The sequence below is a fragment of the Hetaerina americana genome, unplaced genomic scaffold (genome assembly GCF_022747635.1).
Source record: "Hetaerina americana unplaced genomic scaffold, ioHetAmer1.1.p SCAF_3, whole genome shotgun sequence".
In the NCBI taxonomy this organism is placed as follows: domain Eukaryota; kingdom Metazoa; phylum Arthropoda; class Insecta; order Odonata; family Calopterygidae; genus Hetaerina; species Hetaerina americana.
Genome location: NW_027286874.1, coordinates 40261216 through 40333304, shown reverse-complemented (window position 1 = coordinate 40333304; position 72089 = coordinate 40261216). Strand labels below are relative to the sequence as shown.

Sequence of the window (72089 nt, the reverse complement as noted above, 5' to 3'; positions counted from 1 at the left end):
TGTTAAATTTATTGGTATTAGAATTCATACAGTGAAATTAAATAATCATGTTGAAAATATGTTAACAGAATTATAAATGAAGGGTTGGTTCTGAAGTGAGTTTTCATTCGTTATTAATAGAAAAATGTCTTCTTTGGTGAACAAGGATAATTAGCGTTCTTTATGAGTAATGGCTGGAAACAAGGATATTTAACATCCCCCTCCCTCCAAAAGTCTTTCGTAATATGAGGTGAGCTCTACCGTGGCTCGTCAAATCAACCTTCGGGATGATTATACCTGTACCTAACAGATTATATCTGTGTCGTCATTCGACTCACTTTATGACTTCCATGTGCCTCCCCTCATATCCCTCCTTAACCCTCATTCCCTTCGCAGGTACCATAGCTTTTTACCCTGCCCTCTGCTCGGCGCTATTCTCCGTCAAGCCCTCACCTCACCTGAGTCACCGCCAATCGGCATACCACTTTACCACGTGGTCACTTCAGTCGTGGGTATAGCGTCGACGGGAGAGGTCGGAGACAGCTGATTACGACGCGAGACCAGCTTTTGCATGCCCTTGTTTACCGGCGGACCAGTAATACGCAGAGTTATCTTTTTTGTCTACGGAAATTAAGATATTGAAGGAAGGCCCTCATCAGCACGGTTTGCACCAAGAAAGAAGCCAGAAATCTGCCGTGTGAGTAAAAGATTTTCTCCCATCTTGCAAAAATTTGTCCTCTTATTTCTTTCAACTGTTCATCTATTTCATTGTTTGGTTCTTGTGTCGGCCATCGTGAAAAACTATAATATGGTTTATTAGAGACCAGACCATAGATGATTTCATCGCAAAAAAATTTCCGACACAATGTAAAGAATGCCACCAGCCAAACAGACGGAGTGTAATTTTGTGATGGATCTATGGGCAGATTTTAGGCGTAATTATTTAAAAAAGAAGTCTGCTGTGAGAAGTTCCCTAAACTTCCGTTGGGTTGAGATGGTTTCTCTTAACATGGGAAATGTTGAAGTAATGGGTATGATTGATTTGGGCCCACAAATGGAAGGATATATATATGGATCGTTCGTTAGCACGTTTAAATATTCGGCACGATTTTTTTAATTTGATGTATCGATGCTATTTCATGATGCCACTAAGTATACTCTGGAGAGTTCTACTTGTTTCAATAACAAGTGGTTTATGGGATATGAGTTGGTCCTTTGAAATTTGCCAATTAGTTTGATGCTCACATTGTCCGATATGCAGATGGCCGATTGTGCAATTGTTTGTAGAAATAGTAGCTTTAGCGTTAAGGAAATGTGGTTTTTAGGTTTGATCTTAGTGAAATATTTATAGAAAAGAATATTTTTCGGGCAAGGTACTCTGACTACATTGTTTTACTTAAAAATTTTTAATCGTGCGGAAATGTGGGAGCAGAATTACTTGTAGTTAGTAGATATTTTAGTGGGTTAAGTGGCTATTGTTTATAGGTTTTGAGTACCCTAGGTCGATCAACAGTTATTTTATTCGAGAGGCAGGCACAGTTTTTCCTTCTTAAATTGTGGCAGTTTTAAGATTTCCAGTGATTCATCAGTAATTTAGTATGGCAGTCGTCTTACCTAGTCAATCGGCGAGTATAATGATTTAGCATATTTCACTTTCTTATGACATCTCACAATGTGTAACAGCTGACTCGATGAAACTCAAGAGCGCGGTCGCCGCTAAGCATTTGAGTTTGCAACCTCTTTCGGCTGTTTCTAATGGGGAAATGTATGTCCAGATTTCTGAATGTATCTTTTCATTAATTGTAAGTATTCAAAACCGCTAATAATTGGGAAATAAAGAATTTAGTTAATCCTAACTAGTCGAAATACGTAATTTAGTTGGGAGACTAAGAAAATATATTTGACCGTGTACCATCTTCTATGGTCATTTCGCCATTGTTTAATATTAAATGTCCATAATTTCAACCACGACACAATACCTTCCCAGGAAGAATGTGCAGCTGAAATCTTGAGGCGTGCATTTGCCAATCAGTGCTCTTTCATCTCGTTTCTCGACCGATGCTTTTTTGGGCGCCAATGTTTTGAAGAAAGCAGTTGGCAATATCTTGTTCTCCATTCCGTCACCCCTGATTCTGCCAATTTTGCTCTCTTGTATTTAAGTTGCATTAAATTGACTGCATTATCAAATTTCCTGAAACTCCCTCGTGCACGTGAGGGGAAGTAGAAATCGTATTCTTTTTGTCCAAAATGTGGTGTCATGGATTTGTAGGACCTCGCAATTTGTATCCTCTGAAGCGGCTGGAAAAATATTACGAAGCTAAAAGAAAAGTAGATGACAAAACTGCACCCGGAGATCGAATGTACCAACGGTGTATGTGAATGTTGAAATGGATGGGAGAGGTCCAGGAAAATTAATGTGGGAAAAACTTCGGTGAGATGTCGGTAACATCCAAGATTGACGAGAGGATGGGAGAAGGCTTATGCATCGAAGAATATATTCCTGGGCACTCATTGGTGTAAAATCATTTTATCATAAATTTCCACGGCGTCACTCCTCGTCATAGAGGAAAGTGTGCGGGTGGGGGTGAACCTTACGAACATACATAAACGCAGACGCACCCGCTGATTCAAAACTAAACGTGGGGCCACGCACGCTGATAAATAAATCATTTTGTTGCTGCCTGGTTGCAGTCACGGATTCACATTCGGGTGACGTAAAAGAGGCACGCCTGGTCCTGTGTTTCTGATTGACATTGGATCTTTGGTAGGATTTCGCAAATCGACGCACTTTGTTCCAAGTTTCCTCGACATGACCTATAAAAACTTGACCTTCGTGAGTGACAGACTTGGTTGTCCGACCTCCTGAATTCAAGAGGTTTCCTCTTGCACTTCCATCCTGTAGCAAAATTTTACTCAAATATCCCATGGCCTCATCTGAGGTGTGATTTTGTTTCTTTTATCGCTCGTTTTCCTCGAATAAAACTTTAACATTTGAGAAACCTTATCCCTTGCCTCATTTCTATGCATTTCAATTTTATCATTCATTGTTTTGAATCAGCCTCTTTCCGGATGAATGGCGAAAATGTCCTGTTTTTCTTTGAATTCCGCGGAGAACCAGTGAAATGTGGAATTAATTTAAGGATGTCTTGTCGCACGGAAAACAACTGCCAAGTGGGGAAGACCACACTGAACACGGCTTGTCCGGTATGATAAACCAAGGCCGGCTACTGCGAAACGATAAAGCCTACGGACGTGTATTTATCCCGATTGGAACGTCCGTCAAACGCGTGATGCATATTTGGGCTGTTTGTGATCCTATTTTTCCACTATTATGACATTTCTTCCTCTACATTTCTTCTCAAAAACTTCAGTAAATTTCTTGATAGGGCCCTCATTATATTCCCTGTGGGGTACGCCTCGGGTTTCCGCTCTTCGTTTGCTTACTTCAGTGGAAAATTCTCAGTATGTTGTTATCTTCGTTGACCTCCATTCTCGATTAAACTAATTTAGTATGAACAAATATTTCGTGTTCTCTCTGTCATGAGACATTAAATATGCTGATGTTAGAATTTTTATTTCTTCAGTCCTATTATCTTATACCATGGCTGTCCGTTCCCATGTCTCTTCTACCATTATCAATTCATCAAACAATCCTATCAATTGCTAATTCATTTTTACTTGATGGCTTCAAGTCCTCGCATCATTTTAATTTGGCCTTCGCAATCATCCCTTAAATGTTTCTTTCCGCCCATCATTTCACTAATTCATCAACCACCATGGTTGGTCCAATCTATTCATTTCTTCTTTACCTTTGTGGCCTTCAAAATTTTGTCCAATTATACTCTCCTGAATATCTTCAATTGATTATCGTCAGATCTCTCTATCGTTTTTTATTGAAATGTTTGCCTTCCTTGAGTCACTTCCTTTTCTAACCGTAATTCTCGTAAGCTGAATTTTCATAAGTTACAGACAAAAATATTCACATTCGCGGTAGTCCAGGGGTAGAGCGTTTGAACTACTGTCCCGGAGTCCGCAGTCTTTGCCCCTTTGGCCGGGCATTTTTACATTTCATTTTGCCATCCGGGCATTTTTACATTTCAACTTTAGCTGCGTCCCAAGGGTCCTTTGCTTTACTCTCTGTGATTCTCAACGACTGGCCTCCTGTTCCCGTGAAACGTTCGCAGTGTATCAGTAAAATCGCTTTCATCATCACGGTGATGGGCTGTCCGGAAATAGTCCTGGAATACCTAAATACTATGTCGCCGTTTTAACATGCCGATTTATAGACGTCAATGAATGAAGAATAAGTTCAGTTATTGATCGAATTCGTAAATGAATTAACGAATGGTTTGGATACGTCCTATTGTTTTAAGAGATACTGCATTCTTTGCTAGAGTAACAGTTTTCATTTGTAAAAAAATCAAAACTGACGTATTTAATCTCATGTTTCTCTGTTCCTAGTTTCTATTTTATATACACGTATGATGCGCGCCTAAGTTACGTAAGCGGTAAACCTGAAATTAGTTTCTGAAAGTGAGTTCAATGTTTCCGCAGTAGAATCTAGTTTTCACCTGAAAATACCACGGAAGTACTTTCCAAGCTGAATATGATGTGTTTAAAATGATTCGTCATTGGCTTTTTTTGCAGATGGGTAACGTGAAATATTCATTCTCCAAAACTTCACGGACATACAGATGTTTAAACTGAATATCATCGGGTATGGAGTTCCCAGAAGGCGAGACAGGAAGAAAAGAGATGTACCTGCCTCCAATTACCAGCCGACGTGCTCTCGGCGTGGGTTACGCCGACGGGGGCAATATGGTCTCCTCTCTTGAAGGTTCGAACAAAATTGACTTCCATTTCCTTATTTAACCTTTGTCAGATGGTGAAATTTTGAAATGTAACCTAAAAATCTTTTTCCTCACCCTCACATTAACAATTACACAGTACTCCTACATGTAATAATAAAAAAAATGCTAAAATGTATTTGTTTTAATCCCATGCATTTCATTAGCATTTACTTAGTGTTTTGGTTATTTTGAGCACTGCAGTCAGTATATATTTCTTTTACTTGTGTTCGCTTTATTTTTAATAGATTTATTGACGAATCATTGTTTCGGAAATATTTTAGAAAGCATTAAATCAATTTATCTCTCTATTTTCAATAATTTTTTTTAATTATGAGTATATATATATATATATATATATTTATTTATTTGTTTATTTGTTATTTGTTATTTGTTATTTGTTATTTGTTATTTGTTATTTGTTATTTGTTATTTGTTATTTGTTATTTGTTTATTTGTTTATTTGTTTATTTGTTTATTTGTTTATTTGTTTATTTGTTTATTTGTTTATTTGTTTATTTGTTTATTTGTTTATTTGTTTATTTGTTTATTTGTTTATTTGTTTATTTGTTTATTTGTTTATTTGTTTATTTGTTTATTTGTTTATTTGTTTATTTGTTTATTTGTTTATTTGTTTATTTGTTTATTTGTTTATTTGTTTATTTGTTTATTTGTTTATTTGTTTATTTGTTTATTTGTTTATTTGTTTATTTGTTTATTTGTTTATTTGTTTATTTGTTTATTTGTTTATTTGTTTATTTGTTTATTTGTTTATTTGTTTATTTGTTTATTTGTTTATTTGTTTATTTGTTTATTTGTTTATTTGTTTATTTGTTTATTTGTTTATTTGTTTATTTGTTTATTTGTTTATTTGTTTATTTATTTATTTGTTTATTTATTTATTTGTTTATTTATTTGTTTATTTATAAATGCTTCTAATAAACCCATAAAAACTCCCTCCTTGTTTTCTAAACCCTAAATAGCTCAGCAGGGATGACATTGATTCCCAAATCCTCATCTTATTTCATTCACCTCCATGGGGTCTCTATCCCGCGAACTAGTGTGCCTGGACCAAAGCTATCGTCATCAAGCTGGCCTAATATCTCTACTGTATAGATCCTCCGTGCATGCTTACCATCTCCCTTGTATCTTTCCTGGACATAAAATTTTTCAATCGTACCATTGGTAATCCGTACGAATTTTCCCTTGCTACTTCCTGTAAGTGCTTTCACTTAACCGTTGAGCACACCATTTTCACCCTTCCGCAGTAAACTATCCGTATCCTTGCACTTCCCATCTTCCTCCTAATATACCCGTCTCCATGGCTTCACCCATAAATTGTTCAACTTTCGTAGTACTCCTTCCTTCTCTTCCGGGCTAATTCTTTTGCATTCAATTTACTCAAGTCTCTTCCCTTAATACCCTCTTTTATCTGAATTCAAACTTCATTAACACTAAATTATGATCTAAATCTGCAAGCGCTCTCAGGAAACTGCGAATTGATAATGCTTTTCTTAAATAGATACCTATTAATAACATAGTTTGATGTGTGTCCCCGGCTATTAGCCACAGGTACCTCCGTCTATTTTGGTGTCTAACCCGTTTCCATTATGAAGAACCCCTGTCTCCTGCAGAACTCTACTGCATTCTTCCCGCGGTAATTCTTGTTTCTGAACTATAGTCCGCCTAACTCGCTCTCATCTTTCCCTTCGCCTACCGTCGCGTTCTAAATCACATCACTATCAAATGCTTCCTTCCAGTAGGTACATCTGCAATTATTTCCTATAGCTGATACATATCCCGTCGACTTCTTCCTTCTTTTTTTTCTTGTTTGCATGTGGACCTTACTATTAACAGAGATGATTCATGTTTTACTTCGACGAATAACATTCTATTACTCACCTACTCTATATTAACTTCGTCTTCCTACCTTTACTTTCAATACTATTTCGACCTTTTGCTGGCTATCTCCATCTCCGCTGTATACCCTATAACTATCGCTCCAATAATTTCTGCTAACCTTCCAGCTTTCCATGCAAAGTCCTAATACAGCCCTGTATATCTGTATTTATTCTATCCATCTCCCGCTTTATATTGGTAATTTTCCTGTCCTCAACATCGTCCTTACATTCTAAATTCTAAATTTCTTTCAGCCCTCTTCTGTCTCTTTATGCTACTATTGATTTTTCTTTGCAAGCATTTCGCATATTCAGTCATTGATAAAATCAGTCTACTTCATCAAATGTGATAATTATTCATCAAGTTTTCCTTGATCATAAGACTTTTTTTTAATTGGTCCCTTCGGCCCGCCTTACAATTTTCATGACAGTTTACATCCTGAGACCCCAATCTTGGCACTCATGTTTTATGTTACCAAGAACCACTAAAATATATTTTCCGTTAGGAGCATAACCGACGCAAATTTTTCATCCAATTACATTGATCATCTACTGAGAAGTTTGAGCAACAGGAAATTACAGCAGAAACGCGGCGTGCCTCTGATATGTTCACTCAGTACTATGTAAATGTTTTCATCGAATATCAATTACCATTTTAAAATTCATCTATAGGTCTATTGGATGATCGGATTGAAGAAAGACATGAATCATGAGCAATCCAAGAATGAAATTTGTGAAAATTGGATGCCTTCGTTTGAAGATAAAAAACAGACCCAGGGAAAAATCGAGGAATATCCACGAGGAGGTAACTAAAAGTAGTTAGCTGAATAATACTGTAGTATGTATTAAAGTAAGTGCTTCAAAGAGATTCCAAAATCAGTATTCCCTTAATGTCTTTCAATACTGAATTAATAAGAAAATTAAAATTTCTTGATAAAGCTGTTTTATTCTTTTTGCTAAATAAAATTTTAATGTAATTTCAGAGAATAATGGTCCCATAGTGGGTTTATGAGAAATGTCTGTGATTAACTGTAGAATTCAGAAGCACATTTAAATAAGAGCATCAAGTTTCTATTAAATCCTTTGCCTTTTAATAATTTCAAATCGTTTATTTAATGCTCTCAATTGTGGAGTGTGATGATGATGTGGAACAATGGAATTTTTCAATTTAAGTATTTCTTAGTAATTTGATTCCTCTAGTTACATAATAATTTAATTTCTTTTGACGTCCAGAGGGAACAGGAGATTCTTCGGCTTTACCAGTAGTTTTTTTCTCTCCAGATGCAGGAATTTCCTTAACTATATTTTTTCTGCTTGAGCTCTAAACAGCCGCTTTTCCATTATAATGGTTTTGACCATTGAACCGAATCATAGTACCGTATGATGTATCTAACAAGTGGTCGTTCTGCTTTAGTACTGACTTCATCAAGTTCACCCTGCCTAGCAGTGAGTTCAAATAAAGTTACGTTGAAGGCAATACTTATCATAAATATGTATGCGATTGCCTGTAAAATTAACCCCTAAAATATGCACCAATTATTTAAGAGGCATTATCATGTTTTTTCTGTTATATTATTTTTTTATAGATTAATTCGATTATTTCGATACATTAATTTCATTTGATTTCTTGAAGTCAGTTGAAAACTAATTTAGAATAATTTTCAAGTATTCTTAATTATTTTATCCTATATTAACTCGAAAAGAATGCATAATTTAGCCTCAGTATTTTAAATACTGCCAGAGTTCTAATAAATTTCTCCTTCTCTATGAAGCTTAAGGTGTCAGTGCGATAAAATTTATTTTATCAGATATAGGGCCAATTGTATCAATTCATTCGTTTTATCTTGAGAGCAGGAGGCGGCTCATTGAAATATACCTTCCTTTCGTTCATACAAATTGAGTAAGTTGTATAAAAATTTTCTACTCGAAAACTATCAATTTTTTTCACTTTTGCAGCCTTTTGTTTTTTTTTCTTTTTTTCATTACTTCCTCCTTGAAATAAATGTAATGGATAAATAAAGATATTTTACGTGCATTGCATCAATTTTTTCATCTTCAAACATTGTGCGGAGCAGACACTAACCTGAGAGACGGATATAAAAAGGTAGGTGACCAAAGGAGTAAGTACAGGTAATTATTTTTATCACGTCAACCTCCAATGTTGACAGTCGCAAAAGTTTAGCTACAAGTAGTGTTTTTTCCGTCCAGTTTTTTCGATTGAAGTCGCATCTTAAACCTCATCTCTGCAGTCCCTTCTCGTTCCCATTGCAACGTGCACCTTAATGGCTTGAGTTTATATATAATACTTAGTGTGTATGAATATCATTCAATGAAGAGGGCCTTATTGTAGAGTAGAATTTTGGGTTTTATTTTGTAAGAAGAGACAAAATAATTATTTGGTAATTGAACCCATCCAAAACCTAGTTTTACTGGCAGTCTGCGTAGAATAATATAATGCGTGTTTAGCTTAACTTTGATAACCGATGGGATTAATTTTTCCTAATCAATTTTGGGAAAGATCAATTGTCTCCTGATACCTGATTTTTACTGATTTTCCAGATTATCTTATGCAAAATTCTCACACGAGGATTATTATTAACTTGAGGTTTAATGGTTGTGAATTGCCCCCGTAGATACTCATTAAATATTACAAAATAAATTATCTACGGGGGCAATTCACATGAGGGTCGATTATACATGTAGTCTACTCTTTAGCAATACTCTCTAATCATTTCATCCATCTTCATTCATAAAAATCATTTTTCATTCACACCATGTTCCAGACATAGGAATAGTTGATTGGATAATCTTTCTCTTAACGTATGTAAATCGTACTCATAGTTCTAACAGCAGAAAAATGGTATCCCTGTTCATCAATCTCAAACCCTACTTGCTAAGGAAATTCCATGGTCTGAAAGAAGATTGGATTCTTGCCACGATCTGATGCTAAGGTGGCTTTTTCTGAATCTGGATGTGTTTTGAGCCTTTTGTCTCTCAAGTTTTCTCCCGAAGACGCTCTTTGCAAAGCGAGAGAAACACGTCATCTTACTTCACCTTAATATTGCTGGAAAGAAGCATATATTCTTGACGACATTCTTGTCAGAATGTGCCAGAGAAATCCTATTTCAACAGATTTTAGCAATATTTGCCAATTCAATGCATGAAATCATAATTTTCTTACGGAGTCTTCCCCTCTTGTTAAAATTATTCGTCAATTAACAATTGAAAAGGCTTTCATTAGGGATTATTCGTGTAAAAATGTTGGTGTATCCGTCGAGTCGTTACATACCTTGAACTTTTTTCCGTGCGGTTCCATCTCTTTTCATTCACGATAATCTACCAATTCTACTAGGCTTTAGATGATCCCTAACGGCCATTGTGTTCTGCATGAAGTTCTCGTTTGCCCTAAATCATTGCATTCCTGGGGCCTACATACCTCCTTTATGCTTTCATATCCTCTACGAAGCTAATCCTTCCTTGCTCTACCCTGCGCACTTAATATTCTGCATCCTGTCATGGCCTCCAACATCCCACTACCACTCAATACTTCCTCCACTCACTCCTGACTTTTCGGATTTTTATCTCTCGGCAACTTCCTCTTTACTCCACCAATATTTGAAGCTTCGTCGTTGTCTTCCCCCTCTGTCCAACTTGTCTCAATCATTCAACATCATCTACCTATGGAAAATTTCTCCTTACGGTCATCTTATAGTTTACAAGAGAGGGTTTCAGCTTCATGTAGCGCTGCGATCTAATTAAGTCTTTGCTAAAAAAACTTCCCTTAATGTGTTTTTGTGAAATGACAATTTTTTTTGTCATTTGTGTGTTTGTAATCAATGGAGCATTAATGCTTTTCATCATCCCTCCAATCTACTCTATTTGTAACTCGTAGTACTCCCATAATCATTTTCGGTTATCCTCTGCCAAACGCCATTTCGAAATCCATAATGCGCACGAAGACTGCCTCGTCCTACGTATTCTCTTATCCTTTCGGTGTGTTCGATTGAAAAATGAGGTATATCATGTGCGCTATTGCAGCGCAATCTCCCTCTTTCTCTCCGTAACTCGGCCGTAACACCAATTTGAGTGGTCCTTCACTGATGCCTTTCAGGACTACTTTTCGGGCATGTGAAATCAAACTTATCGACCTACTGCTTACTGCCGATTTTTTTCTTTACAGGGATGGGGCGTAATTAATTTAGCAAAGTCTTATGGCCAAAACCCTTGCGCACAGGCATATTACTATGCATAAAGTGTGCATAAATTCATAGTCTTTCATTTTCATTTCTTTCTGAGGTATCTAGTAGCTAATTCTGATGATCTAGTAGCTATTTTTATCCCGTTTTTACGATCCACCCGTCTTTGCCCAACATTTTTCATTCCCTACATGATGTGTTCGATTGAAAACTTAGGTATAACATGTCAGTTAATGGTAATATTTCTGTGCAAAACATCCTATTTGTGTGCGTAGTTTTTAAATCCGTTGCAGTTTATTTTAGGGGACATCTTCATCGGCTTCAAATCCAAATATACGAGCGTAATCCCAGAAGTTCCGACCCAACAAAGAAAACAAACCCTTTTTATAGTAAGAACTTTCTTCAAAATAGCTATTGACTGCCGGCATCACTTCTTCACGGTTGGCAGAGCAATTTTTTTTCAAGTCTGCGTGCAGAAAATAATCCGAGGGGGCTAACTCTGGCGAATGGGGTGCATGAGGTAGCAATTCAAACTTTAATTAATGAATTTTGTCCATTGCAATAACGGATTGGTGAGCTGGTGAATTGTCTTGATGAAGCAACACTTTCTTCTTAGGCAAATGCGGGCGCATTTGCTTGATTTCTTCGCTCAAACGTTGCAATAAGGTCGCATAATACTCGCGATTGATAGTTTTTCCTTTTTCAAGATAGTCAATGAAAATGATCCCACGCGCATCCCAAAAATCCGACCCCATGACCTTGCCTGTAGATTGAACGGGCTTTGCTTTCTTTGGAGGCGGTTCTCCCTTTAGAATCCACTGTTTTGATTGTTCTTTTGTCTCGGATTCGAAGTAATGAACCAATGGTTATGAAGCTGCGTAAATATTCTGCTTTGTTGCTGTGAAATTTTGCTAAACACTCAATTGAAACTTCTTCACGACACTGGTTTTGCTCGAGTGCGAGCACCCATGTTGCTTTCTCATGTCCAAATCAGTTAATATGCAATGAACAACACTTTTTGAAATGCCTAATCGTCACCTCGTTTGGTCGACCAATGCGATGCTCGTCTTGACACCCCGTACGGGCTCGTTTAAATTTCGCTACCCAATATTTTACTGTTGTGAGCGCAGGAACAGACTCGCCCAGAGGAGAACCCAGTTCAGCTTTTTTATTGAGCTGACGACTTTCAAATAAATGTATCATATAACGATGACCAATTTTCACAAATTCACTGAGAACGTTCACTATTGATGGCTGCCAAACAAATACTAGACAACGCAAGGTCTTCAAACTTGAAACATATGCTTTATAGATTTCATATTTGCTAATACAATGATATTTTTTTTAATACCTACCGCCATCTCTAGGCCAGGCTGGGTGCTTCCGTGACCACTCTCTTATCTGAAATCGCTGTATTAGTGGTGGTATACCATGCAGTTGGTATTTTGTACAATATTTTCTTGCACTGAATTTATACAATAAAACCAGATTTATATCACCTCCTGATACCCTCCCCCCCGACTTGATAAATAGAATAAAATTCCAGTTTAATTATTGTAATTGAAGTAATTTTATTTTTCAGCTTTTGTTTTTCTTTCAAGATAGTTTTTTGAATTACCGGAGGTAAACCAAAGGCAACGAGGCTGAGAGCACCTGGAATTTTACACGACGCGGAGTCTACAACTTCATTTTGATCCGACTAGAACAGCTGAGGAAATGACTAGTAATTTCTTAATATCTTGTTAAATCAATTGTTTTTTATGTGGAAATGTGGACGTATTTGTACGTTCTGTATTTAACAGTTAATTAAAGATAAAAAGAAATCTAAAATATGAAATTCATTATTGTTAGTCGAAGTTTTGAACAAATTGGTATCACTTCAGTAGTAATGTTATCACACAATTGAAAGCAGAAATTTTGAAAAGTAAAAATTGCATAATCAAGCTAGAAACAAATGCCGTACGACAAAACAAAAGAGCTATATTAAAGAGGCAATAATTGAAAATTTTCGGACGATACGCTTTATCGAGTGTCGTTTGTTTCTCCCGGAGATTGTCATTTTTTAAAGTAAATTCCAATACGGCGGGAATATTCGCAGATCCTAGTCTGCAAACATTTCAAAAGTGAAGGCGCGCGACATCTATCGGTCAAAATCCGTACTAATGCTTATAAAAATATTTTGGGCTCAATAATTAATGAAAATTGTGAAATTTAGAATGCTACGATGGCTTAGAAATGATGCGAAAGATCAGGAAAACATTTAAATTTGATTAATTTTTTTAATTGGACCGAATTTTTTTCCGGCACCCCGGGCGGCCGGGCTGAAAAATATTTGGCATTTCGGAGAAAAATGTTGTATGATTTATGTTTTTTCGGTCTCTCACGACGCCCTGAGTAACATATAGAAGCCCCTGGAAAAGTTGTTCCGCAAATCGACTATTCAGAAAAAAATTTGCAAAAAAAAATTTTTTCGTCGCCAAAAGGATTCGAAGCAAGACTACTTATATATTCAACACTACATTCCTCCTCTTACCACCCCAGCTAACGGGTTTCTTGTGAAAAGTAGCTTCAGAACTTGTCTACATATTGGTAAACTCTGGACTTAGTCGTTTTAAATGAAATTTTAGCGAATCGAGCCGAGAGGCCGAATCCTAGGGTCTAGACCTTGCCGTCTGTGGAGTTCCAGCCTTAAGAGAGAGACTCTCGGGACTTAGAATATTTCTGGCGAGACTGTCGATCGCATTTTAGGGAAGGGAGACTTGCTGCTCCAGCTAAACTTCCTGACACATGCATATTCGCAAGCCGGATAGGCACTTTGCTACAGCCCTACTTGATCTCTGCCACAACCCCTTAGGGTTTTAGCAGAGACAAGGGGCGGCCGCTACCCGTTATATCCAGACTGCCCCAGCAGACTATTCATAGGAAGGAACATTATATCTCAGGGGTGTTGGCCCATTTAACAAAGAAGGCCATTTGATACCAGAGACACCTTAAGGGGTAGGAGGTGTTGCTAGTGATCAGGGGGGGCATTTATGAAATGAGTCGCCCTTGAGAGCAACGTTCAGGGATGTAAAGGGCCGGCTGAACAACCAGAGGGTAGAATGATAATGCCAGGGACATTTAACCATGTCCAGGGCCGGCAAATTAAGAACAGACGGCAAACGTTTGGGATGGGTGACAATGACCAGGGTCCGCAGAATGGATGCGTAAGCCCTACAAAAGATCATGGGCGGATGCATTGATAAAATTGTATATGCGGGATAGGGGCAGACCAAAGGACAAGAGATAATCGCCAGTGACCAGGGCCGGCAGATTTATAATATATGAACGCAAATGACTTTGGGTGGACGCGCGATCAGGGCCGGCTAAATGGCAATACGGTCATTCAATTTTCTTTCATCAATATGGATTCAATTGTCATTAGTTGCATCTGCGGTGACCAGGGCCGGCAAATTGGGAATGGATGTTTTGCCAAGGTTTAAGTGTGAACACTTGTCAGGGCCGACTGAATGGAGACATGGACAATTTAATGGCTAAGGGCAGATAAATGGTTAAATATTGGTCAAATAGAATTTTAAAATAGATAAATTTAGGAAACTTGAAAATACCCGTGTTCCATATGCTATTTAATGCCAAGTAGCTTTTTTTTTATTTTTATATTGGAAAACCCCGATTTTTCAAATTATTTGCAACTTTGCAGTTTGGTTTCATTCACTCGCTATCATGTCGCACGATACTAGTCGTTAAAAAAGGTAGCAATAAAATTAATGCCTTCATCACCTCGCATTGACGAACTCCATTTGCACTTTTACTCACAAAATTGGGCCACTTAGAATTTTCAATAATAAATAACAGGGCATTTATTTCAGGCTCTTTATTTGGACAGGTGATGCTACAAACTTATTTACAAATTCTTTAACCACATCAAACCAGTGCAATTTTCATTGCTAACAAATTGCACTCTGCACCAAAAATATCTTGCTGTAGCTTCAGTTGTCTACTGATTAGACGTCAGGCCGCCACGTTGTAAGCGCTGTGCTGGCAGGAATCATTCTGGAAATATATTAAGAGAAATATATTTAACAACTTCTTCACACGGCGGAACAAGTGAATTTAAAATTTTTCTTTTGCTGGGCAAAATTCATCACCCAAAAATAATCAACCTGCGTCCCGAGTGCTGATACATGTAAAATAAGCAAATTTAGCCATGAATTGCATGCATAATTATTAGAGAAAGAAAAAATCTATTTGCCTAGAGAACATTTACTATATACTACAGGGGAATGACCTGATGATGATGTAGTAACATTGAAACCGGTCGCATTAAACTTTATTTTTGTGGAAAATTGCTATTTTTAATTAATTTTACTGTAAATCAGAATACAAGAACGTCGCAATGGTTAAAAATTATTGATGTATTTAGCAGAACTAGAAAATGAATATAATCACTAGAAGTTCTAAAAAATTATCTTTTGATCAAGAATTGCTACACCATCGAAATAATTATAATTTGACCAAAGGAATGAATACTCTTCCGTTCACCTGACAAATTTAGTCCATATCTGCCACTGGTCTGCACAGAATAAATAATATAACCTATAACCATCTCCAATACTGGTACTGAAAATTAATATTAAATATGAGAAACGAAGATATCTTTCGCATGGCTTGGACTATGTCATACTTGTCATAGAAATCTCAAAATGATAACATTCTATTCAACTCTTTTGAAATGAAATCCACTAGAAAAATTCAATGCTTAAGAAATCTTAAAGGATTTTTTTCCAGGTTAATTGAAAGGAGTATTATTGAGATGCCCGTAATAAGTTTCTGTAGTAAGGGCTGCACTGATACTTTACCTTGTTATATAAATTACTGATCTGGTAGTGAATATTTGATCATACCAACTGATGATATTTGACTATCAATATTATTACATTAATTATATTAGTAACTTAGTGGTCTAGTGCAGCTCTAGGCAGTCACCTGAAACATCCAAAGCATTAAAAATACATGAAATTTTGAAGTATTAAGTACAGTAATTAATTATGGTAAATAGCAACGAATGGTGACTAAATGGTCAAACTGGTAAATATTATTTAAACAAATGACATCGTTGGAAATAAATTATGGAAACCTATACATAAGGCCATTGAGGAACCGTTAAATGCATATCATAATAATATTAATAAACTTCAAACTGAGATACGGTTGAAACGTCATGTTGGTCAGATCCCACCTTGCATGCAGAGAGCATTAGGAACCGTAAATAGTTCCTAATTTAAGAATTTAACAATGCACAGAAAATAAATAGTTTAGTGAAAATATTATTATTATTTGATAAAAGGGGTATGAATCCAATGTATGCAGTTAGAAGGTTGCATCCACAACTAAGTATTACATAATTACAAATCTTTCAAGTATGACGCTGAGGGAATATTTCCCTCTATTTTAGCGCTAGACGAGATCACAAGAAAAGGTTAATAAACGGCCAAACAATAGGTCTTCGAATATTGTTTTTCCTTTACACAATTTATGCCAACAATATGAAACTTCACGTTCGACAGAAATCGAGAAAATGAAAATGACACGGAAGCTAAAATCATCAATTAACATTCCGATGTGATTTGATACCTGTCATGCACCAGCTTGCAGAGTAAGAGTGAAATGAAAACTACAGATCACTCGAAAAAAAATTAATGAATACAGACACGAACCATATACCTACCAAATTCAAATTTCAAAATTGTCAACATAGCAACAGATGCCATAATCTTGGAGCAAATTTATCCTACTGAATTTCAACCAATGCAGTGCTACAGAAGAACTTTCCTTCAGATGATTGCTCAGAGGACATTCCGGCATCACCCAAATGCTCCAGACTGGTTCTTTTCCCTAGGGGGGAAATACTGATATTTCACATGGCGAACATCATATCCCACATCATGGCATCACGTTCATGGACCAGCTTTCCCGCCAAAACAGCATTCAATCGACGCCCTGGGATTTAATACAGGTGCGTGTCCTCCATCTCAAGCTGCAGGCAAAAGCTATGGCAAACTGGAAATGTGAGACACACTTGAGAGAAAAAATGAACTTTAAGCTCCCATATTTGCCATTTATCCATAAACTTAATTGAAACAAAATTAGCTCCAAATAAAACATTACGAAAGAGACGCTTGTCAGGCGTGAGGATATGACGAGCTGCCGTATTCTTTCGACCGAAGAAATAGTGTGTTTCCCGGAAGGCAGAACGACTGATAGTAAAATGAAATTCGGGATGAAAGAGAGGACGGAGTGGGGGGGAGAGGGGCAGTCCCTCTTGCAGGGGATGGAGGGGTTGAGAGGACCTGGCCGTAGTGGGTGGGCGGGGCGGCGAGGGCGAGGAGGTCTGGGGTGCGTAATGACGAGGGGAGGCGGGTGCCAGGGTACAATGGGGTGGGCGATACAACTGAACGGACAAGTCATTCCCCGAAGAAACGACCCTGTGCCCATATTACTACGAAGTGATATATGCAAGTATGTGCCGCATTGAACTTTGACGACTGAATGCTCGCGCATAGCAATGCTGGAGGACTACTACCTCGCGGAGCTGAGCTGCCAAACAATTACTCACAATTTTCTTCACGAACTAAGACCAAGCGGATGATCACAGCAGTTTCCAAATCTGAAATGGTCCTTTTCAATCATTTTTCCCCACTAAATAATTTTGAGCAGTCCTGCTTCAGAAACTTGGGTCGACAAAATCGCCGCTTAATTAGCCAGCCAATTTATTCACGAACCAAACCAAATTAGTCCCACTCATGCTAGTGAAAAAAGGGTAACGGTGAAAACTTTACAAGGAGAGATTTATGGAAATCACTTCATGAGGAATAAGATTTTAGACATTGCACTTTAAAAATATTCTTCCACGAGAATTATGTATGATTTTTACCAAAAAATTGAAGCCTTTCCTCATACGACAAATGCCTCCCTATACGACAAAAATGCTTTCGTTAGAATCACACTCCTCCCTTCCCCAGCGTATTACCCAACTTGACCCCAAATTCCTTTACTCATGCCAGCCATCGACTCCTATCACATTATCTAACCGACTGTATGTACTACGTGCCTCCCTTCGCTTTCGCGTCGCGCTGAATAATATCTACCAATGACTTAATAGAGTAATAATGATAAAATAACAAATACATATTAAACTGACGACATGGCCAAAAAAGCCGCATGAATCTTTCATATTAAGCACCGAAAAAAGAGACACCAAATGAAATCGACAATTACTCTTTCATATGCATTTTCACGCGTTCGTCAGAAGCAACAAGACACCGTTTGTCAGCACCACAATGATTAAAATAAGATAATTACATTTTGAGAGTCGTGCTAATTTGTGAGAGCAAATACTATACAATAAGAAAAATTGATAAAATACTCACCCAAGCACTTTATAATCGTTTCAAAATTTATCACGCAGAACCGGTCTTCAACTCGGCGCACTTATTGGAACAGTAATTGCGGAAAGCCCAATTATAACACTCGTGAATAAAAAGAAAAATAAAATGTTTTCAATTCAAATGGATTCTTACCTACTTCTTTGACGCTGTTAATACACCTGATCCCTGCCCACGACTCAGCACGTCACGCGCGAGCGAGTCGGGCTGCAAACTGACTGCTTTTTCGATAGACGACTGGTGGCGCAGGGAAAATTTTCCGGGAATCCGAATCGAGGATTCATTTCCCAGAGGCGAGTTGGATTCGTTCAATGAGTTAAGCTTCGAAAAGTTGAAGGTGCAGGCTTTGGTCATCAACTGAGCAAGAGTTGAGAATTCGTTGGTCACATTCCATTTTTTAAAATCGTTTCCACATACCTCTGTACTCTCTAATGGATTTACCAAAGAAAAATATAATTAAATAACGAAATAATTGCAATGGCATTCCAGATTTAAATTTCTCTCTTTCTTGCCAACTCAAGTGTTTTGTAAAAAAGTCGTCCATAGTATATTTTCTTTGTCATACTACTGAATAAATAATATGTATTGAAATGTTGGGACAATTTTTTATTCATGTTTGGTGCGCGGATAATATTGGTAGCAGTTGTGATATTTGCTGAAGGTGGTGTTATTCCTATGCGCAATTAACTGTTGATCAATATCTTCGGCATGGTGGTGAATAAAAGGGCTCAATTAAATATTATTAATTAATTCCCCATAATATGGGGCATTTCTCTCCATATTTATATGCAAGTAACCTGCAAAGTATGGTTCTGCCTTGGGACACCCTTAGTTAAATTCGCTTTTTCAATTTTATCTGTATTTCACTTTATGGAAGTGGCGAAGGCGACCCAGAAAAAGGAATTACCCTTTTACCCTCATATGGGTCATTCTCATACCCATGTATAAGAATCTATATAATTTATACATCACATCATTATGGCAGCAGTGCCATGATGAGATGGCATCCACCAAGGGATAGATCCACTGTTGAATTTCAGGGAAGGGCGATTTGGAACACAATTCTAAGTAGACAGTGAAAAGAAGGCTGGAGTTAGAAGAATTTAAATATAGCAGTTTAAAAAAATAAAATTCATTCTGTTTTTTGGTGACTTGTAATTTTAAATAATTTTTTTTGAACCTAGCAAAGGAAATGTAATCAAAGCATCTTTAGAGGCACCACTAGCCCTACCAACACCAAAAAAAAACAAATTTATTGTTGATCATTAAGGTAATGGTAATATTGTTTTTTATTGCTATTATCTTTTTTCTTCCTGTCAAATATCTCTCTTACTTGAATATTCATTCTATGTTTTGATTAACTGAAAATCATCCTCTCAATTTCATCATCACATTCATCACTTTTCTCTGTATTTTCTTGTTCCCAAATTTTCTCACCAGAAAGAATCTCCTATTATTTTCCTAATTTTCATTCCTAGTCTTTATTCTGAAAGTCATCATCACCTATTGGTGACCTTCCTACCAATCCTGTGATGCTATCATTCCCTGATAGTTGCTTAGAATTTCTGATTTTCTGCAATTTTCTTGCAGGAAATCAGAAATTTAACTACAAATGATAACATTCTTGCACCATCCTTCCAAATGTATCCCTCCTTAACTTTAAATTATAACTTAATTAAAAAAAATAGGATCTGAATCTGAATCTATGTATGGGAAGCTGTACTTTTTTTCATGGTGCTATTGCTTAATCTCACTCTCAGCATAATAATTTGAACTTTATCTATCTCCCATTATATTCTGCCATTTTACAAGTATACCCATTCTTGAAATATTTTCACTTGTTGCTTTTCATTAGTAATCTTTTTCTTTGGAAAAAAATCCAGTTTTGACATATTAATCATTCCACCATCCTGAACCATATTTCCTAACTTTCTTCCCATGTCATGCTTCCCCTACTATTGAATTAGAATTGCATTTCTACCAAAATGAGCCATTGCAAAGATTTTTTGTAGAAATCTCCAGACATCTTGGAGTTCAACAGTAGGAGGATATGACTCATGAAATATGAGTCTTGACTCTATTCCATGGGTCCATGGTTTCTTTTAAGTCGTAACTTGTATCCTTCTCATTTTCTTAGTCTATGGTTTTCTCACTTGTCCACCATATTTCCCTCCCAAAATTTCCCAAAATAATAAATCCTTTATTATTTTGTCCTTACATCTTAGTTTGGGTCTTCTTTTTTCCTACAACTACTCTCCTACAAAATTTCCCTAAATATTCTTCACTCTTCAACTCCATGTGTTCAAACTAACATCAACCTCTGCCCTGCATCATTTTTCCAATAGATCCTACCATAATCATTCCTTTGATGAAGTCATTTCTTATCGAGTCTTTCCTTACTATTCATCACTCAACCACTTCAACCGCATCATCAGCAAGTCTAACTTCTATTTTACCTTTCAATATATCTCCTATCAAACAGTACTTCATCTATCTTTCTCCAGTTAGTCCACCCATTCCTGTTGTATTTCTGTCTACAGTACTTCATCGCCTATATCACTGATAAATTAATATAGATACCTTAAGTATGTCACCAAAAAAGAAAACAGTTTTTAAAAAGTAATAACTCAACAGAATATATTTACACATAGATAATTATAAAAATATACAAAGTAACATTTTAAGCAAGTATCACAGTTAAAACTCTTCCAGGCATTTTTTTCCATTCTATTTATCCTTTAATTTGTACAACTGATCTAGAAATTGGCATCAGAATATTTTATCCAACAAGGGAAATTTATTAAATTTAGTAGCTAGGTACCTATCAACCCAAATACTATTTCTCTAATCAAACATCGATAAAAGTATGAAAATTTCAATTTGCATTGGCAAATCAGATTGTATGTTACTTCACAAAATGAGCCTCATTTTTTAATACATTGCCACTACTGATTTGGATGTTTAGCACTGATGAGTCTATTTATAATGAAATAATGAAAAACAATGAGATAACAACACTAAAGCACCATGGTGCATGTCACTGTCATGTTTCAGTAACCACAACAGAAGTTTATCCACATGCTTTATAAATGAATTTGCTTTATGGGCAAATTTCCACAAAGGAGTTCTTTCAGTTGGGTATTTACCCAACTGAAATAATTCTTAAAAATGCTTCACAATTTTTCGCCTGGTTTAAATATTCTCAAACTGCAGGTCAAAAGTGGGCATTTTTCTGCAAGTATTAGTGGAATTGTTCAATCAGACCAATAACTCCCTTATTTGTTCAATTTAACACTTCTCGTATGGAAGCATCCAAAGTGATCTTCTCATCAACTGTATTGTTCTTTTCATCTGGCACACCTATCACAATTTTCACTGAAAATTCCGTTATTCTTATTAAAAAGCCTATTCTTCATTTTGAGCAACAGAAACTATTGTGTAGGTGGTCTTTTTAGTAGCCGTTCTTCCAATGGCTAATGAGATATGACAGTCAAACAGTTGCTACTCCAAATCGTTCTGCAATGGAAGAGAAAATTAAGGGCAATAAGATTTAAATATTAATTTCATAAATAAGCACTAACAGCCGGGTAGCTTATGATAATTGTCTTTATATGATGGATGAGTGTTCAAATACTAACACTCAGTATTTCACTAAGGAAAATAAGCAGTTGAATAATGCTAACAGTGTATAGGTAATGAAGATACTATATTTGCTAGATTATACTTAACATACATATGCTCTTATATATGTTATCACTGCTGGCATAATTATCATCTAAGCCCAATAAAGCTCTTTGCTTTTACATGGATTACACTGAGACATCATGCCACTCCCTTCATATTCTTCAATATTTAAAAATGAACAAATAGTTACACAGGGGTGAATACTATATGTTAATAGGTCTTAGTCTATTCCTAATAACTTTGCCAATGAAGGGGATATTTTGAGGGGTTGCTGCATATGTGTAAAGTAGTTGTTATTCACAGTGCTTGATTTTGGATCACAGTGACTTTGCCACCAGCAATATTTTCCTTAGTTTAAATTTGATCCAAGTACAGAATGAGTTCCATTTATAATATTAGGTCTTGGGAAGCAAAACACAAGATGTTTAGTTATGAGCGTAAGAAGAGGAGCCAGGATATCCCAGTTAGTAGGAAAAAAATGAAGATATTAGACAAGTAATATAGATGAAAGAAGGTTCAATAAATCCAGAACCAAGCTCTCCAATGTTATGGCTATGTTTGAACAATGGATGAGTAAAGATGGTCAAGACCTCTGTTATAATGGTAACTGCCAAGAATGAGGAAACATCGATGACAAAGGAAACCATGGAGAGTTTTAGGCTTTGAAAAGGAATATTGCAATGACTGAGAAGACTGGAAGATGGGAATATAGGGTAACCACTTTAAAGTGATAATGCTCTTAAAAATAAAAGTAAGTCAGTCTTGAGGGGTGTATTGCAATATTGTATTCAGCTGGCATTAGTTCCCATATTATGGAACTAAATTTAAGAATATTGAGGGGCTGCTAATGGGATTTGAACCCTCTAGCTATTCTAAAAATTTTTCCAATTTATAATGAAAATTTTCAAATAAAAATTAATATATAAAGGGATTTTATCTAAATAATAAAGAAATACTCTTAATATTTACCTTTGAGAATTGTATCAAGATCATCCTCAGAGTAATACACCACTAAGCCTTTTGGCTGTAAACCCTCAAAAACTTCAACCACTCCTGGTTTCAAGTTGAAGAAAAGAAGAGGCTGGTCTCGCTTAATGAAATCTTCTGTTAAATTAAGCACTACCTGTTTGAATACATGAAAGAAGAATTACAAATATCACCATCAGAACATTTGGAAATGCAAAATGAATAAAATTTCCCACAAGGTTTATTTCCTGTCTCTTATCCATGGCAAGAGGATTTAGGTGATACTACATAAAATATTTCTAATTCACTAAGAACTAAATTAAGCTTCACAGTTTTTTGCCTGATTTAAATATTAATTAAGAATTGCTCTATGTGTACCCCCAAATGTAATATTACTTTGGCTTCTCCTGACAGCTGCATTCAAGGTAATTCATAACAAAATATATGCGTAATAAGAATTATTATCTTTACTACCTAATAATTAAAATTCAACAAAATGAGGCTCAGTATGAGAACATTCACATTTAACTTTAATATTAATCAGTATTGTTTACTCACTCCTGCGGCAGTAAAATCTGCTCCATATATGTGAGAGCAGTCAATAACAACAGGGATTGCCTGCTTGAAACCATGTTTTGTCACCAGATTGCGGACATAGTCAGTTGATGGGAAAATTAGGCAGCGATCTGGAGTAACCATGAGGTAGTCCACACCCTTTCGTGTCTAAATTTGGAAAAAATAGAATAAATAGAATAAATTGGGTGCATGATTCAAATAGAATATCTAGTGGACTAAATTCATAGATATAGACACAATGGTTACTGGCATTATTACAGAATTATCTAAGTAGTGACTCAACATTCAAACACACAAGAGTTAAACCCTACTATGTGTTTGACATTTGTGGTAGTCATCTCCCATTCAGAAGTATCACACCTCATAAATATTTCTCTTAGGTATAAATAATTAATATTGGTTACTATTTTTCAGGTTTACAAATATTCTGTGAGGAGGGATTTCAGGTGTAGAAATCCTTCTCAAAAACATGAGTGTTGCATTGATAATTACATTCTAAACTTGGTATGAAATTAAAAGTTGCATATTTGCCATAAAAACTCCAAAAATAGAATTAATCTGTAACACTTATGGATATCTACATTACTTCCAAAACAAGGATGTTTAGAATAAAAGAAAATGCTATAAATAAGTTTCATAGATTTTCAGGTTCTCTGGGTTTAACAAATGAGAAATTTTGTTTAGAAAGTACCTAATTAAAATCCTCCTTGATATAACTTCAATAATTAATGTAAGCATCTCAAATGTATTCGATTTTTCCCTCTTTTTACTCATTTAATTTGGTCTTTGAGGCGAGAGGATGAGCATACTTGAAAGTCTTTTGAGATGTGGGTGTAGCAAAAAATGGAGAAAGTAAGTTTGACAAAGTGGACACAAAGAAAAACAAAAACAATAAGTACCCTGCATAGTAGGGGAGATGAGGGTATAGTTGCAAGGAATCCAAAGGAGGAAGGAAAATTGGATACAGAGCATTTTCATAGGAGATGGAAAAATTGAAGGGAAGAATGCTAGGCAGGAAGGAAAAGAAAAGGGATAGGCGTGTGGGATGGAATGAAGGGAGGCAGAAAGTATGTGGAATTGAAGGACAGTTTCTTGGGTGTCAGGTTGTCTTCTTAGATGGAGCTGAGGAAAGTAGTGATGCTCAGTCTGTTCATCCAAAATGTACCTTAGACAGTATACTACCAATAATAATAAAATTACAATATTATCATGTCTTTGTTTGTGAATAGAATGTTATTCTTTAAATAAATAGATTTTTTATACAGTGAATTTTATTCTTAATAAAATTAGTATTGTTAAAAAAATGTTTCTCCAATATTTTTTTTATCAAACACCTCATTTTCTTCTTTAGGTTTCCTCACTATTTACCAATAATTTTGTAACCCATTGCTTACCGCTAATTTCTCCACTTCAATCTTTGGTCTAGCTGCCTGATACAGGATGAAGAGAACATTGATGGCAATACCAACTAGTATACCCATTTCAATTCTCAATGCTAGGCAACTGATGAAGGTTCCAATCCCAGGAATGAGATCACTCTCTGGCAAAAAGGGAGAAAGAAGTGTATTCAGGGACAATACTTTTTTCATAGTTCAGTGCCTAATCTAGGCTATGGTAGGAACATTATTAATTTAAAATGCTTGATGTTGCAACTCATGAATGTTAATGTTTCTATCTACTTTGGCAATGTTTCATGACTCACTTTTGGTTCTCCACATTGGCCGGACTACTTTTACCTCCACCATGAAAACAACAGCTGCAATAATGATCCCTGCCAGAGAAGCCTTGGGAATGTAGTAGAAATAAGGTGTGAAGAAAACAAGGGCCACAACCACAAGTAATCCTGTTAAATGAGATCATAAACAAAAGAACAAATTATTTTTAAACTGACAGCCTGGGTACTCCTACTTTTGCAGGAGGTATGTACCTTTAATATATGTCATAAGTACTGTCATAAGCTAAAAAAAGAACTGAAAAAACCTATGAATTCTGAGCAAAGTAAGCATACAACATACTACATGTTATGCAAGGCACTGAGCTTCAAATGACACGAGGAAAGCTACAGGGAAATTATTCCATATTATCACATATTACACCCTTTAGCAATTAGCATTACCAATCATAATTAAAGGCACTTAACAAATGTTGGCAAAAGTATTGAATAAAGGCATGATATAAGATTAATAGATAATATTTTTGATCCAAATTGAAGCCTAAGACAAAAAATATCATTACTTATCAAGGTGAAGCTACTAGTGAAATCAGTCCAGTCTCTAGCAATTGCTATAGTTTACTGAGCAGTTTTATCCAGTAGCTACCAGTAAGTAGATAGACATGCCTAATAAATTTGAATAATTAAAAATCTGTTTGCCAAAGTATTTAAATACTGGTTAACTATTTATTTTCATTAAAGGGTAGGAAGAGAAAATATCATCTTGAAAGAAGAAAAAGATCTCACCTGTGTAAAGGCCTCCCATTGGTGTTCGAACACCACTACAATTATTCACAGCACTCCTTGATAGAGCGCCAGACCCTGGGTAGCCTTGCACAAATGAATTGGCAATGTTGCATAATCCAATGGCTATCATCTCCTGCGTTGCATCCACAGATTTTCCAGATGCTATGAATGGAAATTGGAGTGCTAATTAGCAAACCTTTGTGTAATGAACCTTATTTTCTGTTGGTAAAAATACATCTAAAATAATAATAAATATATTGCAACGAAGAAAGTGTTTTATTTTTAAACCTAACTTAGTGGGGAAATGCTGTCAGGGTATGTACATACGTTTATTACATCAATTTTTTAATATCTATTGACTACAAACTGTAAGAAAAGGTAGGTGGTTTAAATCCCTAAACACTTGAACAGCAGGATTTAAAATTACTCTCATAAAATGGCTAATGGTGAACTATGAATTCCCTCGACCATTTTGCATAAGTGCACGAGAGAAATTCATTTGACGTACAGTTCACGGCTATATTTCTTTCGACGCTTATCGAGTATTTGCTTGCCACTTTAGTTGATCATTCAAAATGGATGAAAATAAGGGAGAAAGACAAGGAGTGGCGACTCTCTCCTCTGGTGAAATACAGGATTATATGACTTGAAGTCTGAATTGATGGGATCAGGAGTTGATGAAATAATTTTCATTAATGGCATTAATTATGTCCAGCGGTATGAATACATTTTTCTTCCTTGTTCATGATTATTTAAATAAATAGATGAAGGAGCAATGAAAATACCGTTGGGTCCTCGAGGCATACCAATGATATTTCCGATCATAGCCCAAATAAAAGGAAATACTACAAAATTTTGTAATATGGTTGGCTTTTGCAATTTGTTTTTAAAAGTATGCAATTACAGATAAACCGGTGAATATAAAGGGAACATTTGTCCTCTTTTCAGTCAACCTTAAAATATTGGGTCGGCATCGAGAAAACCAATTTTCAGCAGTGTTTCAATCAAGATGAGTAATCTTTTAAAAATACCGTCTATTTAAAAAGACTTCCAATATTTTACGTCGAGTCGCGCCTCTCGGCAAAATTGCATTATTGGATAATCAATCGGAAAAGAAAGAGTTGTTGATTCATTCTCTGTTCAATGCTCTGCTCATGGATGAAATCGAGACATTTGGATGCACAGCCGGCTGCACACAGACTGATACGCTAAAAGTACCGATGGGAAAAATCGCCATCCATCGGTTGAAGATCATGAGGGAGATCGATTCAAAACAGCTGTCCCTCTGCAATCATGATGCATGGTGGGGTTAAGAATTTAATTGACCTCGTGTAAAGCTCATTCATGAAATTTTGTGACGTAAACGCGGTCGACCCAGTTGATACTAGCAGTCAAGAGACAAACAGACTTCGAAACGGCCAAGGCAAGAGACATTTTGTGACCTTCACTTCACTACGTCCAATGGTGTGACGTATTAAAAAAAATTATTGAACTCTCGGGCTACTCGTCAGTTGAACAAATAAGAAGCACAAATTTTCCAGTAAAGTATTAGTTTTAATCTAATAACCTATTCTTTTCCGGTAATGAGCGACATAAATGACAGTTCCAGGCGCAACATAATGAAATCCTTCATGATGAAAGAAGACACTTTGCTTTTACACATAGAATTTTTTGTTATTATTACGGCCTAAGTTTTGTTACAGCGTTACATCTTCAGCTAAATTGGAAATTTAAAATTTACCTGAAGTGTTTGTTATAAAGCTGAATATTTTCCTAAGAACAGGACTCTTTCCTTAATCACAATGTACTTTTGGTACTTTCATTTATTTTTTTTGTAAAATAGCAAATAAGTCATTCCCCAGCTATGCTGATTCGAAATTTGTGTTTTTACCACAGAAAATTGATTAATAAGATGCGTTCTCCACATTTCCAGTTGCTATACCTTATTAACGATACGTTCACAGCTATACCAAACCCAAGTCTCAGGAGATGCAGCATCTTATGGACTAACACCCCTAGCTCAAGTACTCCTCCAAATGGCAACATTGATGTAGCAATAGTTTTTCTTAAGGATGCCAGGGTCCCTTCTTGCACCCGAGGCCTTCAAAGCACTTGAAAGATGGCCGCAAGATAAAATAAATACAATCTTCGACTGAGTTGCATGAAACTTCATGCATGGTGTCTTTTGGTTCTCGTTTTGAACATGATTGTACGATATGAAAGGTGAGGTATTATAAATGGATGGACAAATATTTTAGAGAATGTAATACATATGTAAAACACACAGATTAATTTTATATATTCCATGTTAGATTTTCATGTACTTATAATGGAAACCTCTACGAAATCACTCATAAATAAAAACAATCTCTAAAACACTAACTATAAGAACTGAAAGGGCCTCAGAACCGGCTAAGCATCTCACCACCTTGCGCAGAACTATTAGACGCAAAAGCATTCTTGAGAGCTCGAACGGTTGTTGTGGTGAAAGCACATCCGCGCAAAATCTTTTAGGAGTCTTGTAGACTTTGTGAACCCTTAGCGACTCCAGAGTATTGTAAGCTTTTGGCTGGCAAGGGCCGAGGCACATTTATGCGCCGGTTGCCGTTTGGTCATCGAAGTTTAGCAATATGGGACCTGGACGGAGAATCTGGATAGGGAACCTCCATATATCTAAACCGAGGTGCTCTAGTTCCCCGTCTGCATGTGCCAGACCGGTTTAAACGTCGATTGTCACAATGGACACAGAGGACAAAGTGCCCGGGGATCCAGTCGCAGCCTCCCACACGCAAGTATTAGTAATTTAATATTTAGGCGCCTCGAGGAATGAGACCATTCACGCCTTACTGATTCCATGCCAAGAAATAGTTTTTAAGTAGCACATGCCATGCTGTGTTACAATTAGCAACCGATATGCTCTTTAGCTCAATTCTTAGATCTTGGGATGGAACGTATTTCGGCTCTAAATACCACTTCTTCAGGGCTTCTTTTGCAGCTATATAGGCCTTTGCATTGCAACTAACTGTAATGGTATGCTAACATGTTGATCTTCTAGGTCCAACTTACAGAAAGCTTTGCAGATGGCGATGTCCTCCAGGAGAGAGAGGAGTGGAAGCACAAGTAACCCCGATCCACATTTCGACACTATTTCCAGGAATCCTGCTGTGGTGTTGTCTGGTTTCATGGCCGAGAACGGGGGTGACTGGAAAGTAGGCAAACCTGGAGGAATGTCTCCTGGAAACAGAAAATTCATTGGAAAAGTCAAACAGATTATTCGGAGTATTTTTCTTACTTTCGGAGTCCAAGTTCATTTTCCAAGTGGAAAAATACCGGATGGAATAAGAATATTATTTTAATACCGTGCCCATCATATGTTTGACTATCTTATTGTCCTCAAAGATTCTAAGCTGAAATGACATTTGAACGGTTTTTGGTCGAAAGCATTCAAAGGAAAAGTTCAATAAGCAATATTCTGTAGTACCGCACCGTCTTTGATCGACTGATTTGACGGTACCATTGACGGTCGTGCTACAATATAATTTCAACAAGAAAAACAGTGAAGGTACGAGGAAGACATTGAGCATCAAAATGTTACTGTCATCTCCATAAAGTAGCTCGATGAGGTGTGGAGCCGATAGGGCTTTTTCATTTCACCACCCAAGAAAAATAGATAATTTTTATATTAAATTGGGTACATACAAGTACTAAGTAAGAATGTAAATAATAAACCGAAGTCATACATAACTTCCATTTTTCACATATTTCCTCTAAATTTTTATGGGTAGTTTCTTAACCTCCTGTCACATACCCTTTGAGGAAGGAGGGGTAGGTCCCGGGGGACTTTTAGATGAGCCTTCATCTAAAAATGACTTGATAGGTTCAATGATAGGTAGATGGGAATGGACTCCGCCGTGAGCTTGAACTTCTCTCACCAATAAGACGGAAAGGAGGCTCTCCGCGCAGTGCGAACCAGTAGCCAAGGAATCCGCACACCAACACCAGAATGGCGTTCCTTGCTGTCGCCACGAGCCACAAGGTTTTATTGACAAGGTTATGGAAGGTGCTCCGCTTCTCTTCGTCCTTTGGTCCAATCTCCACCATTGTCAGGAGCTGGGAGGGAATAACAGGAAGAAAACGTCATCCAGTTTGGCAATTAATGTTGTATGGTAATAAAATTTATTCAAATCATGTAAGAGACAAATTGATGGTTTTGCCGGTCAAAAATAATTAAATAAAAGCAAAAAATGATTCTTCTGAAGAAAAAGTTTATTGTTGAAAGGAAAAGAAAATGTTCATGGAGGTTATTTCACTAAAGATCAACATTATTGTTGCTTCAGTTACATTACAGAAGTAGGACATCATTCGCCGTGGCAGCGCTCGTCACCTGTAACTTTCATCGGAACGGAAAACGAAACAATAATATTTTCCGATATCCCTTTCTCAAAGAAGGTGATTTAAAAGGCCACATTCGTATTTACAGACGAAAGAAGGTTTGGGGAGAGCACGAAAATCTCTCGGAAGATAATGCGATCCCAGAATACAAAGAATTTCCTCTAAAAAGAGCGCGGCGTGATAGCGAACGATTCATCGATTCGGGGGTCGCCGTATCACAATAGAAGCTTAAGCAGCGATTGTTCAATAATGGTTCTGAATGAAAACTATGTAAAGTTCCTCTCAGGCATACTTTGTAGCAGCTTTACATTTCATATCTTATCGTCGATGATACAGAAACATTTATGTCAAGGTATTTTCTAAAAGATAAAAGTTTAATGGATTTTTTTGGTACTAATAACCTTCGCGTTGAAGTGCACATTCCTGTTTTTCACAAAATATAAATAATTTTCAGGTCAAAAACGGAGGGTTGGCTCTAAGAAAAAATAATAAAAGTAGCTTCAAACAATCTACTTAAACATTTTATTATTAAGCGTTAAAAGCCGTACGAAAGATAAACTAAGGAGGAAGACTAAATCCACTGTTACTCATCCTTGCGTCATGACTCAAAAACTTAAAAATAGGAGCTGGTACAGGTTGTTCTCATTTGGATAGTAGCATCGATCTACTTCTTACGGAAAAAGGAGTACCCCGATAGGTTTTTAGCGGTATATGTACTACGTAGTACACACAATACGTATAATGATGGCTGACTAACTTTGCCTGAGTAGGTATGCTGTACAGGTATACTGACCGTCAAGAACATAGAAATATGTTTGCTAAACATAAGTTATTTTGCGAAATACGTATTCATGTATTCGCCGAGGCTAAAGAGCAGAAAATCGTTTACTTCATTGATTCGTCTATCATCCCACAGGGTTAATACACATGCCATGTTTACCAACATCGAAATAAAACGCAAGATCCTGTTTTAGTGGGCTTGACTAAAATATACGGAATCATCTTCTGATCGCTTAAGTTGAGTACAATCTCATTTGAATTTATACTTCACAATGCACTAGATGTATGCTATGCTGAACAAATATGTTGAACATATGTTTAATGTCCCTTTTAGAGACAAGATTAATTTCGCCCTTATCCTTTCCACTCCTTTGGGAAAAATAGAAAACAATTAATTAAAGACGACTAGTTCGACGAATCGAGACAAGAGACGCTTTGCCTTTAGTAAAGAGGTACTATTAAAAGAAGTCACTCAAATATTTACTTGCGTTAAACACGACGGAACCTTCTGAAGGATTTACATAAATTTTAAAAAATAAGGTGAAATTATATTAGAAATATATTCAAAGTTAGAGCGAAAGGAAATTTATGAAGGAAAGAAAATAAATCAGATGTAAAGCTAAGTGAAGGAGGGCGTAGGCAGGTATGCTACGCTGAGGGAATGAATGCCTTAGTCTTATTCCCCTTAGACTTGAGATCGAAGTATAAAGAAGATAAGGAAAGATGAGTGAAAGCAGCGTGCGTGAATCGAGACGTCATCTGCAATATGAGGGTCGCCCCTTACCCTCATCAGGAGCAGCACAATGATGCAGGTGGACCCCAGAAGCGTGTCCCACATCCTCGTCTCACTTATGGAGTTAATAACGCTACTCCACATTTCGGTGAACGTGCTCCCCGACGCCGAGATCCCCAGAACGTCTTTCACTTGGGAAGTCACGATCACGAGGGCTACGGCGGACGTGAACCCCGAGGCGACCGGCCCCGACACGAAGTCGATCAGGAAGCCTGGCGTGTGGAGACGAAAAGAGGAGAATAATAATAATCAAGTATACATGAACGGAACATGGCAAAGTAAATAAATAGTGACATACACTGTTTACAAGTAAATTGTATACTTAATATACAAGTATACCGTATACTTGTATATTTTCGAATATTCATGGATTAACTCTGAAAAGAAAGGTGCGACACATTATTTTCACTTTCGTACACTCATGATAGCTTTGTTGATCAATGGGAAATGACATTCAGGAATACCTTTCAATCTACGGGTGTACTACAGGTTGATATTTCCATCCTTAAGCAACGATTTTGTATTGACTTTAGAAATTTGCACATATAGGACAATATTTACGGTCTCGAGGATACGGAGCGTAAAAAATGGTCAATTCCTAAAATCTCCCTAGTGTGGTAGTCCAAAAAAACAATTTTTCATGAAAGAGCAATTAATGTAATATTTCTCTTCTTTTAGTTTTCATCATTCCCATTCGCAAATAGCACCCACTCAGATTACTGTCAACAAGCAGGTCTATTGGATTGGATATTAGATTTTTTCCCAGACGGTGGGGCTTGTTGCAACCCGATAGAATGATAAAATGTGACGATTAAGGGAGAGATATCTTAGCCCTCAGGAAACAAAACCTTGGGCAGTGGTTGTCCCACTCTCCAATAGGCCTTTCGACAGGTGTCCTTATTTGGCTTATAAATCATATGAATGAAAGCCTTAGCCTTAATAAACCACATTCCTTCTGCTGCGGGAGATTACCGGCAGTAAAATAGTTTTTTTTAATTCGTATTGTAATCAAAACATCCATTTGTTCACGACGAGTACGTTAAGTGTAATTTCTGAATTTGTTTCATATATCATTACATTTTATTGTCCGCTTCTTCGTTCCATTTTAAGGAGCATATGTACTCTCAGAAACAGAGTGATAGTGATTGATACCTTATGGCCTGAAATGTTAAAATACACACCAAAAAGAAGCATAAAATACTTTATTATAGTATCACTATTTCTAAATTACAAATTTAATCATTTCGAGTTGAGAGCCGTAAAATTCTTAATGAGAGCGGCAACTTAACGTGTGTCTTCATTGTTTGGTCTATTACTTGAGTGCCTTAAGTCTTGCTTTTAATATAATGCATAATATATCAGCTGAAGTAGAATAAGGTTGATATATTGAGAACAGAATTATTAACCCAATAACACTCATAGCAAACTAAAATTAACCATGCATACATATCTCCACGGTGAACCTAATACCCGATTCCTAATTATTAAAATACTTGGAAAAATAAAATATTTATACCAATTTCCTTCTTTATTGACCGAAAGTTTTGAAATTTCAAATATATATTATAAAATAGCATATAATATCTATGCCATTCCACTACAGAAAAGATTTACCATAATTTAATTAACATATATTTTTTTCTTTTTTTACTTGAAAGAATTACGTAAGTATATTTTTAATAGCTTAGCAGTGTTCTTTATGGCTACTTCCAGAAATTTTCTAACTTTATTATAGAGCCAAGACATAATTCGAGTAAAGCCTAAGTCTGTCAAAATATATTTGTACTTTCTAAAATTATTTGTGTCGAAACATACCTAAAAATTTTTAGACACTGGGAAAATGGATTTTTCATTTTACATAAATTCACTGAAAATCACTAAGTGGAATCATGTATCCATGATTTAAGGTTTGGATGGATCTAGCCTTTATTCTCATAGTGACCAGGTGGTCAAGTTGCCTACGAAGCTTTCTATTATGGAAATTCTCAGGCCGGAAAATAGTGGTTCATTTATCATAGGTAAAAGCCACTGCTTTTGAAAAAAAGTGCTCTACAAACGTGTTTTCCTTATAGATATTATTTCCGGTTGTTTTCGGATTCCGGCACTATTAGCTTTCCAAACAAACGATTATGACGCACTGACTGGCGTCATGTAAAAACTCATGATAAGAATAAGTTTGGTAGAGAAGTCTATATTCTGCGAAGACTAACACGAATCTTAACCATTTGGAGCATTAAATGTGCATCGATGTGCATTGCACTGAATATAAAACAGACTCCGCCCTCCAGAAAAATATTCAAACAGCGTCAATCCTTCTGAATGTAGTGAATTCCACCCGAGTTAAACTCGAAAATCGGTCTCATTAATTTCACTGCATCAAGCCGACGTGTGATATTTTTACGTAGCTGCAAGATATAAAATAGGCATTGGAATATAGAAAAACTCCTTCTCCCGGGGACATCATGTACGAGTCTACTAAGTAAACGAATGAGAGTTAAATCCTTCCGTTCAGGTATAGGAACCCTACAACACGTAAGTACCACGGCTATGAATTAAGCTCCCTCTCTAATTTAGATTCTGAGATTGTCTAACAATCAGAAACAAGCATACTCTCTCATAAATGCTGGTAAAGATGAAATTTAAAAAAAATTATATTTATTCAACAACTTTACTTTGATTGGGGAAAGTCAACTACTACTTATGAATGAATAATCAAAAGCAATTACTTCGTGTTAATAGGAAATTATTGCTCTAAGATCATCCCTCTACATCAAACTGCGGGAATAATTAGCGGATCAATTTTTCGATGGGATATTATTTACATAATTTAAAATTTGTATCATATCTATACGGCTACATAAGATATTAGAATTACCAAGGCCCAGAATCCCCATGAGGAGTTCTACGCATCCAGCGAGGAAGCATAGGAGAATTGCATACTGCGGTCCCATGCCGTTGACAGTCTGATAAGTCAGGAGAGATACGATTGCCGTTGGTCCCATTGGCACATCCTTGCAGCTACCGAAGAGGATATACACGAAGCAGCCGAGGAAGGACCCGTAGAGTCCGTACTGTAAGAGTCCAATAAGAGCTATACGTAAATATGTATATGAGAGTAATGAGTCCAATAAGAGCTATACGTAAATATGTATATGGGAGTAATGAGCGCCTTGTATAAAACTCTGGGTGACCAGTTTTGTTTCAGTTATTAAATTTTTTTTGAATATTTAACCCAATATATACTATATTTATTGATCATAGAGTTCAAAATATAATTATACATTTATTGATAAAATTCGGCATTCATTTGACCAGAAAACATAAGTTGGGGGACGGATAATAAAGCAAAAGTTGCTTGTAGTATTACTTTGGCATTTTTCATTTTTCAGCAAATGTTTGAAGAATCTCTCTTTGAATATTTTTGCTATCACGAATGCAAATACTAAAAAAAAGAGGGGAAGATAATTGCGCAAGTATACCTTGTAATATATGGTACCTTTTTATACCTTGAAATATAGGTACGGATAGACTGAAACTTATACGAGGATGCTGAAGCACAGGTACCTGAAGCAATTAGAAAATATTTCCTGAAAGATCTCGTACGTAAAAAGAGGCTTATAACATTTAATGGATAAAGAGAATATATAAAACAGTGATTGAATCAGTGATTGCTTATTCATCAGTTTAACGGGAACAAAAGCATTATTGAATTCAAATTAAATGGAAATACAGTTACGTGTACTATGACATAATAAGAAAATATACAATACATACTATGACAGAATAAGAAATTAAAAATTAAGTAGTCACTGTGACATACAGGATAAATTTACAAGTGATCGATGCAAGTATTGGCGCAAACATATGGACTGAACACAACATCACAGGCTGGTTAAAACAGCAAAAGAAAAATATAAAAGCTATGGAAAACGAGGACTAGGAAGAGTAAGTAAACGATGGATGGCAAGCACGTTGTCAATATCCGTAAATCGGGTTTAAAAATAAGCTACGCTGTAAAGGTTAGTGGCTAAAAGATTATCAAACGACCCAGGGCGCAACTCAATCCTTTCCTTCTAAGCATCTTAATTGTCATGCCATGAACATTTGATCATTAAATGAATCATTTAGTAAATAAGTGGTTCAAGAAGTACTCCAATTAAAAGCGGTCTAACGAAGCTGTTTTAATTACAGAAAATTCCAATTCCCGCTCCTCGTCATTTGGTGGAGCAACACACGGGAGGTCAATGGTGATCGGAGATGATCTCCGAGAAAATTAAACGTGCGCGCATATATGGCACGTGACAATTCACTTTAAATTTAACGCATGCCGGACAAATATTGCGTTGTAAGTGCCAATGAGTGAGATTTAAACACTTTCAATGTTTCACCACGTTTTCCTCTCCCAATTGCATGCTTCACCCAAATTACTAACTGAAATAACGTAGAAGAACAAAAACGAAATATGCAGTAACTTTACGCCTACACCTATCAAGATGTAGATAAGAACTTCTCATAAAGTTGATGGCATGATCTATTAACGTATTTAAATAAATATGCACATGTACGATAAGTATTTACGTAGACATTAATACTGGCGCGTAATACGAGTGCATTGATATATAACAATTTGTTTCTTTTCTAGTCCGAGCAGATAGCCGCCAATAGATCGTAGTGATTGTAGTCCGATATCAGGAAAACGTGATATCGTCTGTTGACACGAAACCTAGGAGTTTTAAATCATGTGCGGGAAGTCAATAAAATTGTGCCTGTTATCTTTTCGAAAGAATCCAGATTAAGTCGGATTCAGAGCAAACAAACAAAGATGGTCCAAGCTCCTTCTGAGTGGTCAACCATTAAAAATATCGTTGATTTATCTCTTAACACCGACATAAGTGCTTCCTAATGTTACAGTCATAAAGAGGGCGGGAACTTCTAAGAAGCGTTAATCATTTAACGACATCGGAAGAGTGACGCAAGGATTGGTCAAGATTTGGCTCTCGCCACAAATTACTTCCATATCATTACGCCTATAAAAGAGAAAATTACTCTCATTTACGATTATCAACGTCATACGTCGTACTCCTCTATACGTCGTTTACTCCTCTATGTTGTTGACTTTCCCTTCAAGCAACGAATCGCCAGCTAGAATCGATAGTTGGCTACGCAGCATTTGAAATGCTTTCTATATTTTACCATTGCTATGATATCACGGCACTCAGACAAAAGGGCAAAGAATTTAGAGGAAAAAGGTTTTGCTTTTATCAAATTTGGATTGGAGATGGTTCACCTCGGTCAGATTTGCTGCGAAGCAGACGGTCATATCTCCGTCGTGCCAATCAAATTAAACATTCAATAATAGGATTAATGACGGACACATAATGCCAGTCCCATGCCTATTAAAAATATAATGAAAGCGATGCTTATTTTCGCACCTCATATTCAATATTTTTAAAAATTACGACTGCCTACGAACTAAATGAAATATATGTGATTGAATCACCCAGAAGTCTCGAGTAGATGAACTGACAGATTCGAAGCGTCTGATATGATTTTTGACTATAACTTATACATGTCGTTATCGGCATAAGTTATGAGATAATATTTTCAAAATGAATGACTGGGAAGATTATATTCAAATTGTGTACCTGTAATGAGATAACAGGAAATATAATTGTATCGCTCGCCGCGTTTAACCAGCTGGCGACCTACTTCTCTGTTTTAACCACCTTGCAATTTCCCAGACGGATTTACCCTCGTTTGAAAGACTAAATTCAACTTGATTTACACCGAGAAGTCCAAACTAGAGAAGGATTTTTTTAAATCTAAGATTCTGTATTAGTAAAAAAAATATTAAATTTTAAAAATATGGTATTTTAACTCGTAACTAGAATTGAGTATTTCTTCATGAAGAGTTCATAACTCCCGTGCAGAACCCCCCACCTCGTGTTGGTTTGGTGGATGAGGGCAGAGCTCGCTAGGCTCCTTTCAGACCCCATGCCATATGGAATAGAGGGTATAGAAGAAACTTTCTCTCTGTGCTGCTTGTGGTTTCCTAGTGTCCTTATCCCAGAAGTTTGTACAATTTGCATTAATCTAGAAGTAATTGGAGGAATCTTCTGGAGACACACTAGCTAAATACACTACCCCATCGCCTTAAGCCAAAGAGCCCCAATTTTATTCAATAAAATAAAAATTTAGGGCATCGCTATTCTATCATCAGTCTCTAATTTGTTATTCATGAGCAGGCTGATAAAATATGTTATTTGCCCACAGACAAAAATATAGCTATGGGCAAATTTTCTCTCGCTATATGCGAAGGCTCCGAAAATGACTCAGATTGTTCGTTCCTGTTAAAAAGAAACAATTTTTGCTTGCTACAGGTATTGAGAAGAGCGATCATATTAAAAATTTAGAATGCTGATAAAAATCATAAAATGACTACTAAACGATAAAATGGACTTCGAAAAATTTTGAATTATTTCATTTATGACTTCAATTCTTTCAGATCTGAAGCGGAAGGCAGAGGATTTAGTTTCCAGTGATGTCACTCTAAATGACCTATTTTCTTGTGATTTTTCATCGGGAGTATGCTGTTTCCATGATTTTGGCGCTTTTGAGAAATGTAATTGAGAGTGATTACGCTTCGCAATGCTTATTTCACGCAATATGACTAAATAGCAAACTTGAAAGTTAAAACAAATATGTGGGAGGAGAGATTAATAGATGAAGAAATTGAATGAAGAGATTTGTTAAACCAATGTCAGGATCCCTGATATCAACTCATATTATTATATCACCAGATGAAAACTTCTGAGTTATTTGGGGCCATTAAAAAATAAGTTCGTATTAGTGTCAATACTTAAATCCTTCAAATTTAATATTCACGGATAAACTTACCCGAAAAAAACACGAGGAAATACTGAAAACTATGACGCCTAACTAAGGCAACTAAAAGACAACGGATGCCAGATTTATAAGCTAACCTCCCCTCTTGCAACTTTTACGACCCAGCCGATATAGTTTTCGCTCCAATAAAATAAACGGTAACGACGAATATTTTAACGTATCTTATTTAATATATAAAGCAATAATGGTATAAATAAGGCGAAAAACTCATTCACGTAGTAATTAACCGCCATTTTGCCTTCATCCTATGCATTTACTTCTAAATGGTAAAGGATAAAGATTGATTGAAACAGACACTTTTAATGTCTCAAAATGATCCTTTTAACTAAAAATACGAAATTCGTGTTAGACGGTAACATACGTTTGGAGCATTATTCTCAAGAGATGTGAGACAAACTAAAACGGTTTACAAGATAAGAATTAATGGCGTTGCCATTCAGCGGGAGAATTAAGGAATTAGAGCCAAGAGCCAACTCTAGTAATTAAATGGGCGGCTATAGGAAGAGTGGATCCAATCCATTCCAATGACAGAATCCCATTTGAAAAAATGGAAAAGAAAACAAAACATTTTAGGGTAATTCATCGAGCATATTTTGATACAGTACAACTTAAAGAGGACGGGAAGCATATGAGATAAACTGCAAATGGAGCTGGTAAATAAAAGATACGAAAGGACGATCTCATAAAGGGTGTACATATTCACAAATATATGAAGCGAACAGAAAAAAAGGATGAGGATTTGGAGTGACATAAAGTTTGAAAATATTTTGGAGTTACCTTCATCATATTTTTATCAACTCTCCAAGGTTAGCAAAGATTATGGAGCGTAGTTTTTTTACGGTAGAAAGACTTGGTCTTTGAGGGAAGATGAGAACCTTATTGCTTTTGAAATATAAGTGTGGAGGATGATGGAAAAATAAAATGGACGGAATAGAAAGTAGAAGGAGTAGAGCGTGAGAGGAAAGGGGATTATCGGTAGAAATCCTATGAGGTAAGACATTGGTTGCACAGCGCTTTGATTGGCGATAGAATATTGAAGAGCGTGATAGAAGGGTGAACGTTAGGCAGACTATGTTGGGAGAGGAAAATAATAGGCATGTTGTATGGAATTAAAGGAGGTAGATAGTGGGTAGATAGGTAATATTGGAGAATTGTTTAATGTAAAACGGAATGAATGGTTTTTTCTCGTTATACGTAGCTAAAAAATGTAGCGATACTTAGTCTATGTTCATCCTAAACCTATGTTAACGAGTAAACCAATTTTAAAAAATTCTTCCCTGCTGGCGATTGGTGTCGTAAAAACTCGTCCACAAACGCCGTACCTGAATAATTTATCGCGATATCTATGAAAACGGGTTTTTATCAGCTAACTCCGAGTTTCAGATATGACTGGTAATGAATTCGGACCCATTTTCATTGATCAAGTCTCTAAAATGTGATCCACGACAAGTCTCCGATGTGGTTGGACAACTAAATCAGGTTGCGTTCCTTGTGAACTTATAGGGAATACCAACGATTTTTCTCGCCCTATGAAAAATATCCCTTTAAATTTATAGCAAACTCTTTTCGTGTGCACCTAAATTTCACGTGATAACTTGATTCAGTCGAGCAGTTTCGCGTAAATTTCTGCATCGGAGGTCATAACGTTTTCTTCAAGCAATTCTTAACCAAAGAGGAGCGCGTGCGCTGTGTATTTCGCTCAACTGCTTCTGCTAGTGACCTTAAAAAAATCTGCTTAAATACACTAGCTTTTCAGGCCCAAAGTTTTCGCAATACCGCTTATGAGGTGATGGCACGATAGGGCGTCACCTCCTAATGGTGGCGACCTCCCCTTCCGAGAATAACAGGATAATTTTTATTCACTCACTGGGAGATCCTAACTCACGAAGCCGTCAGCATGGGGTCGTCACCGATCGAATGAATGAGGAAGAGCCGTGTCGACTTGAGTTTGATGGCCTGTATGTCGCAAGGTCGAGTCGAAACAATCAAAGGCAGCTCCACCGGCAGGCGAGGACACTGCCCGAGGCTCCGCACAACCCTCGCCGCGCCCCTGAAGCACGCGCTCCGCCCAGGGCATGAATATCGATTGCGTCCTAATTTCCGAGTCCTAAACGCCTCGGTTTTTCCTTGATGAACTCCTTAATATGGCGGCTTGGTGGCTTAGTGGTCAGAGCGTTCATTCTAGCTGGAGGTTCTTCCCAGCTTCGCCGATCCCTTTGGACATTATTTACACATAAGCAGCATGGAAACTAGAAATTTCCTGTAAGCCGTCGTCAACACCGAGATAGACACTGACCACTATCCCAAGTGTGCGTGTTTGACGTGGTGTAGGTCTTGATATGATTAGAGTGCAATTTTCCTATACCCACGGATTTGATAGCATACGCTAGAGCTCAGGTTCCCTACGCTACAGTTCGCTGGTTGATTACTTCAGCAGTAAACTTCTTCTCCTTCGTCATGTCAGTATAAATAAAGTACTCTTATCACTAGCCTGAATTCTCTAATTTACGTCCACACATGAGCTAATGATTATCTTTGAATTTCGATCAGTGACGTTTAAGTTATCGCATATTTTTTTTAAATTTCCGTGAAATGATTTGTTCAAACGGTTTGCAATTGTTCACTATAAAGAAGAGGGAATCAGGAGTGTTTTAAAATTGACGTAATGACAAAGCACGTAATGTAAAGAAATTCCGGTTGAAAACTTCATTACTACATTACCAATACCGTTGAATGCGGTATTTTATCACCAGTAGGAGAAGTTCGGGGCAAGTGGGAGAACCTGAGTGTGCTTGTCATCCTCAAGATTTTTTTAAAATTTTGATTTCATCAATTGTTGACTTTTATACATGGAAATCTCTAAGAATTCATTTGACTCCTATTTAGATGTAAACTGAGGTGATTTCCCCGCCAAGGATTGCGATGAAGTCTTTGCGGATTTTCCACCGGGGCAAGGTGTCGGCTGCTGGCGTTTCCACCAATGACAATACATTAGTTATATTCAATAACACTATCATTAGTCATCGAAAGGTTGGCAGCGACACCCTGACCTGCTGGAAAATCCACGAAGATTTCCTATTCAGATTCACGCGTTTATCTATATATTTACAATATATATATATATATATATATATATATATATATATATATATATATATATATATATATATATATATATATATACATATTAAAACACCAAAAATGCGTGGAACCATGGAAAACCCCTAACAGACAGCCCTTATAATGCTGTGACCATTAAATAGGTTCTGATTGGTCATATTTTAGATCTATTTTTTCTAAGAATTTCTTTAATTGAAAATCTAAAATTTAAAAAATTCCTGCTTACTTCGGCGTCATTTAATATCACGGTATGGATTTTCTGAGACTTTTTATCGTTTTTCCATATTGGTTAACCTCATTTCCCTTGGCGTATTTGTTGATTGTTTTGACTTTAGGCGGAAATGATGCTGGATTGCTTTTGGGTTTCCATCCAGTGCGCACGAGCGTTACGCAAGAATTCGAAGGCAGAGGACTCTTCCGAAGCTGACGTAGTTAAGCGATCGGCCTAGCCTTTACGATGCTGGAATATAAATTACGTAATCTTCAGCAATGACGTCCATGACACATTAGCGGAAACAGGCGGGCGAGTGCCCCTGAAATCACAGGTGTAGGAATAATTTACGTCGAATGGCCTCGTCCGAGAGCATAACTTACAACTTGTACTAGCGATATGTTTGGTTTGTTTTTTCATTATAAAGCGTTTTTCTTATATTAATATCTTTCGACAAATTTAAATCATTATTAACCCCCAAGACTAACAACAATGGAGAAAAGATCATTATATTTTGAACAAAATCAACTGAACGATTAAATATTTTTATTGATTTGATTTTGAAATTTAAATTCTAAACAGCGATATAGAGTAAACTCTTTGCATAGCAGTGAATAATATCACCCAGAATCTTTTCTAAGGTAAATTTTCGCAAAGCTCATAATTGCGAGTATAAGTCGTGAAATCCAATGAGATCCTACTTAAAACAGACCGTCATTTAATGAAAATTTTAAGAAGAAAATAAAAATAGATAAACATTTTTATGAAATAATTACCATATTATTATTTTAGTTCATAATTTGATTGAATGTTTACTTCTATTGAGTTGATACAAAATATGAGCGTTTCAGTAAAGCAGTACGCGTTGATAAATGGTTGGTTATTAAGTAAGAAAGAGTAGATTGTCCATGGTTCCAAACTAAAGAACACTCTAGACATACACGGTTTGTATAAAAAGTATGGGAAAAATAAATTTATTTCAGTTATTGATAAAATGCCTCAAAAACCTTCAAAGTACATCCTTCGAGCGTCGACGCTCGAAGGATGCTTGTCGACGCTTGAAGGATTTTTGTAGAAAGTCTTTGCAAGCAGACCCTCGACTCTGCTTTTGGGCGTCCGTCAAGACCGAACGAGTTTAGAGCAGATATTTCGCATCGCCAAATTTTTAGTGATAATGATGTACCTTGTCATCTTATCAATGCCAATACGATCTGCAATTACTCGCACACTTAACCGATGGTCTAGATTCAGCACTTCACGCACACACCAGGAAACATTGCTACCAAAAATTTTTATACAAAACGTGTCTCAGAATGATCTTCTATCAAGGCAATCTTAATTACAAATGAGCCAATTGGCTTGTGGTAAATGTAATAAATCTTTGGAGGCAATCATTCCCATAGCGGAGAAATTAGGGGAAACGAAATTAGGGATTTGAATCAATATTTTCCCATTCAGGGATTTAACGCGTGGTAATATAAAGCATTTTTGACGACGTGTGACTGTTATTTAAAGGTAATTTCATTCACTCATTTTAAACATCAAATTATAGGTTTAGCAATTTATCAAATTGTAATCGATATCCGATCCAGGCTCATTCCCAGGTTGATGTATTTTTAAGGCCTGGACAGTCGTGGTGGTCTGTTGAAAGTTTTATTATAAAAAACATTTGAGTAGCAAAGCCTGAAAGGATTTATTATGCTATGGTTCAAAATTCAGGTTCAGGATCCATATAGCGCGCCAACTCTCTCTCACATTCCAAAATTTTAAAATGGTCGCTACTAATGCGTGCTAAATTACCGTGATTCTCACGAAGCATGTGCCCAAAAATCAAAAATTATTTTATCTTAGTAACATCATAGTCAATCAAAACTTCCTAAATTTTTTCAACCGGAAAACGCGACATCACTGATCGCGCGCCGCCGAATATCTAAAAATATTAAATACAAATAAACCACATTGTGTTTATAATCAAATTACGATAAAAGTTATTTCACATCAGAGGTCTAATGCAAGTTATTAGAGACAAAATGTATAGGTTGAATAGAATTGGCTACTTAATATGTTCAAGCACATAGAGCTGTTCAAACCTCACAACTTCGTAAATCATTTCCGTATCAATGCCGTGCTTGGAGTTAGCAAGATGGGGACGGGGATCCAATTTAGTTCCGAATTCTGGAGGAACGGCGGGGAGGCTACCAGTGGGATTGTACTGTCGAGGGAGTGACCTTTACCTGCGGAGGAAGGCCCGCCACTGAGGAATAGGCAAGGGACTGTGGGATGACCGTGAGGCCCACGGTCACCCCGGCCACCAAGTCTCCGACGGCATCTGCCCGCGAGTATTCGGGGAGCCAGGCAGAGACGGGCAGACGCCGCCGCAGCGTCTTCATGGAGAAGAACTTCCGGGCCTTGCCCTTGGCCCACGCCACCACCACACTGTGGAGCGGTCCGACCCCATCCGCGCCGTTGTCCTTCCCTCCGCCGCCAGACCCCCCTCCGCCGCCGCCGCCGCCGTTGCACTCGGCCGCTGGAAGGATACAGATTCCTGGATTAGGGGTGGGGGTGGTGGCTGGTTGCCAAACTGGCACTCACCACTGCTGCTGTAGAGGTGGGATTATGCAAATACATAGAGTCATTAGGTAGGTATGGGACATCTTGTTCACATCCACACTCAACCCGTTGCAGTTTAGGAGCTTGGCGCGTTACTTGTTGAAAATGCCGGAGTTGATGAATTAATTGAATCCGGGATAATGACATTGCGAGTAAAAAGTTCAATATAACTATTGACTGATAAATCTTTTCACCCCAAATTAATAAAATAAATTATTTTTTGGTTTGTGCCACGACTTTTAGAGTTACAGATCGCAAACTCAACAGTGATGGGTGTAATACTTATCTCACGCTCAGAAATATTTTCACTGCCTGAGCCAATTAAGGATTCCAAAATGCCACGCACATACTCATGGTAGATAACATGTAAATAAACCATTCTAAAAGCCAAAAGATTCAGATTAACTAGATCCACACACTTCAGTTCAATTTATGTTAAACGCGTTAATGGGAACATTGGGTAACTTGCTGATAAAATATTAAAGTATCAAGTCCATGATAATCAGATCTGTAATGGCTTTTTGGGAAGGTATTTGGACGAATAGGAGTGGATGTGTAAGCACACATATCTTGAGAAAATATTTGGTAATTTACTATTTGGCATGAATATTCCATAATTCGAAGTAGATGATCTCAGTTGAGGTGTCGAACTACGGCATAGTCATTGTTTATCTAGAAACGAAACTATATATTTCTGAGACAATTATGATGGTTAACAAGTGAAGTGCTGCGCAACTTCAACAGCTTAGGCAAACAGTACACTCGGCTTATGGCGCATTCAGCTCAGATATCCCACCCCTCGCGCAAGCATAATAGGTAGTTTAGCAAACAGTCACCATCTCTTTATATTCGGCGTCATCATAACACAAACAGGTCACGTGCACAAGTTCACTGATTTTCGCTTTTATTTTTTTTTCCTCGCATCCCAAGATGTTTTGAATGCTTGAACGATCTTCGTATATACCCCTCCCATCTCGGTGACCCAATAACGTGGAAAAACAAACGTGTTAGCCACAATTCGCGGCGATTAATGCCGCATAATGCTTCCTCTGGTTGTCGCAATAACGCGCACTTCGGGTAGCCCCCAGGGAACGGAAATACGCATCTCCCTGAGAATTCCAATCGTCACAACTTGGGAGAAACCCATCACAAACATAGTAACACGCAAGTTCTAACTCAATGTATGACCTAGATAGCTCAATGCTGTGAACGACAGGACTCTCCGGAGCACTTCAGCGCGGAGACCAAGACGGAAGGATCGCTGTGTCAAGCGCTTCATATCCGCGGTCAAGAGCGCGTCTGTTGTGATAATGAGGTTGTCCGTGAAACCGCGTCTCGAGCTGATTGAAGAGCGATCAACATAAATGGAGTTTTGATGCCCAATGGGGGTATTCATCCATGGAACCTGACTTGAGCCTTCCACTCGAAAATGTTTATTCAATGGGTCACGGAAAGGGCTGTCGTGCTAACTTGTCATTCAGAGCAAACTTCCCATAACGATTGCCATCTGCATCATATTATCGCTATCATATGAATTCCACTTCTTTTGCCGATTCAAAAATAATGACGCAATACTCCTTATCGGGTGTAAATATAATGATTTTCTCTGGTCCACACTCCTCCGTTTCATTTATTTTATATTATTGGCGAAATTGGACGACTAATGAAGCAACGGGTAACTAACATATAGTAAAGTGTCCGGTCCATGACAGTCTGACCTACACTTTTTTTGCTGTATATTGTATTGATAGCAAAATGAAATGTCCCGAGCACTTAGACGCCCTTCGTTTGAAATCTCTTGTTCAAAATTAGCAGTACTTATGGCTGAATCTGCCTTTGAACAATCACAAATACTTATTCCCAAGGAGGATTAGAATGGAAAATTTTGATTTTTTCCGGACTAATCTTGAGGGCAATTCCTACTGCCGGTCAGAAAATCATAAAAATGGGAACAATATTTGAATGGGGTATGAAGCTTATATCCAGCCAACTGGACGAGGGCTAGGAGGAACTTACACGTTTTCAAAAGAAGCTGGACCGATTTGAGGTAAATGTGACCACCATGGCAAGAATAATTGTGACTTACTATATCCTGCACGAACTCTCGAGATAATGTAGTACCATAAAGTTTTTCAATGTTTTCTTATCGGCGTGAAATGAAATAAAATATTCTCCTAATTAAGCTTCAGTGTAAGCTGACGACATTTTCAGTTCAAATTCGAGTGCTTTAGGAGTGCAATCTTGATATAGTCTCGTCGAGGACAAAGTACGCCACCTGAACAGAGTTAATAGAGTCAAGCAAAGTGTGGAAATTTATGATAATATATTTCAAATTGCCATATAATATATATTCAAATCCTGATCAATAGACTAATGTTATTTTTAAATTCGAAATTCTAAGTAATTATTAAAGTTTATAATACTAATCAATGAAATATGAGTCCTCTTAAATATTGATTTACTTAACGCCCTGCACAGCGAAGCATGGTTTAACAAGAGACAGGTTTTTTACTTCGATCTATAAAGAGTGGCGCTGCTGTAAAACCTCACATACCTCCTCGTTTCTAGATATTCGTTTTTCGCAAAACCACTTGGCTCCGCACCCAGATTGGTAGCTTGATTTTCGCCAAAACTCTTATCCTTTAATTAGAAATACCCTGCTTACATCTGTGCTCGGATCCCTGTGTTTTACCCATATGTGTTTGCATATTCCCCATGGGTTATGATCGAATGAATTGTCATCGTCAACCAATACGACAAAGTTACTAGCTCCAGTGTAACTATGCATAATCAGAGAGAGAGAAGGGTATTTTTTAAAAATCTCCAATATACGCTCAATTAGAATTCCAAAATTGTCAGCAAAAAAAGGAATCCTGACAAAAAAATAACACAAACAATAACTATTCTTTATTAATCAATGTTTTTTGTCTTTAAATTAGTACTTTATTAGCTCGGATCCATTTTTTATCCTTCCAATTTTGTAATGATCCCAGATTGTGTCCCAGAAGAGAAAATATCTTAAAATAGACACGTTCAAATATTGAAATTGAGTTTTGAAATTTTTGGTTGGCACCATTACGATTTTCAAAAGGACCTAAGTCGTCGACACACTCGCAACCTAATTCTACTTCTACTAAATATATAATTTAACTACTGCTTCCAGTGTTTTCTTGACTCAGACTTTTTCAGTTGATACTATTTCATTCAAGTTTTTGTATTGATTTTGATTTTTTAAGTTTTAAACCTAACGTTTAGGCCTTAAAGGTTTGTGCAATGCGGGAAAAAACAACGGGGTGAAAGGATAGGCGGAAATCCCGGTTAGAGAGAAGGGAGGGACGGGATTCCATGATACTCGGGTATTTCAATAACCTGTCCAATCTGATTGCAAAATCACTAATGGCATTGCATAATTGTACAAGCCTAACTCTCGAGTGGATAAAATCGTCAGCAAATGATCTCTCCACAAATCTAGGCATTCCTTCTTTTACTCTGTTACCCGTGTAAAATTGTAGTTGCATCAACTGGTGAGGAGGAACTTATCAGGAAAGGTTTTATTTTACAGCAAAATATGCTAATTCCGAAAGAATATCGAAAAAACTTGCTGTAACAATTAAAAGTCATTTCAGGTGGTATTGTTTTCAAAAAACTGTACATAACAAAACTTATATTCAATTTCCTTTGGGATTTCTTAATCAAGAAACATTTTGATTTATAGATTCAATGTTTCAATTTTCACCAATGCGGTCATTCAATTTACTCCTGTAGGCTTGTTCAATCAGATCGTAATCCAGTTTGTTATGAATTCTCAATTCCCACCTCTTACATATTGCGTCCACGTACTGCGACCTAGTAAGTGAAGCTTCTCTTTGAAGGGGTATTAGAGGCTGGGGCAATGGGACATGTTTACACGATGTTACTCGTGATCACGGCGCCTCTAATAGGACGCCAATTAACGCTGTTAAGTGGAATTGGGAAAGATCTTGTGCCCTTTTGCGGCAGAAAATCGAATGCGGAAGGAGAGATCGCGGCGGCGGTAGCGATGACTGCACGTGAGTTTCCCACTCACGCTGCAGGTACATGCCTTCCTCGCCAACTTGAAACACGCGCCTTCAAATCCCGATAATTAACGCGCGTAGCTTAAGCTCGGGTCGATTGTTAAAAGATGAGATTTCTTAGCACAAAGATAAATACATGTTTTACATTCTTACATGCTAGTAGTTGAAAAACATTAGCGTGCACTTCCATTTGTCCGTGAACTCATTGCTAGAATGATATTTTTTTATTAAGCGTGAACGAAACGAATTTATATGAAAACTGCTGGACAAATCTCTTCAACATTCAAATGTTACTGCTAGTGAGCTCGTAAAACCAATAGTCAAAGTGACCGCCATACATTTGCGAAGAATAGTTTCCCATTTTTTTCGCGAGATTTAACGACTTCTTTCTGTATTGGCGAAATATCCCCAACTTAATGTGATTTCAGCTGATTCCAGCCGAAGTGTTAACATGTACTTATACGAGTATCGCATTTGGGCCATTACAAACAAACATATTAAAGCCAGTAAAAGACATAATTCTGAAACGAAAGTCAAATAATCGTAGCTACTTTGCTCACTAGGCATCACCATTTGGGATTGCGGAATACAATGTGTTACAAACTGCCGACTGAAGTGTTATAAACAAAAACTGGTTCAATTCAAATATATCTATGTAACCAAATACAAAGAAAAAAGTGAACAAATAATTGAAGAGAACGTGATTCAATCAAGCTTGTCTGTTTTTTGAAGAAAAACCGAAGTGTCTAATGTAATGAAACACAGTTGTCCCATTAATACCAAAAATAGCATTCATATTTAGTGATGAAGTATTTCAGGAATTCAAATTTCTTATTTCATTTATATATTATCGGCACTAAAATCAATTTTATAAAAACCAAAGTAAGGGATGACACATAAATACTCAAATTCCAAGCAGCTGCGGGAGATACCGCAGTAGTAACTTTCAACGGAGTCATCCACTATTATGCATTTCAATGTAACAAGTTCAGAGTGTAAAAATCATTTGCCTTTACCGGGATTCGAACCCGGATCCCTCGATGTTAGGCCGAGAGTTTTTGCCAGTTAAGCTATGGTTCAATTTATTTTTATTCGGTCTAGTATGTTACACTGCTAGTGTTTACATTGTACACATTGTCAGCTTACAGATTATGGTTACAGAATATTTTTTTCCTTATTATGGTTACACACTTACATAGACATAAATTCATATACATGGCATAAAACAATTGTGACCATGAACAATACTGTGGAAGGAAATAATAAAGGCAGGGTTCACAAAATATAGAAGGAATTATTTGGATTAGCGACGGAACATTAGATTTGGTTGGAATTATTGATAGCTTTGAAGCACAGTTATTCAGAAAAACAACTTTTTAACCACGGACGAAGTGTGTCCGGTACCGGGGGCAGCCACATCCGTTCCACCAATGCTTGCATGCCTTTAGCGGAATGTTTATTCGCGGTTCTCATCTGTGTGAATTCCACGATTAGGGTGGTCATTATGAAGGATTTGAAGCTCGGAAAGAGCCGAAAGTTCAAGGTGATCAGATTCATGTCGGTAATGGCACCACCACCGAACACGTCCCAGGTTTTATAGATCTTTTTTAGAGCTTCCCATTCTCTGATTTTATCGTTGCATCCAAGGATGAGATGTGCGACGTTGTCTATTCGACCGCATGACGGACAAAGGGGCGAATCGGCTAGCCGAAGATGGTGCCTCACTTCCCTCGTCATGACTGTGTTCGCGATTAGGTTAAACATTCCACTACGTGCCTCATCGTTCGCCCTGCTGGTCGCCCAGTTTTTCCAAGAAATCGTTCTTTTTAATGTATCTTGTTGCTGCTCGGTAAGCGCTCTGACATACAGGGTCTTCACCCGAATTGCTTCTCCATCTCGCAGGAGAGAAGCGACTTTTTTCGTTTCATCAAATGCCCTCCGGTGGCATACGTCGCGCGCGAGTTCCTGCCACGCGTCCTTGAGGAGTGCCTTGCGCCACGCGTCGTCACCGCCGAGGATGCGCAGGCTAAGCTTCGCGTAGACCACCTTCGCCTTTAGAGCTGTATCGGTTAAATTGAGACCACCCTGCTCAAACGGGCCATAGAGCTGGTTTCGGGACACTTTCTTTACGTAGCCATTCCAGATCATTTGGTTGGACACTCTAATAAAGTATGCGTTGTATTTAGTGGGTAAGGGCCATAGATGGGCCACATACCATATCCTTGGGAAGACAATCTGATTGAGGAGGCGGACGCGGGTCACGATCGGGAGGGAAGGGAGTGAAAGCTTTCCAACACTCCATTTTACATGATGGTCAATAATTCCCCAGTTTCGCTCAATCGTGGGAGCCAACTCCCTCTCCCACCAGAACCCCAAGATTTTGAGCGAGGGCGCTTCTGACCAACCGATGGAGTTCGAGGGCCGGTCGCCCTTCAGCAGCAAAAACCCGGATTTCCGGTTATTGAGGAAGATACCACCCTGCTCATATGACTTTAATATGTCGTGGGCTAGGGCCATGTGGGACGGGTCGTCTACGAAGAGCGTTATGTCGTCAGCGTATGCGACGCCCAGGCAGACGGCGCCGTGACGACGTACCCCGATTCCACTGCTCTGTAGTCGTCTGAGTATGGGGTCTAAGGCAAGGGCGAACAGCAGCATTGACAGTGGGCAGCCCTGCCGAACGGAGTTACTGACGGGGATGGGCGGCGAGGTGGCATTGTTTATCCTAATTATAGAGTATATTCCGTTATACATCGTTGATACGGCACGAATGAAGTACTCGGGGAAGGCCATCTTCTTGAGCACGGTGAGAATCCATTCGATCCGGACCAGGTCAAATGCTTTCTCAAGATCGATAGCCACGAGTGATAAAAAACGATCACCATACAAGGGGGCGGAAAAAATGATGTCACGAATTAAAAGTGCTGCATCGAAAATGTTTCGCGTTTTCGACACGGCGTACTGGGATGGAGAGAGGACGATGTCGGCAGCAGCCGTCATTCTACATCGTAGGACGTGCGCCAATATTTTATAGTCTGCGTTTAAAAGGGCGATTGGCCTGAAGTCGTTGAACGACTTTGGCCGCGTCTTCTTTGGTATAAGCGTTATCACGGCGGTCCTCTGACTTGCAGTCAGAGAGCCGCTAGCTAAAATACAGTTAAAAAGGTGGGTTAAAATAGGTTTTAAAACATCCCAGTACGCTAAATAAAATTCAAAGGGTAGGCCGTCCAAGCCGGGTGCTTTGCCCTTCGGGAACATGGACGAGACGCAGTCCAGTTCGTCTGAGCTTATGTCTCGACAAAGATCGTCTTTTTGATCTGTAGGAAGCGTAGGGAGAGGGGGGAGAGGGGGTGCGTCTCCCTCCTTCCATGGAGGATACCTGTTAAAGGTGTTTTGAAAGTGCCGGCCCGCTTCCTTAAGGAGGTCGGTGTCACCGGCGGCAGATTCTCTGACAGGGATTCTGTCTATATCGGAGCCAGAGTTGGATTTCATCCAGCGCCGAAGCTCAGATAGCGTTAGGGGGCCCCCTTTATCCGTGTCCAGTTCTTTTTGCCACTGTTGGGGAGCGTATTTTTGGAGCTCGTGGCCCAGGATAATTTTTTTTAGGGACGAAACTTGGGCGTGGAAACCCTCCGGCGCCACATCCTTACGCAGGAGCTCTTCCAGCGCTCGGCGGTAGAAGGAGATGGTGTAGTTCTTTTCCCTACGCCACTCCAAAGTTTGCCTTTTGATGTGGGTGACAATGTGGGGTTTGAAAACCTCGTCCCACCATAGAGCGAGGTTTGCACCGGGACGGAGTGCCGCGATCAGTGCACACACCCGGGTGCGGATAGAATCACGACGAGTCGCGTCCTCCAACACGCGGAGGTCCATGCGCCACACGGAGCCGCAGCGGTGGACGTGCGCGCCCGGGGTTGTGTCCGGGCACGTAACTCCAATGATCACTGCGCAGTGATCAGAGAAGGACACCGGGAGGGTGTCCACTGTCTGGACATCATTCTTTAGGGATGTCGAGACGAAGAGGTAGTCAATCCGCGTCCGAGAGTTAGGCCCTGATCGCGTGAAGGGGGCGGGACCGGCGCAATAAGAACGCACTGCGTCAATCGCTCTAATGGAGTCGAGCATCAGTGAGAGCGCCCGGCTTGGATAGTATGTCACGTTATCCCTGTTCGAGGCACTATCCTCTCGGCGGTAGATAGTGTTAAAATCTCCCCCCAATATGGCCCTCCCCGAGAAGGAATACAGGTACGGGAGGAGAAGTTCATTGAAATATGTTTCGCGCTCTGCCCTCGCGCGCTCACCGAAGGGAGCGTAAAGGTTTGTGATATGGATACCATTCACGATAACGGACGTTATTCGGCCCGAGGGGTGGCGGCGAACATGAGAGAACGGAATGCCATTTCGGACTAGGGTGGTGGTGCCAGAATGACTTTCGGCGAAATTGCCGATAGCCTGAAAGATGTTCGCATCCCAGACTATGTCCTCCTTTACCTCTTGAAGGAGGATTACATCAGCCCTAAGGTCGCGGAGAAAACGTTGGAGGACTGCAATTTTTAAAGCGCTATAAACGCCAGCAATATTAAGCGAAACAATATTCATTGGTGGAATGAGAGGACAGCTATGGGCACCGGACATCACTTACCAGAGTCCTGGTCATGGCTTACGTCGCTTCGGTCGCGGCTCGAACCCGGGCGACGAGTGCTTCGCCGCTTCCCAGGACGCTTCGTCCGACGGGTCGACGATCGAGGTCTCGAGTTGCCACCGCATACCTCCCCTCCGACCTCATCCGAAGAGGAAGACCCAGCCGTGGTTTCTACGAAGAGCGGGTTACTTGGCGGCATTCCACGGGGGGCCCTGTTCGAGCGAGCAGAGCTGTGGGCCGTCCCAGCCCAGGAGGTGGCCTCAGGGGGGGGCGGGGTGGCGGACTGGTGGTCTTCTGCCGAAGGGGCCCCATCGGGAGAAATTAGAGGAGATCGGTCGAATTGGTCCGCCTCTAGAGGAGCCCTGGGAAGATCGTCGACACCTTGGCTGTCCTCAAAGGAGAATGACGATGGAATGTCTGGGATTGTTGACGTCGACAAGGTTTTGCTCGTACATGTGTCAACTTCCGCGGCCGGTGATACTTTCTTGATTTTCCGTGATACCATAATGGAGGGACCCGCCGTTGAGGAAGGGGGACAGTCGCAATCGGATACATCCTCCCCCGCTGTCACCCGTGATTCTCGGGGAGTTAGCAGCCCGTGAAGCAAGGATTGCGGGGAGAACGCATCGTTGGCGTGGCCAGAGAAAGGAAGGACGCAGGATGATCTGTCCTCTTTTGACGGGGTCACGGAGATAGGAGCCGGTGGTCGTGAGTGTGTATCCGAGCTGGTAGGGACCGCAGCTTGATCGATGTTCGAAATCAGCAGTGCAATGTCGTCCGTTCTCTTCTTCTTCGGATCCCTTTCTTCCGTTGGCGACTTTCGCTCCCTCTGAAATTTCCCTCCAAGTGGAGGGGGATGCGGGGGTTCGGCGGGAACAGCTGGGGGCGCACCCTCGATAAGTATCAGGGACCGCGCCCTCTCCTCCACAGCCATCTCGGGCTCATCTATCTCCTCGGCGGTGTTCGGATTAGAGGCCAAAAACATTGCCTCCGCATAGCTCTTCCCTCCCTGGTTCCGAGGGCAGGTCTTGCGCTCGTGGCCTTCTTGGTTGCAACGGGCGCAGGTGCGGCGCTGACCCTCGTAGATGATGATGGCCCGGTTGCCGCCGATGTGGAGGTACGAGGGGATATTTCTTTCGACCGTCATCCGCACCACTCTCGTACCTGTTAACACGCGCGCCAATTTGTCGCCCTCCCACCTGTTCTCCCACGAGCGATGGATTTTTCCAAAACGCTGAAGCTCGCCTGTTATATCTTCCAATGGGGTCTCCACGGGGAGACATAGAACCCTGACATTACAAGGGCTACCGGAGGTCTCGTCAATAGTAATCGTCGTCCTCGGATCATTTTTGGATGGAAACGGTAGTTTTCGTGGGATAAGATATCTAGAATCCTCTTCATAGTAGCTTCAGTTGCCAATTTCAGGAATACCAAATGGCGGTTATATCCAAATTGGATCGCCACAATCTCTTCGGGTGTGAGGCCCAGCGACTCTAGTGTAAAGAGGTGGACCTCCAACGGAGTAGGGGGTTTCGCCTTCTCATCAACTTGCAAGGCGAGCGTGTTTACGCGACGTACGACCATTTTGAAAGAAATCAAATGGAGCACGCCAGCGCCAAGAAAAGAAGAAGAGCGCACTGAAAGCACTCCAAGAAGGAAAGAAAGAAAAGAAAAAAACACTCACGAACGCTCCCTCCCCGCTACGCGCACCCGGCGGTAGCAAATAAAAAGGAGCCTAAGCTCTACACTAGTAGTCAAGGTCAGTCTTGATCCAGTAAACAAAACAAAGGCACGGCCTTCCCGGCGGAAGAAGTCGAGAGTCAAACTGCACGCTTCTTGATGAACTAGGCGGTCAACCGCCGCTCGAAACAAAACACGATCGGAACCTCGATTTCTGAGAGAGTCCGGCAGTGCCGCTCTCCAAACCCCGGCGGCCGAAGCCTCGGACGCCGGCGAATTTTAGACACTCGGTAAACACAGGCACGTCCTGCTATCGAGGCAGCTATCGAGGCGTCCTTTTAAACTCTTAAATTTTGGAGGCTTTAAAGGAATAAGACGTTGTGACTAAATACCGTGCATACAATATCACAGGCATTCGTAGTCGTGCGCGACGAGCCACAGTCCAGGAGGTTAAAAAGCCAAATTTAAACTGGACCTGACATCGAGGGATTCGGGTTCGAATTCCGGTCAAGGAGAATGATTTTTACGCTCTGAAATTGTTACATTGACATGAATACTCATTCAGATGAAATACATAAATAATTTTCATTTTTAACTACCTTTTCAGATGTTTTTGTGAGTTGAAGTCCAAATTTGTTAGAATCGAATACATGAAATAATAGAAATGAACACTTCACTGTTCATAGCCTCAAAATGCGTTTGATCTATTGAAGGAATATAAATCGTTCAGTTAGGTGTAATAATTTATTTACCCAATTGTAGCAAGGCCTTATGTGCTTGACACGCCAACTTCCATACTTCAAATAAAGAAGTAAGCAATGACTAACAATGGACTATATCAACAAGAAATATCACAACAGAAAATGCCGAGCCTTAAACCAGGGCTGTTTGATACCAACTGTTCATGGAAATAAATCGCTAATTTCAATGACTTAATATCACTTTCAAAGAAATTTTTCCCCACCCTAGCATAAGTTCTAAGTAATTAAAAAATAAAGAACACCTTTTTATGGAGATTAAAAACATAACCTTCTTTATCTTTGCAGTTTTTTTAGTTTATTGCGCATTTTCCTCGCCAATGAGTATACTCGCAAATCGACTATCGGGGTAGGAGCAGGGAAGCTGTGGATTCGTGTTTAAACTCAAGCTGAGTTGGAATCGGGAACCTAATATTCCGTAAAATTTTAAATTTAATTTTGAGCCTATTTATGAATGCAATGATTTAATTGTTTTCTACTGAATAATGAAGACACATGAAATCAATTGCTTTGTACCTAACCTCGAACAAGTTTTTAGTATGAATTTAAAAAGTTATTCATTACTTACATTTTTGGCTGTTAATCAGAGGTTCACTCAGTATCATTAATGGAAATTTATTAAAACTTTTTCGTATCGTATTTTCGTAAAAAATCTTATTTTTTAACTGAAGTCTTGATGCAAAAACTTTGCCTTAGTTACGATAAATATTGTTTAAGTTGCTAGAGTGCGTGCATGTATATTAAGAAGGAATTATAAATCCTTAGATATTCGATTGATCACCATGCATAAGAAATTCTTTTGCACTTGATTGATAATCTTAACCGACACATGCACAGTACTAACCGTGAGAAGGTAAATATGTCAGTGCGTATGTAGGTTAACATATTCACAGAAGTATTGTGCACCATTCATTGCGTTAATATTTTATTTTGATTGAAATTTCCTTGTAGCTCTTGCTCGTGTATGCGTAAAGTAATTTAATTAACTTTTATGAGTCTAATAACAAAAATAGCTAGTAACAAATGGTACCATAACTTCATAAGAAACCAAAGGCGGCAAAGAAAAGAACCTGCTCCCCTATCCTGATGGGTAAATTTCAAAGGCCGTTGGGCTTAAACTGGGTGAGCTATCTCCGAACACCTATCAAACCGACCTTCGGATTGATAACTTTAGTTGTTGGTTATATTTCCAGCTTATTACACGTGATTATTAGGGATTTGACTCCAGTACTGCATGAGAGGCAAATTGGAAAATGTTCAGTTCACCTACAGCAACAATGGCGGTTCTAGACGACGAGTATTACGCTACATTGAAATGTTCCTAGTTGTTTTTGTCGAATTGTCCGCCGAGATCTATGTAATGCCACTGCTAGAATATGAGGAGAGAGCCATAAGAAGAAATTGGGCCCTGACCTCTGGTCATGCTCTTACAGATAAAATCATTTACAACACTGCTCCCGTTGTGAGAGATCATCGGATAACGTTAAGAACGCTTGTCCACCGAACAACAGAAATCTTGAAAATTTAACATGGTGTCAACCATACGTTCATAACAAGAAAAGTGCTCACAAAACGTGTATCTGTGCGGTGAGTTCTGAGACTGCTCATTAACAAACAGCAGAACTTTTGTGTTCTTGCTGTTCTGTTAGCAAGTGTAGTAGATGTTACAGGAAGATGAGGCGTTTCTTTCTAAGGCTACAACTGCAGATAAAACTTGGCTACATCATTTCCATCCGGAGAATTAACAGTAAACCTCTCCACGGAAATCTCCAATGGTATGGTATCAACAACATATAGTATGTCATATAGTTTTTCGATATCTAGAGAATGGTGTACTAACGCAAAAAAAACTACAGATGGAAGCTAGGAATGTACCGGAAATTCTCGAAGGTTACATCAGTCTCGAAGGTTACTTTTTAAAGCATCAGATAATACAATCGCGATAATTCACGGCAATAATCGAAAATGATGTCGCTGAATATTTCTTGAAAATCGATGTGAACTGTGTTCTTCGTCCTTCCTATGGTCAAAATCTAGCCCCACATGACTTTTTTCCTGTTCCTCAACGTAAAGAAACACCTTGCCGGGAAGTGTTTTCCACCATCAGAATCCAAAGTGGAAGAACTGTACATTTCCAGTTGCAACGGCTTCCGCTGTCGTAATACAAGTCAATTCACAGAAAATTTATAATAGATATACATTAAATATTTAGCTAACCAAACAACATATAAATAAATCCTACAAAAATTAATTATACTAACAAAAATGTATTATCCCTCTGCGATGAGCAGCCCCCGTATTATAGGGATAATAGTACCAAAACATGTTAATGAAATGCTTGTAGCCTACCCTCCATTAGGCTATTCAATGAAACCAGAAAAACTATGCAATACTTTTTTTTTCGCTATCTAATATAATTAAAACTCATCAACGTTAATATAAATTATACTATCAACCAAGTCAAGTCACGTCAAATAAACTTCCGTTGGACAACTATTACTAGTAATTATTACTAATCCAGCTACCGAAGTACTTTATTTTGCTTACAATAGTTACCATTCCCAAATACAGTACTTCGTAAATTTTTATATGCATAATGAAAGGTCTCAACGTGCCATGAAATGCACAAGCATGTACCTATGTGCAAAAATCGCCAACTAAAAACTCGTCTATTAAGTAAAAGTTTTTTCAAGTGCGACAGGTTAACTCTCACATTATGAAAAAGGCATCTCCTGATATTAAGATATTAGTTCATCGCTCCCCAATTCACTCCAGATATTTTTATGTGATTTATTGGCTAACAAAAGAGGTGAATAAATATTTTTCTCCGATGGTCACGGGGTATGCAGCGCAATATACCTGTTATCGTTCGTAATAATTTCAATGTTTTAAAATGCTATCGTTCGCCCTTGTAATATCGAGGGCGTTCACCGCTAGTCACCTCCTGCGCATATTACGCCGGATTCCCATCAAATCCAAGACGTTTCACACAAGTTGAGTAAGAGATCCGATTATGAGTCCCGGGCATATTATTGATCTATGAGTAAGTGCAGCGGGAATATAAACCCCATGGACTCCAACAACTTGATTATTATGATCATGAAAGCACGAATTTTATCTAACCTAATGCGAAATTTCGAGTATATTCAATTATGTTCTTGAAATGTTAGTTATGGCCCGTGACTGAGTCGCGAGGTCTGTCGAAATTGATATCCAGCCGTCTGTACACAAATATGGTAAATACTTAGGTTCTTGTCCATCTGAATTGTAAACAGTAGAACAAATCAATAATAATTAGTTGATCTCCTGATTATTTGAAAAATTCCCTTGCCAAATCACGTCAAATATTGATACATTTACTCATGGTCGAAATGAAGATGATAAGAAATAAAATATCATGGCATGCTCCAGATGTATTAGGTACCTAGCCACTTATGCCTAATTTTATTCAGGCAAAATCAACTCACTTATGAGTATTTAAATGAAGAATATTAATATCAAGGAAAAAATAAAATTGATTTTGAATGGAGCAGATCGTAAAACTGGGACACTTTTGCACACACTGGAAAATAATTTGCCCATTGAGTTACTGGCATGTTTTACCATAGAGTGCATATTTCAGTATTCGTGAGGACCTGGGGGGGTTTTCGGATGCTTTTCAGCCATGTTCATTACTACCCAGAGAAAATGTTGAGGAAAATTTGTTAAACTTTGAGTATATGCTTAGAAATTTAAATAAAAACACTATTCGCAGTAAAATGTATTTTGTTCTTAAAAAATTAATCAATTTCAGGTTAAAATGATAGATATAGTGATTGTCAAATTTTCCTTCCAAATGTCATTCACCTTTTACTTATTATTTATGACGACTCGTAATTTGTAGCTTTTAGTATTATGACAGCCCAAATGCCAAACTTGCACAAAGTAGTAACCGTGGATACTATTTCTGTGCTTTTAATACCATAATGTTTCTATTGCGAAATTGGATTTATTCGAAAGTAATGCAATTCGGGAACCATTGGAATTATTTATTTCATGCATGAGCTAAAAAGTGCTATAAATAGTAAAAAAAGGTACGTCGCATATAATAGTGATACCTAAAAATCCAACCTTATTAAATACCTAATACAGGGTGTACACCTGTACATCTGACTATCCTCAAAATAGCTTTACGAAGTCTAAAACGTGGATTTACTCATAAGTTTCGCCAAATATAAGTAAACCGTGAATTTTTAAGGCTCCTTTGTCTTCGGGGATGATGAAGCACAGCGTTGAAGCAAGCAAATATTTATTGAGATTAGTAATTATATTTTTTTGTAGCCAAAATTAAGATCTGGAAAAATAAAAGTCTTATGGTTAGTTAATATGAAAAATATTGCAAAAATGCTGACAAATACATTTTTACCACTTAGTTGAAGGATATGTAGCAACATATAAAATTTTTGTAGTTGGATGCAGTCGTTAGATGATATACAGGTATATCCTGTTGTAAGATTTCAATTATTCAATGTAATTCACATTTGGAAATATAATATCACCTCACAATAAGGCTTTGTTCCCAATGTTTTCTGAAGGGCATCAATAATATAGTTCAACGAGGTAAGTGGTTTCCATTTCTAAATAACAATCAACTTTTCCATACTTAGATAACAAACAAATATTTTTCTATTTGCATGCAAAAATGATGCATGAAACCTTTTTATACGACTCAATCCCTCAATAAACTACGCCAATTTCATTTAATTTGGTAATAGAAAAACAACCTTTCCGCAAAATAACATTTTGTTTGTGGAAGAGTATTTTTTAGGCCAATGAAGTATGACTTTCCTATATTTTAAGCGTTCATTATTATGCAAAAGGTAAAAATATTTCAATGGATGAAATAATTATACTTCTATTGTCTATGTCAATCAATGTTATAAACCATATTTCAATCCGACATCGCAAGAAGTTACATTTGTGTTGAACATAACAAATGCGAAAACACTTACACATGCATAAATAAACGTTCAGAGGGAAGTATGATCCGTTGCTTTCTCGGCGTATAAGCCTAATGAAGTTTTCTCGGGTGTTCCGCCAGGTCAGGGGTTCCATATTTGCCGACGTTTCGACGCACGACTCCAGCATCGTCCTCAGATATAGATGCTGGAGTCGAGCGTAGACCCAGAGAAAAGACCCGAGAAAACTTCATTTTAATGGGAACTTCAATTTTTTATTTAAAATAAACTTAAAAAGGGAGTTTTATGACACAGCTGGGGAAAATTCATGAAGTTATTTGGTAAAAATAAGGGTTAGGGAAACCTCCGATTAAAGTATACCCTTTTACAGCAGTATAAAATATTTAGTTTTTCCTGAAAATAGCTCCAGCTGACAAAGTTTGACTTTCAGTTCAAGAACGCTTCATCGTAGGCATTTCGAAGAAGTGGCCCCGAAGCTTTCATCTGACAAAATAAAATTGAACTGACACATATAAAGAATCTATTTATCTTGTATTTACAATGAACCAATAATAATATTATAAAATATTAAGCCATTAAGTTATAATAAATCCTTGTATCAACTAATGAGTAGCTACTTAAGAATACCGACAAATTCATTAGAGACAAGAATACGCTTAGACCTGACTATATTTAATAAGGGTCCTTTAACCATAAAGGGCTTCAAACCTTTGCAGCTTCAGAAAAAAATATTTAAATCAGTCAGTCTTAAAAAGACCGTAAGAAGCTCAATTTATCTTTTCGAAGAATTCGCTTGACCGAGTTGCTGAGGGTCTTGAAAATGAGACGAATTGGGACATCACCTTGCATTTGCATGATTATGTCATGCCTCGTAAATGAAAGATTAGCAAAAAATAAATTCTTTCAAATGGAATTCCTTTGATAATAACACTCCGCTGGCTTTTAATATGTGCGATTAGGATAGAATTCGGTTTTATAAGCCCCTTGGAGGGTAGGTGCTCCGTCCGCCCTCCCCCAATTTTGGCATGGTTCAGTATATTTTCATTGGTAGGAGACTTAAGTACACGTGGTCAGTTACAGTGTTAATTTATTTTATGATACTAATCATGGCATTAACTTAAAAATTACGCTCATTTCATGAACACAATTAGGGCTTGAACTTAACTCTTTCGCGCATTCCACTGAAACGGTGCTCAAGATAAGGCGAAAAGAAGAAAGAAATAAATTACGAGGCATATTTGAAACGCATGGTGTCAAGTCAGTACAATACAAAGTCACGAAAATTATATAATAGCCATTCTACAACAGAGTTTTACTAATAAAGTGCTTTTTCTGGGGAGAAATATTTCGGGAATTTTTTCATTCAATTAAATATTCTGATACATGGAGTTAGGTGACTATAAAATCGTTTCTGTACCTAAAATTGCTTTTGTTTCGTCCCTTACATCGTTTTTGTCCCTAAAATTATTTTAATGGGTTGGAAGTGTTTTCAGTCCATGTAATACAAGTGAGTGTGTGTAGGCATATATTTGTATGCACAATTAAATATATATATATTCTCTTTTCACAATATTTAAGCATTTTTCCATGAAAATACCAATTTTTATCTGAAATGTATTTAAATCTCGGCTTGCTCGTGCTTGAAAACACATTTGGTATTGTAACAATAAGCAACTATGAACTTGCGGATAAGCTTTAAATTTGAAGTGAATATTTTTGGACTATTTGATATGTAAGATTTTTCGATGCACTTCACAGTAATTGACTATAGTGTAGTATTTTTTCTATTTTAGCTGAGCTACTTTCTAACAGAAACTCAATACGCAGCTATGGCAAAAACTAAGGCAGCAGGAAATTAGCCTGACATTCAGATGATAAGTAGCATACGTTCGTGTTACGTGCATTTTAGAGTCGAAATTTTAGTATAAGAAGAACCGTTAACATGCAACCAAAACCAGCTTGAAAAACTTCCTTTATTATAATTTTCACAAAATTTCCCATAGAAAAGCACAATACACTAATTAAGGGCAGGGATAATGTCTTAGTTATTTTTCTACTGGTTTATGTTATAAACATTGCAACCGATGAGGATATCTAGTTTCCGGGCAGTTGTAAATGATCTGCATTAATGTTTCATAATTTTGGCTCCTGTTAGGCTTATGATGTAGCATTTAAGTAATCAGGAATGTAGTCTAACCTATAATATTTATTTCGATAACAGATAAATGGATTCTGACTATTCTGTATTACCATTTCTCTCCACATGATAGACAATAATAGGAAACTAGGCAAACATTTTCCAATTATTTACAAGTAATGGAATAAAATAACTGGATATTAATTTCTCAAAGGCATCAATGAGCATAGGAAGTAGATACCTCCTATGTTCAAAGTGAAAACAATTTTTGCATTATTATTGAAAAGCAAGTCTTAACTTGGAGTGATCTTTTCAAATAAAAGCCTGATCCTTTCCTGGGAGGAAGAATGTATCCAGATATTATTTCATTACAAGGTTCACTACAATTCTTGTCCGACGCCTCTTCAGCAGTGATGCTGAAAATCTATCATTACCCCCATTGTACTACGCTAGGAGAGATCATGTAAATAAAATTAGAGAGATTGAGTGTAGAACAGATGGATTTAAGATATAATTTTTTCCCACGAAAAATAAGGGATTAGAATAACATTGTCCGACCGCGATAGGGTCATATTCGGGTCAAAATTAGGCTGGTTTGTATTCACCCCCTGCCACACACCCGAGCGGTGGCTTGCAGGGTACTAAAATATCAAATATCAATATCAAATACACCTATAATTTTTCTTTACCAGCTCTCATGAAGAAGAATATTTTGTAAAGGGTTTTGAAAATATGATCAATGTCGCAGCAGGAAATCAGGAAAAAATAAAATGGTTAAAATCATTCAGATAATGTTTCAGGAAATTTTTGGGCCATTAAAGTGCCAGAGTGAAGGGTAATCTACACAGTAACTCCATTGATATTATCGCGCTCCAATCGCTGGTTTTCCAGGTTTCGTGCTGGATTTCAGTATTGAAATTCAGTTTGAAAAATCCATTTAAGTGTCGTATCCATAACACTCAATTGAACGCAATACTTAGAGAGGAAGTTTTCCACCTGAGGATATATTCATACACATAATGGCTTCTCATTCCACTAAACATCGGCCAGAGAAACTGTTACATACTCAACTGTCACATGCTATGAGAGCGCGCTTGCAAAAACACTTTTTTATCCTCGGGACCAATTAGCAGCAACTTTCAAATAATACTTTGATCCGAAGTTCTCCAAACATCCTACACGATTCTCTGCGGCTTAGGTATTCGATAGATTCAGTATCATTTTGTAAAATAGCACTGTATTAAGTTGAAGAAAACACATTCATCTCAAGCGTATGAGAAGGAATTCTAGGAATTGTAGATGAATTTAGCGTTGACAGAACGAAGGAAAAGTCACAGTACACCGTCACTTTTGATTCCCTCGTCCACGCGTCGACGACCGATTCCCTCTCTTTATCTCCCATGGAGAGCGAAATTCGTCCACCCAGTCATCGACGAGACAGTCCTCCGACTCACCCTTGCCCTCTTTGCCATTCGAGAGCCGTGGCGGGTACGGCGACGGCGATGGCGAGTCCCCGGCCGGGTCTTCGAGGTACGAGGACAGCGTGAGGTCGCTGCTGGCTCGGCGCACTTCCGACTTAAGCATCGCGGCCGCTCCTCCCGGACAACTCTCCACTCGCTAGGAGATAGGCAGGATTGTAAGAAATAACACGAGATGCAAGCACCCTCTTGGAGGCCCAGTGTTTCAAGTTGTACGGTAGTTATTTCCGCGGAAGGCACATTTATGCCCACCGTTGCGTTTGCGGGATAGTCGACAGGTGACTGTGTGGAGAGGGGAGTTTTCTAGAGAGAGGGGGGTTGCGAGTGGGGAATGTTGGCGGGGAAGGGGGTTGGGGGAAGCGGGGGAGATAGTCCCTTTGTCGCGCCCGTGGAACGCGGGGAGGATCCGGAGAGTCACCCTCCCCTGAGACTACGTACCGGTTGGGAGAGCCCCCTTCGCGGGGGGGAAGGGGAGGGAACGGGGTATGAGGTCGGATTTCCCGACCACGCTGAAGGGCTATCGGCCACGGCGAGGAAGGAAGTTGCGCGGGCGGGGATGAGCGCTTGGATTGATATCTGCGGAGAGGGGGGTGGAGGGGAAGGAGACTTTGGGAGTGCGTGGGTTGTAGCTCGCGAGTTAAGGGGGGGAAGAAAACCAACGGGGGGGTGGGAAGGGAAGGGACGGGGAGGGGTGGAAGGTGGGGGAAAGTGACCACGTGGTTCCGTCGAGTACCCTGAACACTACCCTACCCCCCAACCCAATTCCTCACCTTTTCCTCCTTCGACAGAAACTCTCCCTCCCTCAACCCCTCAACTCCTCAGTGTGCGCTTGTGTGGTATACTTCTCCCTTCCACCTCAACCCCTCCAGCCCCCCCTCCCCCGCCCGCAATCGTCCTCCGCCCCATCCCCTTTTCACGTAGGCAGCCCAAGGAGGCATATGCGTTGCGGTGTTGCAAGACTTACAGGATGAGATTAGTCACAAAAACAGATAATAAGGACGCCTACGAATGTCACGAGGACGAGACAACAACGGCAGTTGGAAAAAAAACCGACCGCCCGCACCGTCTCGCGGTCACCTCAATTGGCTCTCGCTCTCCCCCCCATAGCTGCGTTTCGATAAGTATCGCCCGGAGAATGAAATGGGCCGCGCACCAAGAGTTAACCGCCAACCGGGATCTGTGAAGATCATACCCTGGATCAGATGGTGCATGCCATCGGTCAGGGATACGCGTGAAGTCATGTAAAACTGACGAGTCGAAATACCACGTAACACTGGGTAATTAATGGCGACGTTTGTAAACTGTGAATTGCCATAATCAATGAAATATTTTCAGTGGAAAGATTAAAAATAGGGAAAATACAATACAAGGCCGACTTCTTACACATGAGCATGAATGTAATATCGGAAATTCATGCACCTTTCCTTGAGGAGTTATGTATTTTTCAAAAGGACGTCATATTTTCACATACCATCCTGGATGGGGAAATTTAATCTACAAAATCTCGTTTGAAAAGTATTAAAGGGTTTAGTATTATACGTGTTACTTACTCCAAACTTGGGCATTTAATTGCCTAAGTTATAATCAGTAATTCAAGTAATGATTGCTGTCATACCTACACGATAAAATTGCTTACCCATGCAAAGAATTACTTTCACACACTTTTCTGTACCTATTTCATTCTAAAAAGTAAATATATCACCTTTCATGGGAACGGATTCAGATTTATCGTCCAATTACTACACTTACACAATGCAGAACGTTTTGAAAAATAATAAGAGAATATAATTAAGAAATTGATTGGAAAATAGATAAGTTAGAGAGCTGCTGCAAACAAATAGAAAGATGGATTGGACCCATTATACTACGTACCATTAAATCAAGAAAATAGGAGCCAAATTGGGCTTGGGAATTGTAGAGCAATTAATCCTCCAAGCATACCCGAGAAAGTTTTTGTTTAAAAAGTGTGTGGTGTAGCATTGTATGCATAACCTGGCTTGGTTTGGCCAGGGATGAGTAGATCATTTAATCCTTTATAACGAAGTACTCGACAAATACTTAGACGTGCAAATGAATTAATGTTGCATTTTATGATATGGAGGACAAATGGCAGAGAATATTCGAAAAGGAAATTTTTGAAAGATTATGGAGTTAATAAGCAGTTGTTAAATGCGGTAAAGTGAATGGAGTTCAATACCAATGGAAGAGTGCAAGGTAATGAGTTGAGTAAAAAATATAGCATGGTACAAGGCATGGATGTCACCATTGCCTTTCATTGTTTTTATAAATAAATTTTTGAAGAATTGAGGAAAATCTTACACAGAGATATGTAATATATTTCATTTGAGCACATTTTGGGTCAATTCGGCTAGTATAACAACATTGGCTTATATAAAATTTTGCAGGGTTTATTTTTAAACCACCTGCATGGACTCATTCCGTCATTTTTTGAATGTCTTCTCATTACTCTGTGATTTTTAATCTGCTTGCATTACCAAAGAGTGTTCAAAAACACCGTAGTCTTTCAATGAGATCAGAATGAAAAATTCCTTTACCTGAGGCCACTTATGTCATCCTGTTTTGTTTTAAAAGTTTCCTTCGTGAGAGAAAAATCAAGAAAAATTGAAGAGATTTTCACTTGAGATATATAACATAATGAGTCATTTTAGAATATTATCCATTTATGACCAAAAGAGTTTGCAATATTTGCGTAGAAGGACGGGAAGAAGCTCATGAGACTAACAATTAATATATTAAATTGTGCTTTAGAGTAGACTTGCGTCCTATTTTCTCCCGGAGGATTGGACTAAGGCTATGGAATGAGTTCCTTGGAATGGTCACAAGCGGTAGCCCGGCTAACTTCATACCACGTGAAATAAACAACTTGTGTCCTTCATGAAATTGAGGTGAGGATGGGGGAGAGGCTTTAGCTGTTCTCGTAGGACGGCGATACTGTTTTTATCTTTCTCTTAATTATCAATCTAACTTAAACAGAGTATACTTAAAATATAATTAGGTGTGCACCTTCCAGTAAATACCATCTTACAACAGATAATACCTTCAGTAAACAGAAACATAGATAAATGCATGACTTTCACATTAAATATATTAATGTAGCACGTTTCCATAATTTTTCAGTTTTATGTTTTTTTATAGTTATTCAGTGATTTAATGAACCTACTCAGGTATTTAAACAAAAGTGATTTTTATAGTCATTGAGTGAGACAAAGAAATAACTTGAGTATATTTAAACGAAAGTGCACCATTTTTAATGATATATTTTTTAATAATAAATTTTCGTAATATTTTTATCTTTAACAAATCCATTAATATCGAAAGACATTCTATTGAGAAATTATACATAACGTTTAAGGGAAAAAGTGATGAAAGAAGATACGTAGCTTTTTTATATAGAATTTTTTATTACGACCTAGGTTTCGTTGCAGCGTAACATCTTCAGGTCTTTCGTCATGAAGGATTTCCACCATTCTACGCCCGAAACTGTCATTTATGGGAAAGGGGTTCAAATAATTTAATTTCTTGAATTTCTCTTCATTTCCATTCATATGCGTAATCCTTGTCTGACCAAAAAACAGAATGCATACTAGTGTTTATGTATTTTTGTTTTGTAAATAGATAACTATTCCTTGGGACGCCCACACTGGCTACGAATAATTATATCAATATTTATTTGATTCTGGCTTCCTTGAATTTTGTTTATTTTTATTCAACTTAGTTTATGGTTATTTTTGTCTTCTCTGTACCAAGTTCGTTTTTTCATACTATTTACATGTACGGTGTGAAGGCAATGAGAAGTTTTTAAGAATTTTAACTGAAATTAAATCTATTTAGAGCTGGTGCAAGTGTAACGAAGTTGTTCATTGATAAATGGAATTTTAATTGCGGATAAAAATATTTATATATATATTTATATAAAACCATAAACACAGTAATCAACCCGAAGGTCGGTTTAGTAGGTGCTGGCAGAGATCACCCAGTACTAAGCCCTCTACGGCGTATGAAATTCACACATCAGGGTAGGGGGGCCAGTTCCTTTCCCTGTGCCGGTTATGGTTTCCCAGGAAGATCTGGTACCCAAAATCACTTTAGCTTGGGTGGAGCTGCTGGTGCCCAGAGTGCCTCACCCGGGAATCGAACCCGGGCGAGGCACTCTGGGCACCAGCATTTTCACACGCCGTATAGGGCTTAGTACTGGGTAAACTCTACCATCAGACTACCTAACTACCACCAAACCAACCTTAAGGTTGATTACAGTGTTTATGGTTTTTTCCACATCAATACCCTGCAAGCCACCAAAAAGGTGGGCGGTAGGAGGTGCAGAACCAGGAGGATAGGGTAAGGGATGAAGCGGTGGGGGTTTTTCAAATGGTTGGGGGAAGGTGGGATCCACGCGCAGTCCCTACCTTGTAGATTAATACTTATTTTGTCGAACTGACTCCTGGGTGATTCCGACTACAAGTATTCTGGTTTCTTATCGTTCTGGGAAAAAATGGTGTTTTAAACCTGTCAGTCTTGAGTCTATCTCTCTAATCTTTTATCTCTGATCCCTCCGACCGTAATACGTTGGGGTTCGTATTATGTTATTGATATTATCGGAAAAGGGCTCGTTTTTAAATGTTTTTAATAAGTTTAATCTATATTGTAAACGCCGCTGAGTAAGGGAATCCCAGCCTAAATTTTCTAGCAAAGTAGTTACGCCCCTGCGTTGGTCATGGCAACGTTTCACCAATCTAGCCCCCCTCCTCTGGACTCGAACTAATTCCCAACTCAAATTTACCCTTTGAGGACCCCATATACTGGCAGCATACTCTAGGTGGGGCCTGGCTAGGGCAAGAAAACACCGTTCCTTCACTTTTTCGTCGCATTTACCTAGTACTCTTTTTACAAATCCCAATTTTTTATTAGCATCACCGCATGTTTATCGTATGTGCTTTCCCCAGAACATATCGTGAGTAATTGTAACACCCAAGTAATTAAAGGAATATACCCTCACGATTTCTGTTTATTACACTTTGTAACTAAATGGGAGGAAAATACTCTTTTCCCAAAAATTTATCAATACGCATTTGTTCAAATTAAATTCCAATTGCCATTTGTCGCACCAATACTCAATTGCATCTAGGCCGTTAGCTACGTGTCTCTCTCTGTCTTCGTGACATCGAAGTCCCCGTAAATTGCTGCATCGTTGGTGAAAAAATGTAGCTTGCTAGTAACCACGGTGCGGAGGTCATTTATGTAAATAAGGAATAAGAGGGGGCCTATGACGCTTCCTTGTGGTACACCCGACGTGACCTTGACAGTATCGGATGATACACAATCCAGGAGGACTGTTTGAAATCGATCCATTAAGAATTGTTTAATCCAATACTCTCGTGTATTCCAAAAGTTTCCAGCTTCGCGAGTAACTTGCCATAAGCTACTCTATTGAAAGCTTTTGTAAAATCTAGGAATACCGCATCATCTGGAATATTACTTTCACCGGAGTTCTTACCTTTACGAAAGCCGTGTTGGCTATTAATATCAATAAATCTTGGCTATCGAGGTGCCTCATTACGGAACTAACAAAGATGTACTCAGAATCTTACAGGAGATGGAGGTGAGCGATATTTGCCTATAATTACTGGGTCCTTCCGGTCTCCGTTTTTAAATATGGGCGTTACAGAAGCTACCTTACAGCCGTTTGGCACGCTTTCTTCTGCTAATGATTTCTTAAATATTATATCAAGAGAAGGGGCAATTTCAGAGAACAATTCTTCATAAACGCGCGCCGGTAATCTCATCAGGTCCTGGAGATTTGTTGGGGTCGATGTTTTTAAGGAGTAACTCTATTCCGCGGGTGGAAAAGTCGATTGCTTGCATTGGTCGCTGGAATGTTTTCGGAAGGTTCTCTGGTATATTCTGTAAGGATATGTTGAAAACGCTGAAAGAATGAGTTTAATGTGTTGACTTTATCTTAACTATTCGTTACCTTAGCCCCCTTTCCGTTATTCAATGAGTTTACGGTGGACTTTTTACCCTGCACTTCTCTGACGTAGGACCAAAACATCATTTGGTCATCGTTTAAATGTTCACCTAATTTTTTCCTTTTGAAGTCCGCTATCGCCTTCTAGAAGGCCGTCTTGGCAGTGAAACTAGATGCTTTGTAATTCTGTAAGGTTTCGTTGATTTTATCAGGGGAGGAGTCTTTAACCCCGTTTTTCATTCTGACATGGCACGCCCTTTGCCGCCTTAGAGATATCCGTACTTCAGAGTTGCACCAAAGGGGTTCCTTATTTTCTTTTGCATATTTACTAGGCATGAATATCTGAATTGCTGACCGTGTTATCGTAAGAAAATTATTTCAAGTATCCTCAACACTCCTAGTTTTGCTTAATTCCTCAAATCTAAGAAAGGAACGTTTTATCTCACATTTTAAGTCATCACGGTCAGCTTTATTGAATAAATAAACCTTTCTCTTAGGTTTGTTGACTTTAATTCTTTTAACTACTTTCCTAGTAATTACCTGTCTGACTAATCCTGTACTCATCACATACATATACTTTATCAACTTAGTAATGTGCAACTTGTAACTTTGAGGTAAATTTTACCTAGTTATGGCCTTGACTCATTGCCTGTTTCTTACACCGTCGTGATCCAGTATAACGGTCAAAGTTAGTAAAAAGAACTATTGGGGCTATTTATGCTCAGGTAAACTTACAACCTGGAAATTTAAAAATGTTAGCCAGCAGTTTTCTAGTATGCATCTAATGTTTATTTGTTCGTCTTTTTCATCAGTAAGTCCTAAGAGTTTATTAGTCTCACGCACCTAAAATATGAAGTTAATCGGTTTAAAAATAGTTTGACTGAAAACATTACACTAATTAGATGAAGTTGATAATACATGAGGATGAAATAGTATTATTCAGCTCAAAGTTCATACCCTTTCACATACTCTAAATATTACTGTGAGGGACAATCACGGAATGTGCAAGCTCGTGAAACCATTCACTCTATCAGTTGTCATTATTTCAAAGGAGATGCATATGAATGCGTCCAAGTACACAAAAGTGGACCAGAATCCTTTCAATAAGCCTAATGACCCAGTGTTGCCCTATTTTCATTTCACCCCTTAAAAACTGTGTCTGATGACTGATCAGGGTGTAATACAACGAGTGGAGATGCTATCTCTTTGCACTTACCACATCCCTCACTTCTTCTCTCCACCAGGCATCACCTTCATTCTGCCTAGCACACCTTTCAGCAGCAATCATTCCTTCCCGGCCCTCGCATTCATTTTATACACTTATATTTTAGATATAATTATCCTTCTGTCTAACTTGAGCTTGCTTATTCACAAGGCTTCATTCATATAGCATTATTAGAGTTTTGATTTTAGCTTTTTGATAGCTCGACCAGCTATGAATGGCTTTTGTGCTCTTATCTCCCTTGCTATCTACTTTTCCTTGAGATCCTGTTTTGAAGCTATGAAACAGAAATTTGCTAGTATTAAGCATCTCTCA

At 38.2% G+C, this 72089-nt stretch overlaps 1 protein-coding gene across 1 annotated transcript; it reads right to left on the bottom strand.

Moving 5' to 3' along the window:
- Nucleotides 1–21054: 21054 nt before the first annotated feature.
- Nucleotides 21055–64839, bottom strand: LOC139690289 (sodium-independent sulfate anion transporter-like). The gene is made up of 12 exons (XM_071587650.1): nucleotides 64546–64839; nucleotides 44486–44778; nucleotides 34890–35085; nucleotides 32006–32226; nucleotides 29982–30159; nucleotides 29116–29283; nucleotides 26050–26211; nucleotides 25294–25434; nucleotides 24986–25131; nucleotides 23574–23738; nucleotides 23019–23172; nucleotides 21055–21881 (listed from the first exon to the last, which is right to left on the bottom strand). Exons 1-12 carry the CDS (start codon nucleotides 64673–64675, stop codon nucleotides 21856–21858), a joined length of 1980 nt encoding a protein of 659 aa, XP_071443751.1. The 5' UTR covers nucleotides 64676–64839; the 3' UTR covers nucleotides 21055–21855.
- Nucleotides 64840–72089: the final 7250 nt, after the last annotated feature.

Coding starts and splice junctions, on each gene's coding strand:
- LOC139690289 (XM_071587650.1), bottom strand. CDS start 64,675: ATGCTTAAGTCGGAAGTGCGCCGAGCCAGCAGCGACCTCACGCTGTCC. Junction 35,086..44,485: donor TGGCGGGCCTTCCTCCGCAG/GTAAAGGTCACT, acceptor GGACTCTTACAG/TACGGACTCTACGGGTCCTT. Junction 26,212..29,115: donor CGCCATCTGCAAAGCTTTCT/GTAAGTTGGACC, acceptor TTCCATTCATAG/CATCTGGAAAATCTGTGGAT.